The sequence below is a fragment of the Arachis ipaensis genome, chromosome B7, assembly GCF_059453495.1.
Source record: "Arachis ipaensis isolate K30076 ecotype BB chromosome B7, ASM5945349v1, whole genome shotgun sequence".
NCBI classification, from domain to species: Eukaryota; Viridiplantae; Streptophyta; class Magnoliopsida; order Fabales; family Fabaceae; genus Arachis; species Arachis ipaensis.
In genome coordinates, this window is record NC_142442.1 from 135,277,628 (window position 1) to 135,349,716 (window position 72,089).

The 72,089-nt window shown below is 32.5% G+C and overlaps 6 protein-coding genes across 6 annotated transcripts; 3 read left to right on the forward strand and 3 right to left on the reverse strand.

Moving 5' to 3' along the window:
* The first annotated feature begins 4,358 nt into the window (after nt 1–4,358).
* Nucleotides 4,359–5,213, forward strand: LOC148554260 (uncharacterized). The gene has a single exon (XM_088495058.1). The coding sequence runs from the start codon at nt 4,359–4,361 to the stop codon at nt 5,211–5,213; it is 855 nt and encodes a 284-aa protein (XP_088351184.1).
* Nucleotides 5,214–6,224: 1,011 nt separating this feature from the next.
* On the reverse strand, nt 6,225–7,070 carry LOC148554261 (uncharacterized). Its single transcript, XM_088493184.1, has one exon. The coding sequence runs from the start codon at nt 7,068–7,070 to the stop codon at nt 6,225–6,227; it is 846 nt and encodes a 281-aa protein (XP_088349310.1).
* Nucleotides 7,071–11,511: 4,441 nt separating this feature from the next.
* LOC148554262 (uncharacterized) lies at nt 11,512–18,049 on the reverse strand. Its single transcript, XM_088495059.1, has 8 exons — nt 17,786–18,049; nt 17,388–17,743; nt 16,607–16,806; nt 13,701–13,987; nt 12,692–13,617; nt 12,324–12,385; nt 12,085–12,206; nt 11,512–11,655 (listed from the first exon to the last, which is right to left on the reverse strand). The coding sequence occupies exons 1-8, from the start codon at nt 18,047–18,049 to the stop codon at nt 11,512–11,514; spliced, it is 2,361 nt and encodes a 786-aa protein (XP_088351185.1).
* A 7,246-nt stretch (nt 18,050–25,295) lies between these two features.
* On the forward strand, nt 25,296–33,457 carry LOC107606039 (IAA-amino acid hydrolase ILR1-like 6). The gene is made up of 5 exons (XM_016308006.3): nt 25,296–25,923; nt 26,992–27,117; nt 31,991–32,305; nt 32,558–32,686; nt 32,786–33,457. Exons 1-5 carry the CDS (start codon nt 25,426–25,428, stop codon nt 33,149–33,151), a joined length of 1,434 nt encoding a protein of 477 aa, XP_016163492.1. The 5' UTR covers nt 25,296–25,425; the 3' UTR covers nt 33,152–33,457.
* Nucleotides 33,458–33,583: 126 nt separating this feature from the next.
* Nucleotides 33,584–37,556, reverse strand: LOC107606040 (delta-aminolevulinic acid dehydratase, chloroplastic). The gene is made up of 12 exons (XM_088492491.1): nt 37,075–37,556; nt 36,834–36,945; nt 36,658–36,731; nt 36,319–36,387; nt 36,157–36,240; nt 36,004–36,073; nt 35,679–35,734; nt 35,069–35,190; nt 34,701–34,772; nt 34,457–34,538; nt 34,282–34,359; nt 33,584–34,009 (listed from the first exon to the last, which is right to left on the reverse strand). Exons 1-12 carry the CDS (start codon nt 37,411–37,413, stop codon nt 33,842–33,844), a joined length of 1,326 nt encoding a protein of 441 aa, XP_088348617.1. The 5' UTR covers nt 37,414–37,556; the 3' UTR covers nt 33,584–33,841.
* A 29,907-nt stretch (nt 37,557–67,463) lies between these two features.
* LOC107606042 (two-component response regulator ARR17) lies at nt 67,464–71,217 on the forward strand. The gene is made up of 5 exons (XM_016308008.3): nt 67,464–67,724; nt 68,029–68,210; nt 69,496–69,573; nt 70,072–70,139; nt 70,767–71,217. Exons 1-5 carry the CDS (start codon nt 67,601–67,603, stop codon nt 71,056–71,058), a joined length of 744 nt encoding a protein of 247 aa, XP_016163494.2. The 5' UTR covers nt 67,464–67,600; the 3' UTR covers nt 71,059–71,217.
* Nucleotides 71,218–72,089: the final 872 nt, after the last annotated feature.

Consider the following 72,089-nt stretch of genomic DNA (forward strand, 5'->3'; position numbering starts at 1 on the left):
GAGAATTATTTGTGAGAAGAGAAAGATTGTTAGTCATGGTAAGGATTTTGGAAGATGTGATTCTAGTGAATTTATTTTTGGATCGGAACCTTGCTCTGATACAATGTTAGGCACCAGAGATCAAAGGTGAAGAAGGCAAAGATTGATGATGAACGCGACAGAAGAATTCTACAACAATAATAATAAAATTAATATTGTGTATTCTCATTTAATGAAATACTAGAAGTGTATCTTATACATGAAATGGGCCACATAACCCTATATATAAAACCCAATCTTTCATGGTCCAATAATAAGATGATAACAGAATTAGTTAATTAAAATAGAATCTTAACACAATAAATTTTAATTTTTTTACTTAGTCAAATTATCTCAATAACTCTATTATTTCTATACTCAATCTCTATAATGATAAGTATCATTTGACTATACTTTAAGAATGATGATATAATTTACTTCTATTTTAAATAAAAAATCACCCCAATGAAAGATATCATCAAAAAGAATAAATTTGACGAAAACCAAAAGAAAGTTAAGTTTCTTTCTAGCTAAGAGATATCATTAAGGAAACAAAATCAAAATTAAATTATTCACATTAGGAAAAGAGAATCAATATTAAATCTTGGGTTTAGAGCTAATGGAATATACTATTCAAAACATGAATGCAACTAACTCAATTATATGTTATAGGCTAGGAGCCTAGGACCACCGATTTCTTGGTTGGTGACATACTTCCATTTTACATAGGACAAGCTAAGACAGAGAGACATGAGAGTTAATGTTCCTTAAACACTGATTAGATTAAATGGTGACCCCAGCAATTATTCTATGAACTGCCTCCACATAGGTCATTATCCAAATCAACATCTAGAAGATAACCGTCCATATATGACAAATATTTAATTAATATTTTGCATAATTATTTGCTTTTTTAGTTTTTTTATTAGAATTTATGATAATAATTTAAAAATAAATATTATATATAGATATTGTTGTGATAATTTATAAGGGTTGTATATAATATGATTTAAGGTACCATTTATCTATAAGTGTTAAACAAATTAAAAAAAATCATCAAATAATAAATACTTAATGTCTTATTATTAATAAAAATAGGTTAATAGTCAAATTAGTCTCTGAAAGATAAGATATTTTTTAAATTCATCTTTGAAAGATTTTTTTAATTAAATTAGTCTTTCAAAGACTGCGAATTAATCATATTTGTCCTCCAGTCACTCCATTAACAATTTTCTTCAAAGATTAATGTTGTAAAACGTTAATTGATAACATATATAATATCTTATATGCCTAATTGAATAATGACCAAATATAATTATGAAAATTTATTAATTTAGTTATTCTTTCCAATTACAAAAAACGTGCTTCTAATATGACCTAGTGACTAAATTGATAAATTTTTGTAAACATATTTAGTCAACGTCTAATTAAACATGTTATGTGTCATGTATGCTATTAGTTAACATTTCACATCATCAATCGTTGACAAAAATTGTGAGTGGAGTAACTGAAGGGCAGATATGATTAATTCGTAATCTTTGAAGGACTAATTTGATTGAAAAAATCTTTCGGAGACGAATTTAAAGAATGCCTTCTCTTTTAAGGATTAATTTGACTATTAACACTAATAAAAATATCAATTAACATTAATCTAATTAATACATAAATATTCTAATATATTCTCTAATAACTCCAAAAATAAGAGCTTAGGTTTTCTTTGTTGAAATTGTAATGCGTTTCTACTACTATATTAACACTTATATTGATAAAGTACATGGTAAATATTACTTCTTTATTCATAAATTATCCTCAAAGACACAAATTTTTAGGTTTATTTGGATAATTTTTTATGAAAAGATTGTTTTTTAAATAATTTTTTTATAAATTTTTTTAAAAAATAAAAATAATTTTATATTTAGATATTTTATATAAAAAAATATTTTTATCTAATAATTATGTTTGAGTATAATAATATAAAAATATCTCTTTATTATTTATTATGTTAAAAATATCTTTTAATTTTTTAAAAAATATAAGTTGTAACTTCTAAAAAATATTTTTTTTATTTCTTTTAGTACTTTTATTTTTATTATTAAAATTTTTTCAAACACACTAAAAAATAAAAAAAAAACTTTTTCTAACAATTGAATGACACCCAAACAAACACTTTATCAATAGTTGCATTACTTACGAAACTTGAACAACTTGGTGAGCAGGAAATATTATATATTGTTGCAGTAATTAATTAAATTTTAATAATTATGAAACCTTTTCAATATTAAAATATTATTGAATGTTTGTAAAAAAGATATGAAAATTATTTAATATCGTCTTTTTTATTAATAATTAAAAGAATATTTGGAGCAATTTTAAAGGACAAATTTGATAGGTAAATAATGTGTTAATATTAGTATGGGAAAATTAATGTTAGGGATAACTAAGAGGGGTTAATTAAAAAAAAGACCAAATTATATTGAAATTACTAAAATTATATCAGTTTTTTATATATAAATGTTAGTATCCCTTTCTTTCCTTCTCAATTTTATTTATTTATTTTTTATTATTCAAAATCTTTATAATATCTCCTTTTAAGTATTTCTTAAAATTCTCGTCATATTCATCAAAGATATAATTATAATAAAATTCTACAAAGACAGTTCACCAAAAGAAAAAAAATGATAAAATACTAATGATAAAAAGAAAAAGATTTAATTATTTTGTTAGTCCTTATAGTTTCACCAAATTTTTAATTAGATCTTTATATTTTTTTTAATTGGATTCATACACTGTTTTTAATTTTGTAATTACGTCATTTTTAGGGCAAAAAACCCTAATAAGCCAAGTGAAGAATCCTGTAACCTAAATACGCCAAAACAAAAATCGTTTCAGCAATAAGCCAGGCCGTATTTTTATATAATTCGAACCAGGATGGTTCGAACTCTATTTGTTAATAATTCGAACCACTGCAATTCGAACTACAGAGAGAGAAGAAGCTTGAAGTAAATCGAACCAGGCTGGTTCGATTTAGAGAAGGAGACGTTGTATCATATAATTCGAACCAGGCTGGTTCGAATTATAGGTAAATATGCTGCATTAAGTAATTCGAACCACGCTGGTTCGAATTACACAACTTCTAATTCGAACCACCTTGGTTCGATTTACTGGTATACAGAGCAGTATATATAGGGTTGTAAACGTGAGTTGCTCTCATTAGAGGGTGTAAGATGGCTAGTGAGGAGAGTTTTGGTGTTTTGGTTCACCACAGAGGATCCATTAAGAGAAAAACTCGTTCCGGGGTGAAGTTCACAGATAAGGATCCCCTCTGTATTGTCGTTAGTCCCACGACGAGCTATGATGACCTTGTTAGATCTGTGCTGATGAAACTCGGTGTGGAAGGTGCGAAGCGGGTTAAGAAGTTTTTCTATCGCATTCCAGTCACGGTCCTGCAGGATACTGTGAAGTATGATTGTTTCACGATTGGTAGTGATGAGGACCTGCAAGTTTTGTTTCTTTGTCGGAGGCAGTTCCCAGAGGTGAGGACACCAGAATTGTTGGCAAAGCTTGTTGATGTGGTATCCAGCTCAGGGGGTTCGAACCGGAATACCACCACTGTAGCCACGGCAGCCGGTTCCAGTTCCAGGCCTGCCGTTGCTTCTTCGTCCGTCCCTGTGTACGAGACAGCGGTCCAACCGGTCGCCTCCCCGTCTTTTGCTGTTGATCTCAATGACGGAGTAGGCGACGTGGTAGGATCATTTGATGTTCCGCCGAACGGTTTACAGGGCGTTCCACCAGTGGGCGTCGGAGACGGATTGTTGGATGATGCAGAGGCGGACGACGTCGAGCCGGATATGATTGAGGATGAAAGCGGCGACGATGTCGGAGCGAGTGAGCCTGCATTGGCGGTCGGTGGTTCTAGTTCTGGCACACAGCAGTATCCACCATATTTTTCCTCTTTGGACCTGGACGCCATGAGGCAGGAGGGTGTTTCAGGGCATTGCGTTGGATACGGAGCTAGAGATGCGGAAGGGACAGCTGGTCTGACAGAGTTCCAGGTTGGTCAGCAATTTCAAGATAAAGATGAGGCCCTGTTAAGTGTGAAGACCTACAGCATCCGGCGAGGGGTACAGTACAAGGTAGTGGAGTATGATCATCGCCGTTATGTGGGCAAGTGTTCTGAGTTTGGGAATGGGTGCACCTGGTTGATTCGACTGAGCCTCAGGCAGCGTAAGGGCATTTGGGAGGTTAAACGGTACAATGGACCTCACACTTGTCTTGCGACCTCCATCTCGAGTGACCACAGGAGCTTGGATTATCATGTGATTTCGGCGTTCATTATGCCAATGGTCAGGGCCGATGCATCCGTCAGCATAAAGGTGCTCCAAAATGCCACAGCAGCACACTTTGGGTTTAGGCCGACTTACAGGAGGGTCTGGATGGCGAAGCAGAAGGCTATTTCCCTCATCTACGGTGACTGGGATGAGTCTTACAACGAGCTCCCTAGGTGGGTGTTGGGAGTCCAGTTAACGATGCCGGGTACTGTTGCAGTCCTACGCACGAGCCCTGTTCGAGTTGGTGGACAAGTTGACGAGTCTGAAGCCTATTTTCACAGACTTTTCTGGACGTTTCCACCGTGCATCGAGGCATTCCGTCATTGCAAGCCGCTAGTTAGCATCGACGGCACACATCTGTATGGCAAGTACGGGGGAACGTTGCTCATCGCGATTGCACAGGATGGGAACTCGAACATTCTACCTGTTGCATTTGCACTAGTAGAGGGTGAGAATGCAGAGTCTTGGTCATTCTTTCTCTCCCACCTTCGACAGCATGTGACACCGCAACCGGGATTGCTGGTTATCTCCGACAGGCATAACGGCATCAAGGCTGCCCTTGAGGCACCCGACGGAGGGTGGTTACCTCCATCTGCATACCGTGCATTCTGCATTCGACATGTAGCTGCTAATTTTGCCCTAACCTTCAAGGGCAAGGACGCACGGAGGCTTCTAGTGAATGCCGCTTATGCGAAGACCGAGGTTGAGTTTGATTATTGGTTTGATATTCTGCGGTCTGAAGACCCAGCGATGTGTGAGTGGGCGAACCAGATTGACTACTCCTTGTGGACTCAGCATCGTGATGATGGGCGGCGATTTGGTCACATGACGACTAATATCTCCGAGTGTGTGAACTCAATACTCTAGGGTGTCAGAAATCTCCCTGTATCCTCCCTGGTTAAGGCAACATATGGTAGGCTTGCGGAACTCTTTGTTCGTAAGGGGAGAGAGGCTGCGGCTCAGATGGGAACCGGACAACAATTCAGTCAGTACTTGGTGAAGTCCATTGAGGCCAACTTGAAGACGGCCAGGTGCTTCACGGTGACCTTGTATGACCGTGATAACTCGGAGTTCACCGTAGCAGAGACCACTCCTACTGGTTCTTTCTCGTTGGGTACCAACAGAGTATCGCTTGCATCCCGGACCTGCGACTGCGGGTACTTCCAGGCGCTTCATTTCTCGTGCCATCACGCACTTGCATGATGCGCCTACGCACGGGTTACCTGGTCCTCTTATGTTCACAGCGTGTATCAGATCAGTTCAGTGTTCAGTGTGTACCGGATGGAATTCACACCACCGATACCGGAGGGCTTCTGGCCACCTTACGACGGGCCCACGGTGATTCCGGACCCTGCCAGGAGGCGTGCGAGAGAGGGTCGTCCAAGATCCACTAGGATACGGACGAATATGGACGAGGCAGATCCGAACCGGCCAAGGAGGTGTGGCCTCTGTCGCCAGCCCGGACACACCCGTCGGAGTTGCCCACAGCTTGGAGGATCGTCTCAAACGGGGGGACAATAGTAGCGATGTTGTTAGTGTTAGTGCTTTTTGGTTTTTATTTTTCCTGTTATATGTTATGTTTGAGGACTTATGTAATTTGTTGATCTTTCTACCTTCTAGTAATGAAAAAGGTGTTTTCGAAATTGAGTATACCTAGAATCCCCATAAAGGCAAAAGTTGATAACTAATTGTCAACATTAAAGTGTTTAATGATTCAATGATAATAAATATTCACTGATCGACTAGGTAAAAACCAGATTTCGAAGATACAATAAGATGAACAAACAACAAGGAAAAACAGCACTAAAGTCACAACAGTAGTCCACATGGTTATAATACATGAATGAAAACTAACGTCCAAAATACATGAAAAGTAAATCATCTAAACAAGTGGGAGCCTGTCCCACAACGACGGGGTACCCGTGGCCTCTGACCTCTGCGGATAAACGGCTCCTCATCCTCTATCTCATCTGCATCCTCATGCGGGGCAGGCGGTGCGGGTGGCGTAAAATGGACAGGTGCGGCAGACGGCCCGGCGACAGACTGTGATGCAGCGGTGTAAGCGGAGTGTGGGGTACCTCCCAAACCAAACTGGTCAGCAACAGGTGTCGTAGCAGGCTCGTTCAGATCAACATCTAAGGGTGCCTGCGTGCTAGGTGTCTGAGCACGCCTCCTGCCCGGCTCGTCCTCCTGCATGATAGCCGTAATCTCCTCTAGAAACCGAGGACTGCCGAAGTCCGCATCAAGCGTATCTGCCCCAAGGAAGTCCTGCCACTGTGATCCGGGAATAACCCATGAAGTACCGTCCTGCTGAGGCTGGTCGTCGGTGGGTACTCCAACAAAGTAATGTCCAAAAGGACCCGACCCAAGTCCAGCGTCACTAGGCTCAGCCCCGTCACCCATCCCTGAGCCATACCACTCACCTCCGTGCACCCCATCATGGGTACTACCACCAACAACTGCAGCCGCCCCTGCACCATCCCCGCCCTCGGGCCCATGCTGATCATCGTCATCGTCCTCAGGATCAGGTGGAGCGGCATGAACCGCAGCACGCCCTCTACCTCTGCCAGGATGGCGTCGTCGTCGAACCCCAGCGGGGCCGGCCTCGTCATCATCCTCCATAGCACGCTCAAGCCACCCCCAGTCATGCTGGCTACGCCGTGTGCCCACGCGAGCTCTCCTATCAACCCGCCGCCTGTCCGGCACGTCGTCTGGCCGATCCATCTCAGGAACTCGCCCAGCTCCCCGCTGTGAGGCCTCAATGGGAATAGCAACGGCTCTCGGATCACCCAACTGCGGATCCAGAGACAAAAACCTCTTCCCGTGCTGACTCCACCAATCCAAGAACTCATGCGACGGACCAGGGTCAGCAACAACATCGAACCTCAGCACGCTCTCCGTACAGGAGTCCCAATATTGATGCCACTTCTGCAAATGGGACGGGAACCATCGATCGCCGCCTCTGCCGTCCTTCGACATCAGAAAGTCGATGTTCAGGGCGGCCTGTGGACGGGGCTGCACCCCTCCAAACTGCGGAAGAACCTTATCTATCTGATGCCACTCTATGACGGCAAAGTAGATAAGCGATGTAACAGACCGCCACAGCACCATATGCCGAGGCTCCAAAACCTCAGGATGCACGACCTGAAGTACGTCGAGGCTGCTGTACGGCATCCAGATAAACTGCAACCAGAACTATACAATGTCAGGGCAACTCGTGATCCCAACTCGTAAATCGTGGTTAAATAAAAAAACTTATTAAGTAACATACTGACCTCTCTATCCTGCAACCGGTCTATCCAGAGCCTCCACATCTGAACTCTAGGACCCTTCTCGCTACTGGAAGGGATGTAACCTGACCACCTGCATCATGCACATGTGTTACAGCTACTTATATGTGTGCTTAGGGTATCCAATACATTATGAATGAACATGTGGTTATGTGTAGTGAATTGAAATAGACAAAGCTTAGTACAGTACCTCGAGGCCAATGGCCAGCTGAACGTCTCAAATCCTGCAGGCCTAAAGCGAGGAAATCGCCAAAAAATCCATGACTGAAGTAGCTGAAGTGGGCCCGCTAGCTTGATAACATTTCTGTTCGCCACTCGGCACATGCACCGATACAACCATGCCAGTGCTGCAGAACCCCAGCTGTAGGTCCCCATCTCCTCCAGCCTAGCTACAAACGGAAGCCATCTGATGTGAACGCGGTTGCCGGACTTGTCCGCAAAAAGCTGCGTGCCCAACAACATCATGATGTATGCACGGGCATATCGACGCACAGTATCCTCATCAGCTCCCTCCGGGCACTCACCAAAAGTCTCCTGAAACCAGCTGCAGTTGACCGCGTACTTCTGAACCTGGCTAGGAGGAGGTACCACTCCAAGCAACTCCTCGAACCACACCCAGGTTGGACGGCCACCCTCGATGTATATATGGAACTCTGATAGGCAGCCGCTGACGTAACGCCCGTCCACTGGCAAACCCAGCTGGTATGCCACGTTCGGGAGTGTGATCGTGCACTCTCCGAACGGCATATGAAACGTGTGCGTCTCCGGACGCCATCGCTCGACAAACGCACTGACAAGGGCCTCGTCCAACCGGAACCATCTATCGTTCAGCCTTGCAAGATGGTAAAGACCAGCCATCTGCAGGTACGGAACGTATCTGTCATCGAGGACCATGCCCTGCTGCCGCCGCATGCTCCTGATGCATCGCTGAGGCTGTGGAAGAAATGAACCGCATTATTAGGACCAACTTAATTACCAGTGACAAAGATAATCAACACGATAATTGATAAAGCAAAAAATCGTACCAAATATAAGCGCTTAAAATTCCATGAACGAGTACCACTTGCATAAACAACTAACATAAGAAACCAGCATAAACCACTGACATGTAAGATCTAACATTAAACAACCACAACTAAACCGCTAACATAAACCACTAAGATAAACCACTAACATAAACCGTTAACGTAAACCACATACATAAACCACTAACATAAACCACTAACAGAAACCACTAACATAAACCACTAACAGAAACCACTAACATAAACCACTAACATAAACCAACAACTAAACCACCATCTAACCCGCATGCAAAACCACTAACCTAAACCACTAACATAAACCACTAACATAAACCACTAACATAAACCATTAACAGAAACCACTAACATAAACCACCATCTAACCCGCATGCAAAACCACTAACTCACATGTACCGGTAGAACAAAGTTATATCCGTACTAACCTCCTCGTTGATGACCCCAGCGATATGGGCGACTCCGTCCAAGCGATATAACCGTGCCGGATCATCCCTCATCAGCAGAGTATTCCGTTCAGGTCTTTGTCGGAGAGAATCTGGGTCGTTTTCTCTGAGATTTCGTGGGGTAGGGGAAGATGAGAATGGTTCGAATGAGGCTGATTCGAACTCCTTATATAGCTCAATCACTAGTAATTCGAACCAGGGTGGTTCGAATTACTAACAACGCAGTTTAAGTGTAATTCGAACCAAGGTGGTTCGAATTACATGAAGACCCTAAGTTACCCATAATTCGAACTAGGGTGGTTCGAATTACATGAAATCCTAGTTCGAACTAGCCTGGTTCGATTTACCAACAGCTCTTTCTTCTTAATTCGAACTGGCCTGGTTCGATTTATTCCTAAATGGAGTTCGAACTAGCCTGGTTCGAATTACATTAAAATACCGTTTGGCTTATTGCTGAATCAATTTTTCTTTTGGCTCATATACGTAAATTTGAAGTGATGTTGGCTTATTATGATTTTTTGCCCTCATTTTTATGTTAAAAATGTTAAAATTAACATAATATTTTTATCAAAATACATACGATCAAAGATTTAATTAAGTTTAATTTTTAATTATAAATATCATCAATTTGTGAAGAAATATTCAGTTAACTCTAATATTTTTTACACTAGAAAGGACTTAATTACAAAATTAAAGCAGTATAAAAACCTAATTAAAAAAAAATATAAAAACCTAATTAAAATTTTGATAAAATTACAAAAATCAACAGCGTAAATTAAAAAAAAAAATATAACGACAATATTTTCTTCTCTTATCGATTCAAAGAAGGTTGGTTTTCAACATTAGTTGATTGATGTTTTCAAATTATTTATAAGTTATTTTGTCAATAATATTTTTTAGATTTTTTTATCAGCAGTTAGATTTTGGATATCAAATTAGTAATTAATTTAATAATATATTTTTTAAAATAATCATATTAAATATATATTAACTATCAATTACTAAATTAATTATTGATATAAAATATATATTAAAATATAAAATATATATTAAAAATAAATTAAATAATATATATTTATATACAAATATATAATAAATAATTTAATGATTAATTTTTTATATATATCATTTTTGTTTTTTAAATTGTCTTGAATATTTATTATAATAATTTAGAGTCTATTTAAAAAATTTTAAAAGTTACTTTTTTTTATTTTTATTTATGAAAAATAATAATATTAATATTTAGTGTAATTTTTAAAATCAAATAGTAACTTTTTAAAAAGTTATTTAAGTACTTATAAAAATAAATTTATATTTTTTTTAAATAAATACTTTTAAAATTAAAAAAACTAAAAATAAAATAATGTATTTATAAACTATTTTTAATATAAATATTTATTATTTAAGTTATTTTTTTTAAATTTAAAAAATTGTTTACTCAAATTGGATCAGAGTGATTATTAAAGGTACATGTATTTTTCTTTTTTCCCTCATAATTGTACTTACAATGAAGAGAGAGATTCTAGGACCAAATAATAAGAATATTAAAATTCGTCCCCTTCTAATATATAATTTTCATACATATTCTTAATTAATCATTGTTAATGGTTCTTCTCATTAATTATCTCTATTATTGTTCCGTGGAATTCATGCTTTGAAACACTAATTCCCTATTTGATTGGTTGATTCTTGATGCGGTGTGCTTTCTTTTCGTATAAAAAAGACAAAGTCATTTAGCATAGTCAGTATGCATTATCCATGATTCTTTGCCATTACCTCTCTAGCCCCACTTGTACTTGCGTAACGCCATAATTAATTGATCAAATTGACGGTGGTGGATTGATTTTTCCATATGATTTGATTAAATTTCACATATAATGACAAATTCATTATTAATATTTTATTAGTATACTTAAATTGTACGCACTTCATAGATATATAGTTTCAAAAGCTTTGTACCATATGTGCTTATATGTTTGATTTTTTTGGGTGACTAAGACCAAAAAGAAAAGGAAATAAAAAAAACAAAGAAAATAAAAAGAAGAGGAAGATTTCTTAAAAATTAGCAGTTAAGTCTTTTATAAGTAAGATGCGAAGTTCATTCCAAGGTTCCAATAATTCAGTTTGAAAGATATTATTTACTGTTGTAAACTTTGTCATAACATCTGCAACATAGTTTGCTAATTTCTGAATTACTTTGACATTAGCTTTTCAATTCTAACTCAAAATATCATGAATTTTTTTAGAAACCAAATCATGATCAACATTTTGAATGTTAGTAAAACGGTTTTGGACTAAGAGAAAAATTTTTAAACAGTCTGTCTCACAAGAAACCTACATGTACCCTACCTCCCAAGTCAAAAGTAATCCCCTCTAAATAGCAAAAAGCTCACAATGAAGAATCGTTCTTAGTGGCAGAACCCCAATCTTGCCAGGCACCATCCGAGTTTCGGATAATACAGCCAAAGTCAGCACAATCGCCATGGATACTAGCATCACTGTTAATCTTAAACATCCCCCCATGAGGAGGAGACTAAGATCAGCTCGGACAAGATAAATGGACACCGTTAAGTTTAGTGAACAAAGACTTTAATTCCTTATCAAATGCTGAGATTAATGATAGCACTTTATTGAAGGGCCAAGAATTCAAAGGATTGAAAACATCATTATTCCTGTCTCTCCAAATCCACCAAAGACCAGAGAAAAAAAGAGTAGCATTGGCATTTTTCCATTCAGATATCCATTGTTTAAAGGATGAACAGTGAACATCATTAAGCTGTAAAGTTTGCCAAATTGCACTAGCTTTTGGACAATCACGCAAACAATGAAGAATAATTTCTGGAGCTAGAGAGCAACGTGGGCATAAATCAGAAGAAGAAAGCACACGATGTTGTCTAAAAATAGCAATTGGAAGAGCATTATGGAGGCAAAGCCAAACAAAAAATTAAAATTTCTCAAGTACTTGGGTTCTCCAAAGCCAGAGCCACTCTTCAGTCTCCTCCCATCCATATTTGTGCTTGCAAAGCCATAAGTAACCACTACTAGGAGAGTAAATTTTTGAATTTGATGCATCCCATCTCCAACCTGTTATGTCCCCAGATTCCACATCAAGATTGTAAAAATTTATATTTAGAGACAAAACATTAGGTACAGTAGTGTAAATTCCATTGAAATTCCAACAACCATCTCCTCAAAGGTCACCAATAGCAAGGTCAGTGTCTGCGATGTGGACATATGGTAACTCATTTGCAACAGCACTTTCTCTTCTCCAAGAATCAAATAAAAAAGAACCATTTAGAGAACTAATACACCAAGAAAAATCCTCTTTCAGAACTTGATAAGCCTTCACCCTACTTGTCCAAACATAGGAAGCGTTCTTATAGGAGGACAAGCCTCTGCTCTTATATTTCGTAGCAAGCATTTGAACCTAAAGTTTTTCTGGACACTGAAAAAATTGCCATACAAATTTGCCTACCAGTGCTATATTGGCGCAAGCAGGATCTCTAATCCCAAGTCCACCAAACTTCTTTGGGATGACTACTGTCCTCCAATTGACAAGACTCATATACCTTCCTTCAACTTGGCCCTTCCAAAAAAATCGGTGCATTAACAGAGATATCTTATTAGTGACATTGATAGGAAAGAACGAAAATTGCATTTGGTAAACTAGTAAAGAGGCCACTACTGAATTAATCAAACAGAGCCGCTCGCCCCTATTCAAAAAACGCCCTTTCCAATTAGCAAGCCGACTCTTTATTTTGTCCACGACACTATTAAAGGAAGCTCTGGACACCCTAGAGTGATTAAGATTGACGCCGAGATACTTTCCAAGATCCTGGGTGAATCTTATGGCTGAAACTCCGGTAAACATCTCTTTCCTTTGATTAGAAACATTCTTGAAACAAAGAGCTTTGGATTTATCGAAATTAATTCTCATCCCGAAAGCTTTGCAAAATAAGTTGAGGGAATTCATGACAACTTGGACTTGGGATTTTCTGACTTTGCAGAAAAGTAGCAAATTATCAGCAAACATAAGATGGGAGACCCTAAGTCTCCCCTTAGAAACAGCCACAGGATCCCATATACCCATATCAACCTGATTAGCAATATAGCAAGCTAAATGTTCCATATAGATAACAAACAAATAAGGGGACATAGGATCTTCTTGCCGGAGACCCCTCTTAGGGGCAAACTTATCTAACCTGCTACCATTCCAAAGAATTGAGAGAGAAGAAGCTTGGACACAGGACATGATTAGTTTGATAGTAGTAGTGGGGAAACCAAAACCTCTAAGGGAATGCTCAAGGAACTTCCAGTCAACCCTATCATAAGCCTTCTCTAAATTGATTTTAAAGGCCAACGTTCTTTTGTGCAATTTTGTTTTCTTCATGAAATGGAGGATCTCCTGAGCAATGATGATGTTCTCTGGTGCGCCCCTGCCTTGGATGAAATCACATTGAAGAGGTCCAATGATATCTGTCAAAAAAGGTCGGAGCTGGTTTACCAAAACCTTAGTGATAATCTTATACACCACATTACACAGCTAATCGGCCTGAAATCTTTCATGTAATTAGGCACCTCCACTTTGGGAATAAGCACTATGAGAGTTTCCATAAATGAAGGGTCAATGTAACCGCCTGTAAAGGCATTCTGAACAAGCCTCCAAATATCCAAACTAAGAATCTCCCAATACTCTTTAAAGAAAAAAGCTTGAAAACTATCTGGGTCTGGAGCCTTGAAGGAATTCATACCAAAAACAGCTTCTTTTACCTCAGTTAGCATTACTGGTGCAGTGAGATTCTGGCAAGCTTCATCACTTAAAGAGGGTAAGCGACTATCTCCAAGACAATCCAAATCTACTTCCTCTATTGAACAAAAAAGTTGTTTGTAGAAAGATATGGCTTCATTTTGGAGAGCATCTTGATTCGTAGACTAAGTACCATCGTTTAAAAATAACCCATTGATCTTATTATGTTTCCTACGATTTAGAGATTGGAGGTGAAAAAATTTTGTATTCATGTCTCCAAAACGCACCCACTATTCTCGGGACTTTTGAAACCAAAAGATTTTTTCTTGAAAAAGAATGCAATTATACTCATCTGTAAGCTCATTTTCTTTGTTTCTAAGAGAAAGAGAATCAACTGACTCAAGACTCTTTTGGATAGATTCAATTTGCTTCTATAGCTTTCTTTTTTTAACAAAAATATTACCAAAAATCTTAGAATTAAAATCCAAAGAACCTTCTTGCACCTTGTGAAGATTTTCAGCTACACACCAAGACCCATGCCTCCAATTTTGCAGCACAACCTGTCTATATGCTAGGTGAGTAGCCCAAGTAGCTTGGAACCTAAAGGGACGAACACCTTTGAGTTGAGGAGAACCTTCACATCTCACTAAGATTGGAAAGTGGTCTGAATGAAGTCTACTGAGAATTTCTGCATAAGCTTCTCGAAATAGTGAAAGCCAAGAACTATTGATAAGAGTCCTGTCCAACTTGTTTGCTATGTCTCTATAATTTTGGATTCTTCTATACCAAGTGAAGCTCCTACCAATCATACGAAGGTCAAGTAAGCCACAATCTTCTAGGACAGAGGCAAAGATCTCGGCCCTTTGAACAGAAAAAGAGCCACCTCTGACCTCATCTTCTCTTAAAATTTCATTAAAATCTCCAAGCACAAGCCACGCACCATCAAAAGAAGAACCTAAAGATAAAAGATGATCCCACAACAAGACTCTACTATTAAAATGGGGATTAGCATACACCACATTGCATCTCCAATTTATATTGCCTCGGCAAAATTCAAAAGTAAGACTGAAAGTTGTAGAAGGATTAGAAAAGGGGGTTGAATCTATGACCTTCTTTTACTTTAATGAAATAAGCCTTTAATTACTGACTTTCACTTAGAATATGTTTGAACTGTGCAGCGGAAACTTTATGAGACAATTTTGTTTTGTCTCATAAATATCAGAAAACAGAATTTAGAGAAAGAGAAGAAGAATGACACCAGCATGTATCCTGGTTCAGTTGCCTTGTGCAATGCAACCTACATCTAGTCTCCACCACAACAGTGGTAAAATTTCCACTATAGTTAAAGTATTACATACACCAATTTCACAGGATTGACACAATCCTTTCCCTCTCAAGTTATATCCTAACTTGACTTGGTTATGCTAATACCTAACTATCCACTCTAAGTGCTAACCCAACTTAGAAATGGGTACCTCACAGCTACAAGACACAAGACATTTGAAACAACCAAGAGAAGTCTGAAATCACTCTAGGCTTTTCTCTCAAGTGTATCACTCAGCCTTTTGTCACTCGTTGGCTTTTTCTTGAGCTCTCTCTCTTTCAACCTTTTACCACTCAAGAAATTACAGAAAGATATACATTAAAAATGAAATTACAATCTGTAAAACATGAAAGAGATTAATGCTTCAACAGCCTCTGTTGCTATAAGTTGAACCAGATTCAGTTGACTTTGATTAAGTTCTTCATCTTGGCGGAATGCTTCTTTTACTAGAAAACACTATCCAAAGGTGATGAACTCTTCATAGAGAAACTCTTCAGAACAAACTCCAAATCTGGTTCTCTCTCCTTGTCTTCAGAAAGATGAAGATTTTTCTTTTGTATCTCCTTCCATGTTGCTTAGTTACTTTCTTCCAAGTCAACTCCTCGACCTGTCTGCTACCCTAAGCTTGTCATTTCACTTTCTTCAATTAACCCCCAAATTAGGGATTTCAAAGCTGGTTCTTTTTGCTTGACCGAAGATATTTGAGTAGCGAAGAGAAAGTCGTTCAGTGGTAAATGCAAATCCGAACCATTAATAATGTGCTTTGGCTCCAAGAAACTTTGTGAACCATTAATTTACAGTAGCAGAGATCAAAGACTTCTTTCTTCATTTAACCAAAAATGGTATCGCAGAAAGTTGGAAAAGGAGTGAAGAAATTAACATGCATGCAAATGGAAATAAATCACCTTTAACTTTTGACTTAGCTTAGATGGATTTGATTTGGGTAATTAGACCTTTGCTTTCTTTGATTAATCTTTCTCTTTCTTCTTTGATGAAATGAGCAGGAAGAAGAGCGAAGCTTTCTCTCTCTTTTTCTCTGAGGTTCTGACCGAAGCAAACTTGTGAGGTGCATTGCAAGGCTTCAGCTTGAAAGGAGTCATCTTGGGCTTGTGTTGGATTTGTTTCATTTGGCCCAGCTGAATTTTTTGCTTTGATTTCTTTGGGCTTTCTTTGTTTAGATAACCCACCAGCAATGGTTTTTGTTTTCTTGCATTTGGGCTGCTGTTTCTTTTAATTTTGGCCTGCATCACTTTATCAAACATAATTAAAAACTAATTGGATGATTAACCCAATAAAATAATATTTGTCATCATCAATTGAAATTAGTTAATTTCTCAACTCAACAAAGACATTGATAAAAATTACTAATAAGCTTACAAGGAATATTTGGAATAGAAGAGAGAACCCAAATACCTCCTTTATGACCTGTAGCCTCCACTATATCAATAGAATAAAAATCCAGCCTCTCCCAAAACACTTTAAGATTCTGAAAAGGTGAATGTGTTTCCACAATAATGAAAAAGGTAGGACGGTATTTTCTCACCAGCTCCTTGCAATGAACCCGTGCCAATTTGTTAGATGCACCTCTAATATTCCAAACTATTATATTAAGACTATCCATAAACAATAATATCAAAGAAAAATAGAGAAAAGGGGTTCTAATTCTCAGTCTTTGCCCCAATTTGGCCATCTCTTTGTTCCACTTTGGCTTGCTTCTAGCCATTCTTAGACCCCGCATGAACTCGGTCATTGTCCACCGGGGATGCTTGGAGGGACGTCGGTCTTAATCTTTTTCTACCAGTTCCGAAGCGAGAAGTATACACTCGAGGGGTTGCGCCCTTCTTCAGGTTCTGTTCCGTGCTTGTTAGTGCAGAGGATTCTTCAATTTTGTCCTTCTTGGCAATATCTTCTTTGAGTGCATGCAGTTGTTTATTTTGGCCCAAATTCACTAAGCCCTTCAAGGTAACTCCTTTCTTAGCTTTGTGGGCCTTGCTAGAAGATGGCCCATATGAATCTCCACCCCTTTTTTAAACCCAATTTACCTTTTTCTTTTTTAATCACCTTGGCCCACCCCTCCTCTTAATCACTTGTTGCCAAAGTAACATGATTTGCATGAGAAATTGTCTCCAAAGAATCCGAACCTTCCCTATTCTTTTGCTCCTCACCATTATTATTTCCAAATTAAAAGACTTGCCATGTTTTATCACCCGTTACATTCCTCATCTTCGGCAATTTGTCGATTTCCGGCGACTCCTTTCCATGGTTCTCATTTAAAGCAGTTACTTCCACACCCTCATCAATGGACGAATAAGCACTCTCGCACTCCCTTGCTACATGACCATAGCATGAACACGTCCCACAAATAAGATGGAGACTCTCGTATTCTACCTCATATTCATAGTCATCAATAATGATTTTCTTTATCACCGCCATACCAAGGTCAATCTGGACGCATGCACGCGCAAACTTGCCTCTCTCTGCCGATTTTGTAGCTAAGTCAACTTTAATTGGCTTCCCTACTACCGCTGCTATGCGCATCATTGCCTCCTCCTGGTAGAACCATATAGGAAATCTAGAGATGTGGATCTAGACCATGGTAGATCCAAAAGAGGCCTCACATGGTCTGAAATCATAGGACCAAGGTTTTATAGCCACATAAAACTCCGCAATCAGCCAAGGACCACCTAAGAGCACTCTCTCCCTATCTTCGAAGAGATCAAACTTAACCATGAAATATTCAAACCCAATATCTATCAATTCAAAACCACCTTTTAGGCACCATACGGCCTTCAGCTCGTGGAGAAGCGCTGTGTAATTGAAATGCTTTCCTAACACCTTAATAACTACTGCATCCATATATGGTTCAGTCAAAGAAGACCTAGCTTTTTTCGAAAAAGTTACAAGTGGTGGTGTGGCGTCTCCCTACTTTCCAATCACCACAGTCATGCTATCTCCAGAAAGAGATTCTGCCCATGTGAAAGCCTTAGCTGTCTTAGCGCCCACCACTTTATCTCTAAAAGACACCTTTAAGGGTCTAACCGTCTCTCCCAAGTTAATCCCCTCCTTGTCCCCAGATACAAACCCCCCTGCACTCTCCCTCTTATCTCTGCTGCCAGCGTTGCCGGCTTTCTCACTGTGTTTCTCCCTCGAACTCTCTCCCCCGCTCATTGTGATTTTTTTCTCAACTTCTACCAGATTACCTGCAAAACTGCAATTTTTATTATATCTGTCTCATTTGTCTTCTATGATGTTTGTTCTGAATTTTGATATTTTAGATGCACTCTGCTTATATGTTTGGGCTTTGGGCCCGATTTGGGTCCGGTCCAATCGGTTCGGCCTGATGGCCCAATTTTAGGTTAAATTCTTTAAAATTAGTGTCAAAATTCATATTTTAATTAGTTCTACTTCATTAAACTATAAAATTTAATTTTTAATTTTTTTAAATAATAATAAATTTCTTTGCTAATTATTTATTAATTTAGCGGGTTTTACATCCTACCCCCTAACAGAAATTTTTGCCCTCGAAAATATCGTCCACCGCAAGAGTTCGCGAGAATAATTCCTTTCTTAGCTCAGCGTATAGTTCCTCGACACTCAACCAATTCTTACAATGGCTTGTCAACCGCAAGATCTATTCCTCATCCGAACAACCTTAATGTCTTCACACTCCTCTCACTCCCGCTGCCGCACTCTGATTTCATTTATTTTTAAGAGATTGACTATTCATCTCAAGTCAAGCAAAATTAGGTATGATTAATATCCTATGCAGTGCAATTAGGTTTAGTTTTAGGTTCGACACTTTCAGTCTTAATTCATCATTTTTGTCTTATGTACGAATAATGCAATGTCTCTATGTCCTATAACGTAATTAAAATTTAGTTACCAGTTTCTCCGTACCTCTAGAGATATTTGACCTTGTTGCTAAGGTCGTCCTGTCTTCTTTTTCTCTTTCTCCGGGCAATTCCAAGACTTGTTCCCCTGTCTCCCATATGTGAAACATAATCTTGAACCTAGTAGACATGGCCTATCGGGATGAAAATGCCCACACCTTTGGCACCTCGAGTCCTTTGAGTATTTCCTGATCTGCCTCCCTTCATTTTTTCGATGGCTGCCACTCTCTTCAGAGCTATTCCAACTCTGGGAGGGTTGAGGTCCGTAGCCACTCCTCTTGAACTCTTAGCCCTTTGGTGCAAGACTCTGATTGTGATCTCTTCGGTGGAACTCCCGGTTATCATTCTCTGCCATAGCGGCCTTTCTAACACATTCTTCAGCAACTCGGCTCTTGTTCACAAGTTCAGAAAAAACCTTAATCTCCATCGACCCAACGAAGCTCAGAATGTCACTTCGAAGTCCTCCATCGTACTTTATACATTTTCATTCTGCAAAGTCCTCCGGAGCACCTTGGTAGATTCCGAAAAACCGGCACAGTTCTTCAAATTTATTTGTGTACTCCGCAATAGATATTTGACCCTGTTTAACTGCAACAGCTCAAACTCCTTAGCATTCCTAACTAAATTAGGGAAGTATTTTCTATAGAACTCTGTTCGAAACACCCCCAAGATATTACAGCGCCGTCTGGTTGTAGAATACGCCATGTTCCTTGCCACCAGTATTGAGCTTCACCCTGTAACTGGCAGGTCGCAAACTCCACCCATTGTTCCCCGGGAACCTGCTGAGCTTGCAAAGCCCACTCCATTGCTTGGAGCCAATTATCAGCTTCAGTAGGATTTGTGGTCCCTCTAAAGGTCATAGGATGTACCTTCAGGAAAGTGGCAAGTGTCATCGGCCCCTCTTCACCGTTGTTCCCATTTTCGTTATTCATTTGATTCCTCAACGCTTCAGTTGTCGCCTCCATAGCTGCAGCCATATTTCCAAGGCATCCATAAAGTTCACAGGGTTATTTTCTGCCGTTTCAGAATTTGCACTACCAATACTACCTCTGCCTTGCCCGCGACTGCATCCACGAGTCGACATCAAGTTTCTGTTCACACCATACATGTGATATCAAATTGATCAGTCTCAATATCGCAAGTCTAGTGCTTTAAAGTCCCAAATACATGCTCGTGAACATTTATACCACATATATCAATTAGATAATCTACTTTATCATGTACAGACTCCTAGAGTATGCCCAGAAGCATAATCAGTCCATCCCTCAAGCTCTACAGGAACGAACTGCTCTGATACCATAATGTAACACCCTATCACATAGAGCTTTACGCTTAAGCCGTAAAATAGAGGTGGTGTGGTATTACGACCTCTAAAATAATATATATACACACACACACACACACATACATAGATAATATAATTAAAGGAATATAATATTCGAGGAGCCTTGAAGGATGGTTAAAGCAAAATCGTAAAATTAAAAGCACAGCGCTCAAGAATAACATTTACTTGCGTACGAAGAAAGCATAGGTACATATATACATATATAGACAATGAAAGTAGAGAATCAAGAATACAAAATATTCAAGCTCTAAGCTCAGCTTGTGAAACTAAGGCTAGCCGAAAATATTTACATACATACATACATATAAATCCCAAATTTTTAAAATACACAAAATATCCTATTTTTCCAAAAGCCTCTATGAGGTTCAAGAAACTAAACAACATAAGGAGAAGTCTACACAATATATATATATAACCCAAACACAACATCCTAACTCCGCTGCAACCGAAACTCCAGACGCCTAGCGATGTGCCTCTCGACCTGCATATGAAAAATACAAATATCTGTATGGAATGAGAACCGGGAGTTCTCAACATGGTAAAGGTGCTACATACATAAGATATAAGGTCCCGAAAAAGCCAGAGGGGATCCTAGAACTCCGACACTCATATTTAAATCTTAACGTTTATAAATTAAAAACCATAAATAGGGTAGGTTATCTAAGGTTCTTATTTCTAATTCTTTTCTAACTTAAGCCCTAATTTTCGCCTTCCTCTGATCCTTCAAAACTCTAGTGCACAGACAAGTAATACAGACAAAATAATCACAAGTAGGATACAGATACGACAGGTAGCAAATATAGCAGGTAAGCATAGTGATTCACAAAGGCAAACCCAAATAATGCACAAGCAAGCAAAACACACAAATGCATATGATGCATGTCTGCCCTATGACTAATAAGCTCATTTGTCGGTTATACAGCCAACCCGACATGTCTGGTAGCTAACCTTGGACAGAATACCATAACATGGAATATGTATTACTCGTCTCCCCATACCGGCATTTCACCCAACCCAGAATAGGTATTACTCATCTACTCAGGTAGGTTCCTCAAACCATAACCCGGGTAGGGATTACTCGTCTAACCATAGGCCATGACTCGGATAGGAATTCTTCTTCTATCTTCGGATAGGAATTACTCGTTTACCCATAAAATTGCGTTTCGAATAGGGATTACTCGTCTATCCTCAAAATCTCATCATACATAGGGATTACTCATCTATTCTCAATGTTATATCTCGGATAGGGGTTACTCATCTATCCCTAAAGCCATTACTCAATATCTCATTAATTCATCATGTATTCAGTATTTTAACACTTCTCAAACTCATACTCACCACCTCACAATCTTTCTTCACTGTTAAGTTACCACCCTCTCAAGGTTTAACTCTCTCACTATGACTAAAATTAAATTTTAAGGTCTTAGAAAGTAACAATAGAAATTTAGAGGTTCAAACTCAAATTTAAATCACAAAATACAAAGTTGATGAAAAACATGATTTTTAAAGTAAAATAGGGTGATTATAGAATAGATGAATGATTATAGAATAGATGACATTCAATTTTTTTTTATTCTCGTCTGTAAAACAGATAAGAGAGACATTCTATACAATTATATTTTTTTCTATCTTGAATAATATTGATAGAGGCTTATTTATTTTCCCTTGAAACAACAAATATTATTGCGATTTAAGTACAACAATTATTTTGGTGTTTTCTTATTAATATTCATGTAGACACTATGATTCATTCATTTTCAAAAAAATGAGTTAATAAATTTATGTTAATAAAATTTATTTGTAAATAAAAAAAATGAAATACCACTACAATTTACTAATATAATAACAGGACATATATTAAGAAAGAGAGATAATTGAATAATTTTTTATTTAGGTGAAAATCCCTTAAAACAATTAGTTTGAAAACCCTTTATTTTAATAAAAAAGAATATTAGAGAATCGATAAAATTTATTATTTTTTAGTCAATAATTAACTAATAATATTTAAAAATATGAATTAAAAATATATTATTAAATAAACAAACTAAAAAAGTTGAACTGATAATTAAGAATATTGGTTAAAAATAATAACTTCAGTTGGTTCTTGAGTTTTTTTTTAAATAAATAAAAAACCTTTATTTTAAGTTTTAACCTACTTAGTACAATATTAAAATCCCGCAGTACACTATGACGAGTGATATCAATCGTATCGAGTCCGTTTCACAAGACTCAAACATTTTAGGCACATGTTATATTTTTAAGTATTTTGTCAACTTTCATAGCCGTATAACTTAGAAGTCTATACCCTAGGGCCTAGGCTAACAGTACTAGGTCTCTATTCACTTATCCGTAATCTTTTCTAGTCAAGACTCAAAACTTTGACAAACCATTTAAACCCAGCCATACGATAAACTCACAACAATAATAAGTGATTTTTCTGGCAAATAATACACATTTAAAATGGTACTATTTTGGGGGTGATTGTATCCTTTTTATTGGACAATATACAAGGCAATAAAGTTATAGTTAGTTTGTGTAGGAGTACGCAGAACTATAAGAATTAAGATACAAGCAATATTTCAATTCATTTCACTGAATATCTAAGAATTTTTCATAAAATAACTTTAGAAATTACCATACCAACATATGGATATAATCAATGTTGTACTGCCGTAAAATAAGGCTTAGCTAAACATCTGTATTCTTTGATTAATTATACTTATAGACATTTTTAGGAGGATTGATGAATTAATTATTTCATTCACATTTTTTTAATTGTATGCCAATAAAAGTATTAAATAAAAATATTAATATATAATTAAATTTTAAATAATTAAATGTTAAAATTTTAAATGTAGGTAACATGTGGTAGTGTAATGAATAGAAAGGGCTATTTTTTATTTTTCTAATAATTTATTTACTTGAGATATTATAGCTGCCAAAATTTTAAAAAATATCCTAAATTTTCTCTTCTTAATACTAAACGTTTATGTTTTTTTTTTTTTTCACAAAAAAAAAGGTGTAACTAGTGGAAGCAAAATTGCTTGTTAATTTGCTAGAGAATAATGACAAAGTATACATAACAAAAATAAAAGAAAAAAAAATAAAGAAGGATAATCATAAAATAAAGAATTATGTAGGCTAACAAAGAAGAAAGAGGGAGAGTGAGAGTGCATGGATGATAGATGTGTGTGACATGTAATGGAGTTAGAACCAAGTAATAAGAAAAGACAACCACCACTTGAGTCCGAAGTGATTCTTTATCTTTGAAGCCATGCCACTAATGTCAGAATCTATATAATGGAAAAAGAAAAAAATCTCAGTTGGTAAAAAATAATTTAATTTTCACGAATTAATTGTCAAATTTATTAAAAATTCAAAAAAATAACTAAATTAGGTTAAATAATTATTTATTATAATAAGTATGTTTATTAATTTTTTTATAATTTAATAGTATTAAATATAAAAATAAAATGAAAGAATATCCAAACAAATAAATTTTTTAGCTTAAATCAAATTATTTTTGGTTCAATAACAAACTTGGTAATAACAAATATAGTCATATGTAATTCTATATACTTAAAATAAATTTGTCTTTATGTGAATATTAAATAGATAAATAAATAAAAGGAGTGTGATAATGGAGAGTATAACTCTACGTATATAATATCAGTTTTCATTGGAACATTAACTATATTTTCAAAATTTTATTTGGTCTAAATAGTTATTATTTTAAAAAACTAGACATAATTTTTTTATTAGTAATCCTATTAATAAAAAAAATGTAAAAAATATCTTTATATGTTCATTAAATTTATCTAAAATAAAAACTAAAAATATATTTATTTCATTCTTTCATCAGGTGCGTTCAATTTTATCCATAATAGGAAATTTTTTTAAGAAGGACAAATTGTCTGTATTTAGAGTCACATAGAATTAAATTCATAATTAAGAAGTGGGGGCAGAAGTAGTAGTACAATTTTGTCACTACATTTATTCATTTATATTTTCTGTTGTGAACTTTGTTGGCACCTTAAAATTTTGATGACTATGAATTATATTTTATTAAAATAATTATACTTCTTTTATTATTTATTGTGAAGTTTAATTTGAAGTGCCTACTTCAATAATATAGAAATTTCTATCTATTATTTTTTCATGTGCAACTTAGTACACGTACCAATTTTTTGTTTGACTATTTTTCAACATTACCAAATGTGTATTGCTATAAACTTATAAAATTATAAAGACAGTAGAGTACATCAGTAGTACTCTATTCTTCTCAAATTTAAGTTTTATTTTGAATGTATTAAAAAATATTTATTTGAAGTATTTTAACTAAGTATATTAATTTTTAAATGAACATAAGAGATAATTAATATAAAAAGAAAATAAAACAAATAGGTATAGATCTTGTATAATTGAATAATTCAGAGTCATACCTCTGTTGGAAGGTAAGCACAACAAATACACTCCAATCTATTATGTATTACTACTAAATAAGAATCAACCCACGCCTTGTTAAATTTTTTTTCAGTTAATCAAAACTAAACTTTAATTTGTAATACAAGTATTAATTAATATATTAAAATGATTATGTACCTAAAAAAAGGTTAATTAACAATTTGTCGTACAAAGAGTGGCATTGTAGCAATACTGAACACTCGGTCACTCCCCTTTGCAAAAGAGCGGAGAAAGTGGCAGGTCCTTTCTCTGTCTTTCTTCAATGTTCTGTATCACGTGCTTCAATTATCTGTCACCTATATCACTGTAACGAAAATATTAAACAACTCAATAATGATTTAAGAAAAAAAATTCTTATTTTTCTCTCTCTTCTTTATTTATGTTCAGTTTATTTTATAACCACGTGTTAAAATTCTTTTTTATATTTTTTTTTCTTCCTTAATCTTTTCTATATCCTTTTTTCCACCCTCTTACTTATTTCTCACACTCTGTTATTCCCTCCTTCTACTCTGTTTGCAATTCAAACAGAAAACATGAAAATTCTCACTTCTTCAACTTTATTCGTATTAATTTTTCTTTCACCAATAGTTTTATCGGCTAAACAAATTCCTTCTACAGTGTACAATAGTCTCCTGTTCTCAGGCCACAAAGAGAGTGTTCCGCCATCATCTGAAGCCGCCATCAATAAGAGCAACAACGCCACACATCGCACAACAGAATCTGCAGAGGACATCGATGATGGAGAAAACTGTGAATCTTCATGGAATAGGGCATGTTCAGAAGCGGTGCTGAAGGTTGCACGTCAGCCGGAGACAGTGGATTGGCTCCTAAAGGTACGAAGAAGGATCCATCAAAATCCTGAGCTGGCTTTTGAAGAAATCGAAACAAGTTGCTTAATAAGAAAAGAATTGGATCTGATGAGAATTAGTTATCGATATCCACTGGCTAAAACAGGTGTTCGTGCGTGGATCGGCACTAATGGTCCACCTTTTGTTGCCATCAGAGCTGACATGGATGCACTTCCCATACAGGTATCCACAACTTCTATTAGCTTGGACGTTTGGACCATGCTATACCCATGTCTCTTCTCTTAGGTTGTGAGATTATAACTTACCTTTCCCTTAGCGTTATATCAACAACTTTGAGAATGTATAAAAATTTTAAAACAATTTTTAGATATTTCTCTTCAATTATTTAAATTTTTTTATAATATTTGATGGTGGAATTGAAAATAAAAATTATCAAAGCATTAATAATTATACATTTATTATAGTTCTTAACTTTTTTTTTTTCTAAATTTGGCCCCTTTTTGGTATTATTTACCTTATGTCTTTCTGTTATTCATCTTATATTTTTCTTATAATAATTTTATTTCATTACTTTATTAAAATAATAAAAAATTATAAAAACCTTTTTAACTAAAGATGCTTATTTTTTATAAGATAATGTTTCAAAATTAATGAATATATATGTTTAATATATCGAAATTATCTTCATTATTTTTTTTATTCTGACATGGTACATATGATTGTATCTTTAATTTGTCTTTTTCGCTTGACATAAATGATAAAATCTCAAATATTTTTTAGTATTTTGTCAGATTTTTTGGCCTGTGTGACGTAGATTATGAAACCTTAAAATCTTTTTAGTTTTGTCAGATCTTTTTAAATTTGATGCTATAATTTTTATAATGTACTATGTTGTGTACTATTTTACTCTATCTCTAAGTGTCTTAACAAACAAATTATATTTATAATTTTCTCAATTATATTAAATAAAAAAATATGATTGTATTCGAAATATATTGTGTAAAAAGTAATTATGTCTTATATTACTTGTATTTTTAGACTTTGCATGTTTTTTACTATTCTACTTTGTAAGGTGAATTTGATATAAATAAAAAGGAAAAAAAACTATATATAAATTCAATTTATAAATAATTAAAAAATTAATTTAAAAAATAACAAACAAGAAGAGAAAATACAGTTAGATTTGCACTTCTACTAGTAATTAATTATTGCTTTAATGTTAACGAAAACATTTACCTGAAATTATCAGTATTATTATTAACTGTTCTATAATCTCTTTAACATATACAGGAAGCTGTGGAATGGGAGTACAAATCTAAAGTTGCCGGCAAAATGCATGCTTGTGGACATGATGCACATGTGGCCATGCTTATGGGTGCTGCCAAGATATTGAAAACTCGAGAACATTTGTTGAAGGTTTTTTTCTCGCTCTACTCTTTATCTTATAAAAATGGTCATATGTCCGTCTATTAATTCTTTCTACAGTATTATATGTACATGCACTCAACTTACCTTCTAAGAATGTAATAACTATTAAAAGAGAACATACGTTAAAAAAAAATAAATTTGTAAATTTTTTTTATAAAATTGGTAAATTATATAAGAAACTAAAAAACACAGTAATAAAATTGATATAATATTATAGAAGAAAAATATTTTAATTTTTTATTCTCTCTCAAATCACTCTTTATAATTTATTGGACTCACATGACACATTATTTAATTTAACAATAATTAATTTTTTAAATCACACTTTAGAATAATTCTCATCTTAAAACAAATATATAATACATACCCTACTTTAAAAATATATAATACATTATATATTATACCACCGAAAAAAACATATCTTTATTGTTAATAAATATAAATAATTTAATTTTTATTTTATATACAGAATACATTTATTTAGTATTGTGTATAATAAAAATTCTCCTAACAATAGACCAGATGCTTGTAACTACAATAGAAATGACCTCTTATTTATATTTAAGAAATATCAATAATAATTATGAATTTATCGTTTTGTTCAATTATAAAAAATTAAAAATAAAATCAATTCTATATTTTTATTACAATTTGTCATCATTCAGTACATGTACTCGGTCTCAAAATTTATAGCCAAATGTTAGCAACTTTTTGTTCTTCCATTTATGAGAAACTTGAAGGAATCTTCGCACGCTATATTTGTCCAACTAGCTTTTTGTCATTTTAAAGCTGGATCTCTTTTTACTGTAATATTTATTTTATATTTTTGTTGTCTTTTTCTATTTTAGTGTCATAAAATTTAAATCTAAGTAATTTTTTATTTATGTGTTATTAAATTTTTTACATATCAGATTATTTTTAATAAAATTTTAAATCCAAAACATGATTTATATTAGCAAAAAATGTTTTATTATCATGCCAATTTTAAAGTCTTTAAAATTTTTCAAACAATAACAAGACATTTTATTTGGTTGCTAGTAAATGCAAATTACTTATTTAGTGGTGAATTAAATCTATTTTTTCTTTTCATCAAGAGACAAAGTAATTATGAAAGTTCAATTTGAAGTCCAAGACAAACACTACATGACATACTATAAACTATGAAGGCTTTTCTACTAATTAAACATCTAGAGGGGTGGTTGGTGGTCCCTTTCTCTCTTATTAGTTAGTACATTTTATTTTTCTTTCTCATTTTATGTTAAAGACATTAAACATGAACTTGGTATTAGATCAACTAAAGAAGATTTTTAGAAAATAAAATATTTCTTAAATTTTTTTTTAGGGAGTTTTTGTTTTAATTAATTAATTTGAGATATCAATGTTGTCACAATTTTTGATGGTTGATCATCTTTTTTTGCAATAATTTATTTTTCAAATTATCACTATACTAAGAAATTCATATTACAATGATAATATTTTATTTTTCCAAAGATTGCATTTCATGTGAACAGTACTTTAAATCTTTGGTTGAAGAAATTGTGTGACCATAAAATCTTATAATTATTTTTATACCTTAGATTTTTATTATCCTAGGGTGTTACTGTGTTAGAGTAGCTTTTAAATTGTCTCTTGTGTAATTCCAAGGTTACAAATTGTAGCCTATTTTAAAACCATCTATAACGTGTGATACTGTTCATCACACAATTTTTTATTTTTATTTTTATTCTTAAATCTAAAATGTTTTCTCTCATATCTTACAAGAATTGACAACCAAGAGTTAGTCTTCTGTCATATTATACATTTGGCCTTCTCTTTATATGTAGAAAGAGAAATGATAACCTTGTTGCGTTGATCTTATATTCACCTTAAATAACTAGATATTTGGATTCCCAACATACCGTGCAAGCCAATCAATTATTCATAAAAAAATACACTATACAATCTGAGTAGTTTGTACTAAAGATATTAATGTAAGGTATTTATGTATAGATCTAATATGTATATTTGCGGTGTTTATTCAAGTTCGATTTGAAATTACGATATAGATTCGATTTGTAAGGCTATTAGATCCGTTCGAATTTGATCCGCATATTCGCATATTTGCAAAAATAAAGAAATAAATAAGTAAATATCTTTTTTATATTTTATTTCAACTAATAATTATCATATATGTTGTATTATTTTAATTTATTATTTAAAAAAAGTATGTTTAATATTATTTTAAGAGTAAACATATTTAAAAAATAGAAAAAATGAATTTTATTGATATTTTTTTAATAAAAATAAGCTTTTAAAAATATTTTTATGCTTTGCGGATATATCCGATATCCGATCCGTTTGTGGATCGAATCGGATCCAAACTTAAAAACTGTGGTTATTGGATCCAATATGATCCGATAATTTTAGTGCGAATCAGATTGAAATTTTGGTCATATCCGATCCGATCTAATCTGCGTTCATTAATAATTAATGAATAATTTTAAAAAAGTGATGATGTTATTCTCAAATTTGATATTATCTTAATTTTAAATTATTTAATAATATTATTATTTTTCATAATGATAAAAAAGTTTTTGTTAAAAGTAATTTAATAATAATATATAATAAAAAAATAAAATTTTTTATTTAACTTACTTAACTCGCAAAAAAAAACTATTTCTATCGGCGGATTGAAATTATATTTGTGACCCCGTTCTTAAATTATAAAAGCAGAGTACCTTTCACCAATTGAATTACTATCGTTTAGTAAAAATATTCAATTATTTCTTTACTTAGAAATTTATTGAAAAGTTATCTATTTATAATTATATTTAATTTAATAATTTATGATGTATGAACACTGATATAGATATAATATGATACAGGATATGCGAATTTTTAATTTTTATAAGACACAAAAATACTGTATACATATAAAATATAAAATATTTTTTAGATAAATTGTAATAATATTTTGATATTTTACTAATATTAAAATATAAATTAACTTTTTAATTATTTTTAATATCTTTTTTTATGATATAAAGTATTTAAAATATTTTATTTATTTAATACTTAATAATATATATTATTTTTAAATTCATTTCAAGAGTATATGTTAAGAATAAGATTGGACACGTCAACATATGATGGTATTTAAGTGTGTCTAAACGTGTCCGAATTATTTATTTTAATTTTTTATTAAGACACATTTAGACAAAAATATGCGTGTCGAACAAATATTAAGGAGTGTCATGTCTAAAATGTTCAACACCCAGACACAACAAATAAAAAAATATCCGTATTTTATAATTAATAACTTTTTTTTTCAAAAATTAAGAAAACCTATCCTAAGATGGTATCTACCACATTAAATAAAGTTTGTTTGGTTTTATTGGTTTGAGAACACGTGATTGAATATGATGAACTACCCCGCAGTTTTTCTCTCGATTAAAGGGAAAGTTGACTCTTGATTGCACCAGAAATGTAACCTTGACGAGCATAAAACTTTTCTGTGCATTCTGACATTATAGGGAATACATACATATTTAGGAGCATGCCTTGTGTTTGTTCCAATGGAATCTAGGATTGTACTTGAACAAATATGTTTTTTTTTTTTTCTTTTTTACATCAAATTTTAAACTTCTTTAAATTTACTTAAAATTGCATAGATTTAATGAGAAAAATCGAATTTGTAACCATCAAATGTGGATATTTACATTTTTCAACTTGATATATTATTTTCAGTTAAATAAAATGACATTATTAATTTAAAATTGACTATTCAAAAGTTTTTTAATAGCTATTTGTTTGAATAAATACAGTGAGACATTACTATAGGGTGTTCAGTGTTGTCAATAGAATGGTATCTGGTCCACTACTACTTGCTCATTAGAATTAGCATGTGATTGGACAACGTGGGTTGGTGTTTTCTTTTTTGGTGATTGATATGATACTTAAAAATATTTAAAATTTATTATAAAAAATTTACTTTCTTTCTTTTCATGCTACCACTAAAATTAATGCCAAGTAGTACTAACACAACAGTAGAGTATGGTAATGTGTAGTGAATAACTGAATGGTAAAAGGTGTGTCAGGTTTCACAAGTCTTCCATAGACTAGAGTGTAGATTATTCTCCACACCTGAAGCTATTGTAAACTTTGTTGGTTTCAGGAGATTTACACATTTTGGAGGGTTAATATTTAAAACGGTAATTAAATTGGTTCTTCCACTAATTATATGATGTGTCTTAAAATAATTATGCGATATTTACTTAAACGAATTAGTAAATTAACTACTAGATCAATTTGAACTGATTATGCTGATGTTATTATCTAAGGGATAAAAGAGACAAATCTATTCTATTATTATACTTTTTATGAATTAATTTAAAATATTTGATCTTTTGAAAATAGAATTTACACATGCTTCAGATCTATGAGTGTGGATTTATTTTTTTAATATTTTTTTAAAAAAAAATTTATAAAAAATAAAAAGTGAAAATGAAAAATAAAATTTTATTTTTTTATTCTTGTAATAAAATTTTAAAAACAAAAAATGAAAAACAAAAATGAAAACTATAACCACATGTAACTAAATAAATAGACACTAAATTTTTAGTTTTAAATGCATTAAATAAATTTGGTTTTTTTTTTCTTGAATCCCTATTCTCGATCAGTGCAGAAGAACTTTATATACAATAATATTCACTCAATTCCATTTTTTTGTTTGTACAGTTGCTAGTAATTTGAATATTTATTGAGGGATTTGAAACCATTAACGGAGAACATACATATGGTTTCTCATTTGGAAATTAGTGTGTAGCTTGTCTGTTTGTCCCATTTTCACAATTGACCCTACCAGGCCTTGCTCTTATGGCAGGGAACAGTAATTCTGATATTCCAACCAGCGGAGGAAGCTGGAAATGGTGCAAAGAGAATGATACAAGATGGTGCATTGGAGGATGTTGAGGCTATATTTGCAGTTCATGTATCCCATCAGCATCCAACCGCTATTATTGGGTCCAGGCCCGGCCCATTGCTGGCTGGCTGTGGGTTTTTTAGAGCCGTGATCACAGGGAAAAAGGCCCTCGCCGGCGATCCACACCACTCGATCGATCCGGTTTTGGCCGGTTCAGCCGCTGTGATCAGCTTGCAGGGTATTGTCTCCCGCGAATCCAATCCCTTGGATTCACAGGTACGGCCTCATATATTTAGTAGATCAACCTCTTCTAAAGTTAGAAAATTAGTAAAATAAGAAAATGAAAATCTAACCATCCTTGAATCAAAATAGTGAGACTCACATACAATAAAAATTATAAATTAAATAATGATAACTATTTAACTACTTACTTTATTACTTTATTACTTTACAATTGTCTTCACTTTAGAGGATTTTTTCTTTCCATATTTGGTATATACTAAGAACTTAGCCCCATTTGCAATTTAGGTTGTTTCTGTGACTTCATTCAATGGCGGCAACAATCTTGATATGATACCAGACACAGTGGTTCTTGGTGGAACTTTCAGAGCTTTCTCTAACACCAGCTTTTATCAACTACTTGAAAGAATTGAGCAGGTTAATAGCAACTTACATTGTGTTATATACTAAATTGAATAAATACACATATATAGCTAAGCTGGAATGAAATCCTATTATTATTGTTGTCTCAAACAGGTGATTGTGGAACAAGCTGGTGTGTATAGATGCTCTGCAGAGGTTGACTTCTTTGAAAAGGAGTACACCATATATCCTCCAACAGTCAATGATGACAAAATGTATGAGCATGTGAAGAAGGTTTCCATTGATTTGCTGGGTCAAACGAATTTCAAGGTAGTTCCACCCATGATGGGTGCTGAAGATTTCTCATTCTACTCCCAGGTGGTCCCTGCAGCATTCTTCTACATAGGGATAAGGAATGAGACATTGGGGTCTACTCACACAGGACACTCCCCACATTTCATGATTGATGAAGATGTTCTACCAATAGGTGCAGCAGCACATGCCACCATTGCAGAGAGGTTCCTCATTGAGTATGGGTGAAGTTAATAATAAAAAAGTCATGCTGGGAAAAATGGGAATGAATGAATATTCTTCTCACTTCTCAGTTCTCACACTCTCCACTCAACTTGGTACAAAATTTGGTAGACACAAGTTTTATCCGTCCCCCCCTCATATTCCCTATATTTATTTGTTGCTTTGAGTTAAGGAATGTAGAGGCAAGGCTCATAAATGATAACAAAAATAGAGTGCGCCAGAATTTTATACAAGTTTGGGTTGCGTTTTTGGAGGCAGATAGATATGTATGTGCACGAGTATAAATAAAATAATAATAATAATTTAGCTTCAGGAAATCTGTGAATTCTTGTTTTTATAAAATTGGCGTTACGTTGAACCCTTTTATCGATTTTATTGCATCAAAAGCAAGTCACTATCTACATTATTGAAACAACACGAGAAAATCATGAGCTTCCATTTTAACAAGTTCAACACGGTAAAATGCATTCAAGAAGAGCAGGTAGGAGAATGGAAGACTCGTTAGGAACATTAGCTTCTCGACATATAGTTCGTTTCAGTACCACAACACACTACATTTTTCACTTCAGCGCATCCTTTATCATACAACAACGGGTTGGCAATGGAGATGAAAAGCATTTAGACAAAAACCGGCATACAGTTACGCTTTCCGTCCGCCTTCTAGAATGAACTATCCCCTACATATTTTGAACAATTTTACCTCTTCTCTCCACATAAACTTCTGGCAGCTTGAAGAGCAAAATAGGTCAAGATGATGTCAGCACCAGCCCGCCGGAGGCACAATAATGACTCCATCATAACCTTTTCTTCATCAATCATTTTCAGAGCACCACCAGCTTTTATCATTGAGTACTCACCAGAAACCTGCAACACATAAAGATTGTTAGATAAATAAGTACTCAATTATTCCACGAAAAATTGGACGACTTAGAATTTGATAAGATATAGTAGCATTACTGCATTGCAGTAACTGTTAAAACAAAACAAGAGTAGAGCGCTAAACAAGTATCAAAGCATGGTGTTATTTTTGTCGAGGAATACTAGAGGGCAATCAAAATTTATTATTTTTAGTATTTCTGATGACCCTCTAGTATTTCTCATTTTTGTCAAGTGCTAGTGTAAGCCAAAGAAGAAACCTGGTATGCTGCAATTGGCAAAGGAGAATTATCCCTCAGAAGCCTTATGATATCCAAATAAGGAAGACCAGGCTTCACCTGGAAACCAATATTTTCAAGTTAGAAAATGGTATACGAAAAACGTGCAGTGTTTCATTCTTGTAATGATCATGCACACACAAATAAGGGAACCAACCAAGAGAATATCAGCTCCTTCAGATTCATCTTCCCGCATCTCAGTCAGAGCCTCTCTGTAATTTGCTGGATTCATCTGATAACTTTTGTCCACAAGGCCATATTTATAAGCAAAGTATCAATTAATCATGTTAAATTGATTACATATATGGCTGTAAGTTGAGGAGGAGGATTGAGAGGGGAGGAGGATTGGGGGTAAGTAAAAAATAAATAACAAAAAGTTGAAAGTTGAAGTTAACACAGACGTTTTCTTGTCTCCAAACCGAGGGTTGGAGTCCAGCGCTTCTCTAAATGGGCCATAAAATGAGCTTGCATACCTGTTGGTACATGCACATTTTAGGACAGTGAGTTGAACAGACAATATAGATCTACCAATTGGTACTATATCTAAACCCTTCATAAACACATTTGAATAAGAATTATAACAGATCAATGACACAATGGATACTCACCCTAAGTACATACTAATTTTGAATTATCTCTGTTTTTCTTCCCTAAAATTTTGAGATGTACTTGTACATATTTGAAATTAACTAAACCTTCAGAAATTTCAAATGCAACATGGCACAGAAAGAAGATATGACAAGGGGAAAAGAATAAGTAGTCAAAATACTTTGCTGTGTAGGACATTATAGAAACATGATGAAAGCCTTCAGCATCAAGAGCTGCTCGCATTGCTCCCACCCGACCATCCATCATATCACTAGGACTGACAACATCTGCTCCAGCTCGGGCCTTTTTGCACAGTCAATAAAGACAAAGAGATTGGAAAAAATATGTTAGTGGGTTTATAGAAGTACGAAAGGAACCCTTGGAAGTTAAGAAAAAAGCATATGAAATCCGAAAGTACCAATTCTCAACCATTAACCTCCACGCAATATTAACTTTTTTACCAGTGATACACCTATTAAATTAAATGGATAGGAGAGTAGATGGAAAGAAGACTACTAGTACTATGAGAGAGGATTAGTAGTGATGATATTATTGCAAAATACACCAAAATTGTTCTCCCTCTAACATTGAGACTATCATAATCATTTCGGTAATCCATGTGTGTATTTAAAGCTAGATAGTTATTTGAGAACGATGGGAATAATACTGGTTTGCTACTACTATATTTGGCATCAGCTCTTTCCTCTTTCATTTTAAAACATTGAGAAACTATCATCCTCATTACATGATCAAAATTTGAAAGTGAACCAATTAGAATGCAGTCATATTACCTGGGATACAGCTTGTTTGCATAATTGATGAACAGTCTCATCATTCATAATAACTCCTACAAGATATCAAAGATAGTAATTATGATTAGTACTTTAAGTGTTCATGTTTCAGAGGGTTTGTTTTATGAATTATCAAGTCAATCATGTTTACTAATAGCATTTAAGTATTTAACACATATATCCTTCATGGCATCTGGTTCCTAAGATGGCAGAAGAAACATATTAGGTTTTAATATTGAGACAATCCTTTTTTGATTAAAAAAAAAAAAAAAGAGAATCTAATTAAACAACTATAGGTTTTATTTTTCTCAAGAAAAACTCTTACCATCCTCTCTAACTATACCATCATGCCCATCTGATGAATAAGGATCTAGTGCAACATCTGTATAGATAACCTGAAAAAAGTTTGATAAGGATATTATTGGCTTAACTCTCTACAAGCACCAGAAAATATTAACCTCAAATTATGTTCACTTACAAGGTCTGGAAACTTATCCTTGAGCAAACGTATTGACCGAGGCACTAAACCATTATCATTGTATGCTTCATTCCCTGTGGGAGACTATAAGGAAAAAATCTGTCATACAGGGCTGAAATCACACTACAGAAAATCTACAGTATGTAAGTAACAGAATAGAACCTTCAAGGCATCTGGAATTTTAGGAAAAAGCACCACACTATTAACACCAACATCCCGTGCCTTTGCAACCTGAAGAGATGGCAAGCACAATGTCATCATCAACCATGCAGTTTGCAAATATAAATTAGAAGAGCATTATATGGCAAAGTAAGCAATGTAACAGGGCAGATTCAGGACTGGAAGTAGAATACTGAAACAAAACTGGCAAGTTCCTCCCAGCCTAGATATTTAAAGAAACAATTAAATCTGTCTAAACGTCTTGAACATAATTAAACAGCTTCAAACTTCTGATAAGTAACTCAAATAAATGAGGAGATAACAACAAGGGCAAATAACAACCTCTTGCACAAGTCCATGCCTCCATCCAAGCCTATAGCATCCCGGCATAGCCCCAATTGGAGTGTCCTCCTCACCTGCAAGTTCAATTGTACCAATCAAAACAGCTCCAGCATAGCATATTACACTACCTCCACTACACATGAACAATGCATAAAACAAGTAAAAACAAGACCAACCTTCATGAATGAAAAGTGGATACACGAAATTCGCAGGCGATATTGTCGTCTCCTGAAATGCTTCCCTCAGCGCCGGCGTCCTCCGGTTGCGGCGAGGACGCCTGTTAAGTGGCTGATACAAAATCAAATCAAATCAAATCAATTGCTTAACTCAACAAGTTTTTCTAAATCATCAGCAAGAATGCGCAAGGCTAAAGTCAACACATTTGGTTCCTATTCGAAAATTGAATCGGAGACTCACAAGTGAAGGGACGACGGGAGTTCCAACCGGAGAAGCCGGTTTAGGGGGAACCGGAGGTGCCTCCGGGACGTTACCGGCAACAACGGCGGCTTCGCATTCGGCGTCGGAGAGGCCAAGCTTGTGGAGTGGACCCGCTTGGTTACCGTTGTGGGAATCACTTGCTCTAACGGCGAAGAGGTGGAGAGGGCGAAGAAGGTTGGTTGAAGTGGTGCGGTTAGAAGAGAGCTTCAAATTGGAAGGTTGGGTGGGCCTGAGACCAATGTATCCGTGGGAATCGAAAGAAGAAGAAGGGTTGATGATGGTGAATTGGGCGTTAGCGATGGCTGAAGCCATTAGCATCAAGAAATGTCAGCTGAAAATCTCAGCTTTCTGGGTAACTTATTATCGAATAGAGAATAGAGGGAGCCAATCAAAACATTGCTCAGCTCCAACACACACCCCAACGGGATCCACCTAACCGCCTACACTCTATTTCTTTATTCATTTAATTTTTTTTAAAATCATTAATATTAACTTGAATGGAAAATGAATATAAAAAATTAATCATTATTTTTTATGTTTTTCAATATACTATTGTAGAACCCTACAAGTATATAACTCGACCTGTCCAGGTTCGAGCTCACTTTCGTTCAAGATGGATGAGTTATATTTAAGGTGAATTCTATGGTATAAAAAAAAGAAAAAAATTATACATGTAAATTTGTGTTGTCACAAAAAATAGTTGGTATGTGTCCTTAAAAAAAGAAGACAAAGTCTGTTGCATAGTTGTAAAAATTGGATCGGATGGGCGACTGAAAAATCAGTAAATCGGATCCTATATCGGTTCGGTCCGAGGTTAGGACCATTTAAGGTAGAGAATCAGAATGAACCGATTGAACCGTAACGAATCAGTTAAAATCGGCTAAATCCGGTGAAAATCGGACCGAACCAAACCGTTTGGTCCCAATTGAAGGCGAAGCTACAGTTTTGAAAAATTTTTCAAAATAGCTGTCATTGGTTCGAACTGCTCACTCCAGAGTTGCAAGAAAGACAATCTTACCACCAAGCTAAATTGCTTCTTACTAATATATATCCAAATTATAATATATATAGCAATTTTCTATTTATTTATATTCAATTAATTTTAATTTTAAAGTCATGAATTTTTAAATTAATTATATTTTATTTAACTATAAATTTTATTAATATATATATATATATATAAGATAAGAAAAATTATTAATCATAATTTATTTTTTCTTTTCATGATTATATGATATCTATTAATATTATTTTTTCAATAAATACTTGTAGTATATAATAATAGGTAAAGACTCACATGCAGTTGTCTTCATATGAAGTTGATAGTTGAAAATCGCTAGATGATATTTAGTTAAACTTATCAAATTATCTAACTGTTTTTAAATACCAACTTCACATGAAAATTAACTATATGTAAGTTTTTACTTATAATAATATAATAATACAATAAATATAAATTAATTAATAAAGTATTAAAATTTGAAAATGATAATTATTTTTATAAAAATAAAATAAAAATACTTATAATAAAAAAAATAATTAAATTTTACATAATTATTTAATTATATCGGATTAACCAATTTGATAAGTAACCCACCGGTTGAACTAGTAATCCAGTGACATAGTAATTTTATCGGTTCGATCATCGGTTCGATTCTGACAACTATGATATGTTGTTTTATAGGTGAGATGCAACTTTAAAAGTGGGGTACAAAAACTTTTTCTCTCTTTCATATGAGAGTTTTAATGCTTAGCTTAAATAATTATATTTATCATGATTAATTATAATGTGTTAGAATTTTTTTTGTTTTTGCACAAAAGAAAGTATTTTGGGTTGAAGTCACGTTTTTTTGTTATTGCTCCATAAATCTTAAAGCACATTTTTTCATTTTATCACACAATTTTAATTTATTGAAACAAATATCCATTAGTACATATTTATACGAGTTAATTTTAATTTTATTCTTAACTAAAAAATATATAATAACAAAATAATATCTTAAAATTTGAAAATTATTTTTTAATTTATCGGTTAAATTTTAGTATAATATTTTCATTCTTATATATCTACAAGTATTTTATAAAAGAATAATTTTATTTTTTAATAATAAAGATAAATTTTATGTTTTTAAATAATAATAGTAATATAATCATTTTTTTTTCTCTATAATTTGTTTCAAAGGGAAATTGATTCTTTAACTTTATTTTATAATAAAGTTAAATGAATGGTAGCTAATCAAAATTAGTTTTCAGCTTTTTTTTTTTCTCCCAAATTTGTAAAATCCAATATAATAAAAATTACTCTTTTTTAATAGAATAATTAATAAAATCAACCCATTCTAAATAATTTTTATAAAAATTAAAAATATATAGGAGTTAATTATCATAGAGAAATCACTAGTAAGAATAGTAACTGTACTTGGGAAATAAATTTTTCATTTTTTTAAATAAATATGATAAAGTGTAATATTCTATTATGCAATTTTAAATAAAATAGAAAAAATATAAAAGAGTATATTATGTAATAAAAAATACACTTAACAATTAATAATATCAATAAAAAAATAGAGAAGATTTACTTTTATTTTCCACTGCAATAATAATGAATATTACATATTAAATGGGTGAATAGTATGCATAGTATTATAAGCTCATGAACTCATAAACTCATTTAAGTCTTTTGTATTTCTCTTTGTAAAATAATCCAAATACGAGAAAAAATCAGTACACAACACTATTATGTTAAAATAATTAATCATCTTAAATATAATTAATCAGTCTGACTATTAAAATTCTCACGTGTAACAGAGAGAAGGTCCTATAAAATTGCATCTCACCTTTAAAATGATAGATCTTATCTTTTTATTGGAGGGACACTTGGCAATCATTTATTAAGACAACACAAATTTATAGGTATAGAAAATTTTTGAGTAATCACCTAAATCAATTAATCCTCAAGGTTTTATTTTGGCAGATAAATCAGTTCTAGTTCATTTTTCGGACAAAGTAATTATCCAAATTAGTCCCCAAAAATTTTAAAAACAGACATTTTAGTCCCCAAGAAAAATAAATTAGGGACTGATTTGTCCGCCAAAGTAAAATCTTGGAAATTGATCTGTGTATTAATTTTTCTTGAGGACTAAAATATCCGCTTTTAAAATTCTTGGAGACTGATTTAGATAATTACTCAAAATGTTTTCTATTTACACCATAATATTTACCATACTTTAATTATAGAAAAAAATACGAAAGAAGAATATAATATATACAAAATAATTTGCGTTCTTTTTAAGACTTCTATCTTTATATAGACATATAGTGTATCTTTTTAAATGTTGTATAATTAATTATCATTTTGATCTGATATTCTCTTGACTAAGCATAATGTTAAGTTTTATTATAATAGTATCTTTTGTGCCAGCTTTTGTAATGGCAATGATTATTTATCTAAATTTATTAATTTAACTGATTTATAAAGTAGTTAATAACGAAGTATAATGAATAGATCACTATCAAAAATGAATTTACAAAAATTATTTGTGAATAAAAATAATTTTGAAGAGTAAAAACAAGAATATATTTAAAAAAAATAAATAAAATATAACAAAATTAATTAATTAGAAAATATTTTAACAAAATCATCCAAATTTATTAATATACATTGTTTTATAGGGGTTTTTTTTGGTGACATGTTTTGTAGTTTATTGTTATATTTTCCTATTATGGAAGAAACTCAAAGCCCAACAAAACCGAGGTCAATAAATGGGCTCAAATGACGAGATCCAACTATGCAATCTTGCAAACAGGCATTTTTGAAGGATAAACCCCAGGACCAAAAACAAAGAACACATTAAAAAAAAAAAAGAGCAATCTGGTAGGAGAGAGATTCAAGAGATAAAAAATTTTCTTTAACCAATTCCATATAAGTGAAATTTTGAACATGCATGCTTGGTGGAAGTGAAATCCAACAATATCAATTCACATAATTTTATGTATAATTAAGTTTGAGCCACTAATTGTATGAAAAAAGTGGTTAAAACTTGAGGAATTCGAGCAAACAACGTTATACTGTTAACAAAAAGTTCTTAGGCTCGAATATGATGGTTCTGTGAGTGGCTTATTTCTTTTGACCCTGATCTTTTTTTACCGACGTACGACATGTGTATAGTCTTCGATCGTTCCCAGGGCGGCACTTAGTCAAGGATTTGATTGGAAAGTGGGGTCATGTCAATGCACATGAACTCGTGAATTTTCACGCTTGAAATCTTTGATGCTTATGATAATTATGGAGAATTAAACTAACGACATATGTCATATATTGCTATGATGATATGGCTCATAAGCTATGGTAAAGGCAATCACGGATTTAAACAAGATATATACTATCTAATTGATTGGAGATAAAGGAGAAATTAAACTTCTTTAAAATCTTTTTCCTACTGTTCAGTCTCTCTCACATGGTAATTATAAAGTTCATATAAATTATGGTCCCACTAAATAGTAGTAAATCTATACAATATATTTATAATTAAATAAATGATTAAATTAATTTTTAAAAGATTATTCATTTGTTAAATTAGTTTTTAAAATATTTTTTTAATTAAATTTATTTTTTAAAGATTTTAAATTAGTTATTTTAGTTTTTTTATCACTTCCGTTACTACTAACGTTAAAATTTGTTGATGTAAAATTAGATCAAACAAAGCTTAAATTGAGATATTTTAATACCTTAATTTTTTTTAATTAAATTTTGATTTGACCTAATTTTATAAAATTATCATGTTAATAGTCAATTAAAATTCTTATGTGTATATTGTAGTATCACTTAACATGTTACATTAATAAATTTTGATACCACTAATAAAAAATAACAGAAAAACTAATGTAATTAATTAAAAATTTTTAAAAAATAAATTTAATTAAAAAATGATCAAAAATTAATTTTAAAAACAAATAATATTTTAAGAACGAATTTAACTATTTACCTCTTCATAATTCATATAGCAGTCTTAAGAAGGAATAAATGAGTTATGTACCAAGATTTTAAGAGTATGTGCTTCTTAAATTCGATATGTGTAGGTACCGCACCATTATTATTTTTTTGGTTTGGTTACATTACATATATATCAGTCAGCTTTATCTTGAGCAAGTTCATTTATAGAAAAACTTTCAACGAAACTGATTCACGAAGTAGAACAGCTCCATTAAGCACGTCTTTTGTATGGAGGAGCTTTGAATGAAATAATTATCTTTCACTGTGTTACAACTTCATTTTTGTCTCCACCAAAAGTGTTCGGTTCAATAATGAATCGGTTGCACTCTCCACGAAAAGAGAAAGAGAAAAAAAAACGGGGGGAGGGGGTGGATTTACAGATTTGTCTCCAATTTTCCTTTTTAACTTGCAATTTAATTATCAAAAACCAAATTCTTGATCTAATGTATCAAACTTTCTCTCATTAATGTATTATCAATAGAGGTCCAACAACTTTTGTGTTTTGTAACTATTAATTGGCCATCAATAATCTTTTTAATAGTGTGAGATTACATTCAATGGTAGAAGATCACTCACTTTTTTCTTGATAGTTAAGTGCTGGCCACAAAACACAAAAATTGCTGGCTTCCTAAACTTTTTCTTATCGAATATAATTGTCTTTGTAACAGAATAAATATATTTTTTTGGAAAAGAAGACAATTAACTATACAATTTTTCTCCAAGGTAATATAATTGTATTTCAATATGAGAAAAAAAAATAGAATTGTCTAAAGAGAAAAAGCGGTTTTAATTTTAACAAAATAGTAGTGAATTATGGTGGTTGCAATGCAAATCCTAACTTGTCCTTGCAATATATATATGTGGTTAGCTTTATTAATTTTAGTTTAAATACATTATACATATACATACATACATAATATCCAAAAAGAAAAGGCAATTATACAACCTGAATAACAAGAAAGTTCAAAGCAATATAAACACCATATTATATTACCATATATCAAGCATATGGATTGTTGGCTTATAGGGTTATGAAGATAGATCATATCAATGTAACTCCAAATCCCAATGGAAAAAATCTATTATTAAATATAAAACCATTGTCCCTTGACTAGCAAAAAGAAACAAAATACGAATAATAATATCATATATATATTTCAAACTTTTTTTAGGTATACAAAAATTTAGATTAATATTTTAAGGTACAAAATTGCATTTTTTTTCTGTAAAAAAGAAATATATTACAGGAACAAAATGAGAAGAAATGGAAATCTCCCTAATCACCGCCGCTGTTAACTTCTCATCAAGAAGGGAAATCCGTATGCGTAGCCCCATTTGTAAAAATTTAGATTAATTTGACATCAATAAATTTATTAAAGTCAATAGAACATTTTCCAAACTCAAAATACTTACATAAATATTTACAAATTCTTTAAAAAGTGGATTTAAAATCATGTCTTTATAAGATATGTTGAAAACTTTTACTACATGCGTCACTATTCCTCTTTAGCAAATTCATGATTTTAACTACTCTATAGTTTACTTTTGATGTTTTTTCTTTTTATTATATATCGGTGTCACGTTTTTGTATCGTGTGACAGCAGTTTGTATAAAGCCGAAGCCTTTTGCAGTGACAACAGTGTTTCTTTGCTATTAAGCCTATTATACATACCAAGTTGAGTTCTATATATATACTTACGTGTAGGTTAAATTCAATTATTAAAATTAGTTATTTATATAAAATATATATTAAAAATAAATTAAATAATATATATTTATACATAAATATATAATAATTAATTTTAATATATATATAATATTTTTTTTGTATATATATATATGTGGCGTGCTTTAATTTGTCAAAGATCCAGACACAAGGATCTTGAATGATCATGCTTAACTTGACAAAAGCACATCAATTTGTCCCATGAAAAGGATAGGGTTTGTTCATGCCCTATTCCAAATAAAGTGGGATTGAGGCATGCGCAATATTCATATTATTTTTAATTTTTACCCTTACTATAATATTTTAATTTGATGAATTTTTATTTGATTTCTTTCTTAAAATGAATGAAGCAGTTTTATTTGCACTTATCAATCACCATTAAAAGCATTACTTTCGCATCTAAATTTCAAATCAGGTAAAGTGATCCATCATATCCATATCCATGTACAATCGAAAATATGCCACCACCATCCGTACATGTTTTCAACGTCAAAAATCAAAATAATCCACTGGTTCTCTCTGTTTCCTAAACCCGAAAGTTGTTGAAGCATTACAAAGATCTTTGGCTCAATTCAATATGTTATGGTGTGGCTATGCTCTTTGTTGTATATATAATTTGTCCAACCATAGTTGAACTGAGTTAAGTCTCACTTTGATTTTTGAAATTGGCGATTTAGTCTTTGACTTCTTAATTGCTATAATTTGGTTTTACAGATTTAAAAAAGTATACCAAAATAGTCCCTCGTGTATTTTTGATCACCGAAACTCAATACTGTTAGTGACGTAGCTCAAACCTTACCACGCTGGATATATTAAAATGATGTCGTACATATTTTGTTGCTAAAGAAGGCATTAAACGATGTCGTTTGAGGGTTATGATAAGAAACTTGGTTATGACAAGATTGTTAAAACTCTCAAATGATGTCGTTCAATGTATTCTTTAGTGTCAAAACATGTACAACGTCGTTTTAATATGTCCAATGTGGTAAGGTTTGAGTCATGTCACTAATGGCGTTGAGTTCTGGAAACAAAAAAATTACACGAGAGATTATATTGGTGCACTATTTTTAATTTGAGGAACCAAATTGTAACAATTGAGAAGTTAAGGACTAAATCAGTGCAACTCTTGATCTTAGAGACTAAAGTGGGGATTAACTCGTAGTTGAACCTACTCTATTTTTGATAGATGAGAAATATTTTGGCAATTAAAAACACGTAATGTAAATTTTTGTAAAAAGCATTTTGATACTCAAATTAATATAGGTGAATATGCAGTTATTTATCTTTCATATACCTGAAAACATACTTTCAGTGGGATTTGAAAAATTCTTCTTATAAGTGATTTGCAGAATGAACTATTGATATTCCATATGGCCGCGATTACAAGGTGAGAAAGGAATTATCATGATGAGAAGAGTAAAACCACGTTTAGGTCCGCTCTATTTCACAAAAAAAAAAAAAAAAACTCTCTTTTACGAATAGAAATCAGATAATTCAATTCATAACTATCACATCTCTGTAAAATAATTAATCCCCTCTGTCAACTTAAATTCACCATGATCAGTTAACGGCAAAATCCTAAGTTAATGGCAAAATCCTAAGTGGTGCGATAGATGATAACTATCGCTCAACTATTGGATTGGGACAAATAGCTCCCACACTAAAATGTTCAATTAAGACAAGATGGAAATTAAAATGTAGTTATTTTCATGTAAAGTTGATAATTGAGAATCGTTAGATGAAAATTTAGTCAAATATATCAAATCATCTAATGATTCTCAACTATCAAATTCACATAAAAACCCTGCATATGAGTTTTCACTTTGATACAAATAGCCCCACAAAAATGACGTCTTCTTCCATGTGATGACCACAATTTCCTCTTTTCTTCCTCATTCTCCTATTCATTTGACTTCGAAACTTAGAGAGAAGCACTACATAATTTCATCTTTGGCTCCAATTTGATATTCTCCGTTTTCTCATGGTTAAATTTTGTCTAGAACCCTTTCCTCGAAGATGCTGCCATGAATGCGGTAGCAAAAATTGGTGGTGCAATATTTTTTGACGACATAACAATACTGGGTTGGAGAGGGTGACAACAATTTTTTATAATAGAACTTGAAGCTAGAAAAGATGAACAGTTCTTCTGGCTTACGATTGTGGAAGCCACGATGGCAGTTGCAGGTGAGGCATTTGATGGATTTAGGATTGTTGAATTCTTCTAGCTACTCCCTCGTTTGCCATACTTGAAATGGAGAAATCCAAAGGTGAAGAAATTGTTTCTATTTTTCTGTTTCTACCAATAAAAAAGATGAGAAGGAAGAACAAGAAGAGATAACATCATTTTAGTGAGAGGCAAGGCTTATTTGTCCCACTGAACGTTTAAAATGAATGATTTGTCCCAATCCAATAGTTGAACGACACGTTATATCTAATGCATGATTTTACTATTAAGATATCACAGCAAAGTTGACAATGGAACATAGTAGTTTGATAAAATGATAGTTAGGGGTTGGATTGTTATTTGTTATCGTGAAGAAATTGGTCACGATTTTGCGAAATGGGCCGCATAGAAGTCCAGGTGAAATTTTATTTAGGGGTGGCAATATTACCTAAAACGCCAGGTACATGCTCTGTCTCCTACCCAGTCGGGACAGTTAATTACTCGAAGCGGTGTAGGGCAGATTTTTGACAAGGCGTGAGTCTTAGGCGGGGCGGGTATATATATATAATACATCTAATATATGTAAAAATAATAATAAAATTAGTAATAATATTATTTTATATTGTATTATTCTTAAGTTTTTAGTTAAATTTATGTTATGTATATAATTAAAGTTATATAAAATTTAAAATTTAATTTTATTTGTTGAATTTAAGAATTAATAAGAGCGGTTAAGAGGGTAAATACTTATAGAGACAGGTTCGAATAAATTTTTATTATCCATAAGTAAGGACAAAACGAATTCTATTTGGACTATTATAAGATATGGCAATGTCAAGTAGAATAAAAATTCGTGTCTATTCACTCTTTTACCACCCCTAATTTTACTCTAATGAGAATAATAAGTACATAAATAACCGATTTAAGACGTTAATAGAACTGTTTTATCCAAGTTATCTTTGATAACAATTGAGTTATAATAACCGATTCAAAATACAACACTTTTTTCCCCTTGCTATTTGCTCTAAAGTACTACTCGCACGTTACTTATATATATGTTAACACTTTGGAATACTGTTTATCCAAGATACTTAGTTTATTCCTACTCCAATACTTAGCTTAATCATTTTGAAGGTTAATCCAATTGTCCTAATCACTCTTCATTATTGTTAGCAGAATGAGTGTTTTAATTTTGAATTATTTGATGATTTTCTGTTGGGAGTCGCTATAGTGAATCATTCAATCCGTTGCTTTGATATGACAAATCAAACTTAATTCGTGGGTGTGTATTCCTTTAAGAGGGAAAAAATGGCACTTAATTTTGTAATTCGAAGATAAATAATTTTTTAATTAATTAAAAATAGAAAATGTCACTTATTTTTTTAAATAACAGATATCTAAGTTTTTTTAGGGAATTTATTTATTTTTATTAATTTTAAATGGAAAAACTTAAATATTTTATATTTAAAAAAAATATTTTTATATTTTTTAATTAATCAATAATTTATTTATTTTTGAATTAAGAGACTTATCTGCTTTTTTTTCTTTTAATTTCTAGTTCCCAAATTAAAAGAATATTTAGTTGGTCCATCTCCCTTGGAAATTTTCCTACACAAAAAAAAAAAAGACCAAATGAAGATCGATAGCCAAATTGAGGTGGACCCAGAAACAAGATTTAACAAAATCTATCACTTATGATGATTATTCTCATTTTCCTTTGTTAGTTATGGTCCCATAAGTTGTAGCTTAGTTCAAAATGAATACAAATAAATTGATGACTTGGGTCATTAATTAATTGATGATGGCACTATGATAGTATGATACGTACAACTGTTTTCTAACTCGGCATATTACTGATCCTATATTAACTAAACTAGTTACCACAACCACTATGCAAGAAGATGAAACCAGGAATTTTGGATTAGTATGGCATGCATTCTAAAACTAAAAAAAAAGTTTAATTTTAGGGTTTTAATAAACTTGCAATTAAATTTTAATATTATTTTTTAAATTAATCTTACATTATTTTTAATTTTATAATTAAATTTTTATTATTATAAAAAATATTGAAATTATAAAAAATTAAGTGAACTTAACTTACCCAAAAAATTAGTTTAAAAAGTAAAAATTATCTCATATTTATAAGAACTATCAAGCTTTTATTTTTAATTAATGTGAGACTTAATACACTCATCTTTTGCTCAAGACAGACAAAGACTTGAAACGTGAAATTTGAAGACAACTTTTAATATATCGTTAAGTATGGTGTGAGAGTGACTCAATAACAACTTTTAATTTTTGATATGATACTATATAAAAATTTAAGTGGACCTAACTTACTCTAAAAGCTAGCATAAGAAGTAAGAGTTGTTTCACACTTATAAGGACTATGAGACATTTAATGTTAAATGATGTTGGACTTAATAAGAGTTAATAAAATATTTTTCTACAAATTAAAAGTATTTACAATTAATAACCTAATTAAATATTTGATTACATATTTTTTTGAAGAAATATTTCATTATTTTTAATGTTTTTAACACAAAAATGACATAATTATAAAATAAAAAATATATGAAATCCAATTAAAAAGAAAAAAAAAAATAGGAATATAATTGTAAATTTGATAAAACTACATAAAGCAACAGAATAATTAAACTAAACTAAAATATAACCGGAGAGTGAAAATATAAAACCAAGACCATTACTCCTCAAAATAATACTAAACAATGTTGCTCAGAATGTGTTCTGAGAATTATCTAAAAGATTTAATATTAATGGGCCTGGATGGAGCGATCGAAGTGTTTTTGAGAATCTTCTTGTTTACTCATGATGTTAAAATTTTGTACAAGAAATACAATTAAAGCACACTAAAGCAACTTTTGAAACTAAATTGAGGATTGCTATGACAGACATAATTTAATTGCAAAAATTGCTACAAGAGATGCATTTACCATCTGGTCCAGTACTCACAATATTTTGTGACAACCAAAGCACAGTACTGATGACCAAAAATCTAGCTTTTTACAGTCAGTCTAAGCACTTCGAAATAGATCTACATTTTGTGAAGAGTAGTGCAAAAATGAGCTCATGTAGTTCACATATCCTCGCAAGATCAGCTTGCCGATATACTGACAAAGCCACTTTCTCAAGCAACATTTCACAGTCTCAGGCCAAAACTTTGAGTAGGTAAAAACACACCAAGACTTCACATAAGTTCAAAGGAGGATGTTGGAGAAGTTGTACCAGGGAAGCATCACCCTTCAGGTTAAGGGAAGATGTTAGGAGTAACTAATAGATAATTATCTGTTAGAGGTTAAGACTAATTTTGTTATTTGAGTTGTAAATTAAATCAGTTAGGAATGTAGTGAGCTGGTATAGTTAGTTACAGCTCTCACTATGTATAAATAGTAAGTTGCAATTCAGTTTAGGGTTCAATAATGATGTATCACTCTCATTTTCTACAATTCTCACTCTAGAATTTTCTCTACAATTCTGGAACTCTTTCTATGGTTCTCACCAAACACTGATATCTTCTCTTATTCCATTCTGTTTCATCTTGATCTCTGATACCTTTCAATATTCTTCTCAACCAAGTGACCGTTTATATATATTTTTATTATGACTTAAACATGTATCAATTCTTTAGACAATGTTTGATTTCTATCTAAAAAAATAAAGACAACGATAGAAAGATATAAAAGTACATAGACATAAAGATATACAATTCTTTAATATGTTTAGTGAAGATACATATGATATAATAATCTAATTTAAAAATCAATTTTACTCGCAAAATAAAATTATTTTACCAGTACCATCACCACCATTATTGATTTTTACCACTATAATCACTACTGATTTATCAACCTCAATTCAAATATTATCAGTTAAAGTATTAAATAATTCAAATTAAAGGGAAAAAGCTAAAACAATTAAAAAAAGAAAGGTGAAAGGGGATATGAGGGTTAAGGCCGCAAAGGTAAAGATAGAGGTGATAAAGACAGAGTCGGTGTGGATATATAAAAAAAATCATAATGAAGGAGAGACAAAGACAAAGAAGGTGACACAACGGAGATAAATCGATGAAGATGAAAAAAGGTGCAAGCAAGGCAAATAATGATAGAGATGACGATGGTAATGGCGAAATGCGACATGAAGGAAGAGGATAAAAAGAGGACAATGGCAATGCGAAATAGGAGAGGAAGACCAAGGTAAAAGGTGATGCGAAGGAGGAAACACTACAAGGGAACCGATAATTTGTAGCGGTTTTTTGATGGATTTGTGACGGTTTTAAACTGCCGCAAAACAAAATACCGACGGTTCTAGAAACATTGCGGTTTAGGGGGTGTAGATTTTATTTTGTGGCAGTTTAAAACCAAGGATTAGCGTCAGTTGATTTAGCAGCAATTTAAAAAAAAATTAAAACCATCGCTATACTAGTTTTTAAAAAATAATACGACAGTTATAAACTAAGTCGCAATTCTGATAGGTGCTTTTTTTTTTAAAAAAAAAAAGCTGTGGTTTTTAGCCCGCCCACAATCTTCTACATGATATTTTAAAAAAACATAATTGATGGACTACAATATATTGTACAATTTTTTTTAGTATAACTTATTTTCTTTACGTCATAATTGATTAAATTTAAGATACGTGTATAAAAGAGGACTAAGTAGATAAAACAATAATTTTGTATAATTGAAAGAAAACTAATTGATAACACCAATAGAAGAAAATGATTTGGTTGTAATAAACAAGAAATAGAGAACATAATAGGACAAACACATCTTGCTTAAAATGAACATACTCTTGATCACAATGATGATTTTACAATAGGTGGTAGATTTGATATAAGGCATTCCTTGTATTGGGAGGCACCAAACTCGAACAAGACACCTGAGAAATAATGAAATGTCGGCAAAGGACTACTTTCACAAATATTTAGCCCAACTGATTTACTGAAGCAATCTATAACCTGCAAGCCAAAAAACATAAAACTTTGCTAGTAAAACAATTTGGGTTAAGGAACATGCAATACTAGCAAGTGAATTTCTGGCCCAAAAGGAGAAGGCTCAGGCCCTTACTATACTTCAAAGCTGAAGAAGAGAAAAATCCTCCCCCTTCTATTACCAATAACATCAGTTTTTCTCATCAGCGCATCAGGGCAATTTCTATATATAGATCCCTACTCTCCGAGAACCAAAATCACAATTCACAACCTTCCACACAAAAGTGATTAAATGTCAGCATGATAAAGACTTTCGATGCAATAAAAAATTTTAATCTACTTATATTCTATAGCAAGTTATAATAATATTTTCCATTACAAATATTAATTTCAATTATTAAAAGACAGAATATGCCTTGTTGAATAAATTCAATATTAGCATGACAACAAAGATGCATAACAATGAAGACATAGCTTTGGAACAACTTAAGACAAAGATGAACATAATACTAAAACCACTTTAAGACTTCCTCATGTTTCTTAATACTCCAATAATATGTTGAAACTATTGAGCATAAGCTCAAATTAAATAGCTACAGCCACAAAGGAGTTAAGTTTTTTGTCTTTGCCAAAATCATCAAAGCCCTTCAAAATCATTATATAAAACAAATTCAAGGCAAAATCTTAACTCAATCAATAATTTTAACCACTATAACTTCCACTAAATTATAAACCCAATAACATACACGGGAGAGGGGGAGAAAAATAAAATAAAATAAAATAAAAATACTTGTTTTTAGAATCTCTAACAATTTCTATTGATTCTCACAAAAGAGAAAAAAAATTAACAAATATTAATTGAAAACCATATGGAGAAATGGAAAATAAAGAAAATCTCTGTTTTAAGGGAATTTTAGCATCCTAGAATGCAACTTTTCTCTCTATACAATCAGTAACAATAAACCTCTAGCTCAAATATTCTTCTAATAATCAAAGAATTACTTTTTCTTATAACTCCACTGATGATTATCAAATATTATTGAAACTGAATCAATCAAAGACCCAATAAAGATAAACAAACCGTCAAACAATCATTAATTATTTGCATTTATTTACTCAAATTAAAAAACTCAATACAAAGCACATAATAAATCAAAATAGTAGTACCTTTAAATCATTTAACTCTAAACAACCATAATTAACCTGTTGGTTAGGAACACCCATTCCCATGGCTGCCTGCTTCATGGCAGCATGCTAATTCTGCTGATGCATAAGTGCCACATGCGCACCACCCATCTTGCTCAGAGCCATTTGGCGTTCATATTTCATACGCTACAAGTCCAATAGGAGAAAAGCCAGGCACATGTGCAGTACTAGGTAAGGGAAGAGTAGAGGCTGTTCCAGGAGGAGTGGGTTTGCTACCCCATGAACACTTTTAGAATTCGAACTCTACTTTTCATTATTTTTATTAGCCCCTTTAGTGGCCCAGTTACAGCGTATTTGTCTATTTCCAAGCCACTTACCTAAAGTGTCAGAAAAATATTAAAAGTTTCATAAACAATAGAAGGTGCTAATGTGTGGAATGAGCAAAAATAAAAAATAGTAGCTTACAAATCTAAGGACTCCTGGGCTAATTTTACATAGATCTGTACAAAGATGAACCCAGTGATCAAAACTCCATGATGTTTATCCCTTAATAAGGCAGTAGCAGAATTGATAAAATTTTCTACCAAGTCTGGAACTTTTTTGTTGATCCTTATAAAACATGATGCTGCCCCATAATAATGAGCGTATTTGTTTGGATTAATTCAGCACACAACAAATATCATACGAAGACAATATGTCATTTTTATAGTTTAATTTTAGTTGGATTGAAAAATTAGACTTCCAATTTCATATGCTAGAATACTATCCCATAACAGAACTAAATAACTACAGGATGGCTAGAAATCGAGTTGGAAAAAAAGAACAAAATAAAAATGCAAAAGAACCGTGCTTTATTCTTCTTCCACCCATAACAGATTGGACAACATGTTAAAGATAGTATCAGAAAGCAACATAAATAGAAACATAACAAGATCGTACCTCCCATTCAGAAATAGTAACTATCATTTATCAATAATGAAAAATTCATAGGACTTGAAGAACACAAACAACAGAATCTCAATTTATCAGCTATTTGAAAATATTAAAAGAAATCGATCAGCAAATTGCATTCCTCGCTCCTCCCCTCACCGGCTCAGCCATATTCATCTGCTTAGTAATTTAACAACTACATGTGCCTTTTCTTAAGTCAATGTCAAAAGATACAACATTAATCACAACGTATATATCTCAAGTAACATTGCTAAATGTTAGACTACTTACAAAATGAATTTGACCAATAGAAATTTGACTAGCAATTACAAATTTTATTTCATAACCAATCCACTTGCTGAATGAATTAGCTAACTAATCTAACTCCAAATCTACTCTTCGATATAATAAAATAGTGAAATTTGATTAATCTCTCACATTCAGTGCAAACCACCTAGAAGACAGATTTAGGAGCACAAAAACTGATTAGGGCTAGTATGGAACACAATCGATATTTTTGGACCAAGAATAGGAATTGAAACAGAAGAGTGATTGAATCAGGATAAATTCGAACAAAAGGCAGAAGATAAAAGGATGAAATTAGAGCAAAATTAATAGAACAACAAGCAAACAAATTAAATTGGGACAAAGGGATGAAATTAGAACAACAGGGCAAGGGGAAGAACGAACTAGTGAGAGGGGAGAGGGTGATCGAGTAGCACACAACAGGACAAGGGGGAAGGACAACGACGACAACGACGACGACACCAGGATGGATGGGCAGCTACGTGACTTCACGACAACATGGATGTGCACGGAGGAGGGAAGAACAATGGTTTTGTGCCCTTCCAGTTTCCTTTCGCATGCAGAGTTACACGGCGGAGGAGCAGATCAGTGATGTGGAAGGACGTAGCAGCTGTAACTAATGTAGGAGAGCTACATGGCAGTAAGGATTCGAGAGGGTGATTCGCGCCTTTGCTCCCTTTGGGTTCGCACGAAAACGAGAAGACTAGCTCTCGAATGTTGAAGGCGAGGTTTTTTGATGCAGCTTAACAAAATGCTATTGGTGACGGTTAGTATTCAATCGTTGCTATCTTGATCTATTTGTAACGGAGCTCAAAAACATTAGTGGAACCGCTGGTATCCTGCCAATTTGCAGCAGTTCAAGAAATGGCCGGCAATTTTTTGCCGCAATTTTCCGTGTGTGTTGTAGTGAAAAGAGAGACAGACAAAGATGTGAGAAGAGGAAGAAAAAGAGAAGAGAGCACAATGACAGTAATAAAAAAAAGTTAAAAAATTAGAATTAAAGATAACATTAACATTTTAAAAATAAGGTTTAATTACTCTGTGGGTCCCTATAATTTTACCGAATTTTCAATTAAGTCCTTACACTTTTTTCTTTTCAATTGAGTCCCTATACATTATTTTTTTTTCAATTAAGTCACTGCCGTGAGAATAACGTTTAAGATAACAGAATATTCTGTTTAAAAAATGAATATTCTCCTATTTGGTTAGGTATCCTAATTGGGCATATCTCTATTTTTCAAAATACCCAAAAAACCATTGGCATTTTGGCACAAAGGAAAAAATCCTACCCAGCCCCTAATTTTCTCTCTGAAAATCGTGTAAAGTGTGTTTCTCCTTCGTCGGTCCGTCGTCTTCGTCCATAGCTGTCGATTCGTCTACTTCATCCAAAGCTTCCATAGGTCTCTAAAGATCTGCACTGATTGATCCTTCGAAGCCCTGTCCGCCACTCGTCGCGCCTCGCCTCGCCTTGCTGCTTGTACACTCGATCTGCGTTGTTTCATATGAATTAGTTTTGCTGATTAGGGTTATGAGATTGGAATAGATTGAGTTTCTACATTTTCTATCAATTTGTTTCAGGATCTAAAGTATTGTTAATTTTGTAGGAGCTACAAAAGCACAGAAGCCCTAAAATAATTCTGGCATTGGTTGGTAATAAAGCTGACCTTCATGAGAAGTGAGAGGTGGCTGTTCAGGTATTGCAATACTCTTCAATATATTTCTATTTTTCATTAAAGACTCGAGTCTCTTGTTTTCTCATAGAGTATACTTCATTGTTTCTGTGAAGGATGTCATTGACTATGCAGAGAAGAACAAAATGTTCTTTATAGAGACATCTGCAAAGATAGCAGACAACACAAATCAACTCTTTGAGGTACTTTGATATTTTTTCCCTTTCAATTTATTAATTTTCAAATTAATCATGACTTTTTTTCATAAGGATAGGAATGGATGAACAATAGTGTAAATGTTCTAATTATTAGGATGTCCATGATTGCATGTAACATTCAGTAAGTTGTTGATTGTTTAGAATATGTATTATTGTTGTTTTATTTAAAGAGATTTAACTATTTAAGTACAGACGGGTTTAACATGGTTATGATCTATGAAAGGCACCCTATTATCGTTTGGTCTATTTAGTTGACTCTATTAAGTGGGATAAGATTTTTTTGTTGTTGTAGTAGTAGCAGTAATAACCATTTGGATGTAACTGGATTTTAGAATTTCCTACAATTTGAGAATTTGCATGTAAAATATGTATAGTTACAATTTTATTTGGATGTAAATCCTAATTGAATATAAGGTGCAAAAAATAAAAGGATAATGCTTCAACACTGTTCATGTGAGAATAAGCTTAGTCTGTTTAGCAGTAAATTGTACACAGCAGGCCACCATGCTCTTGCAGCCTAAAGGTAGCTGTGCCAAAATTATATATGTGTGTAATTTTTACTGTCAATTTTTGTAAATAATTTTAGTTATTACTCTATCAATGGTTCTTGTTGCCATATGCTATATGAAAGTTCTTTAATTATGTTGATATGATCATAGATGATTGCATAGATTTGTTTTTATATGCAATAAATTGCTCTTGCATACATTTCTTTTTTTTTTAATTATTATGGTTACAATAATGGACCTCACAAAGGTGATCCGGCTTCGACTTCCTTTGTTTCGAAAGCAGGCTATCATGCTTTGATTAAAACTTTTGGTAGAAAGGACTATCTTGTTAGGACACCTAATTAACTCATGTCTACTCTTTCAGAATTTTTCTCGGCTCGGAAACCGGCCGTTATCAATGTTATTGTTGATCCCTATGCTGGTTCAGAGAGTGGGAGGCTACAACACAAGAACTGATTTGTAGATTATCTGTATTACACTTAAACTATGTTTTCTATAGTTTTCGTTTTTAAATTTCAAATTTCAATAACACAAATTACATAGTCTTGTGGTTTTTTATGGTGTACCATGATATGATAAAGACACAAACTATATTCCATGAATCCACATAAATGTAAAATGTTACATGATCATATAATGAATACTTAAATGATGGAACTGAATTTGATATATACTTATTAGTTATTACTACTATTTCTGTTTCATTTTATTCATTCTTTTTTTTTTTAATGTATGTTCTTAAGATAAAGTATTTTGAAAGAAAAAAAAAGGTATTTTTGGTACAATTTGTATATAAATAACTAAATAAGCAAAAGAATGATAGTGACAAAATAAAAGGGATTATAGGAATATTTTTTATGTCGTAGAATCATTGAATATGGATTATAGGAATATCTTTTATTAAATATTTATAGTTTCATCGAATTTTCAATTAGGTTCCTATACTTTTTTTCTTTTCAATTGGGTCCCTAAGAATATACAAGTAATTTCACAATTCACTAATATTTTTTTGACGTTTAATGTTAACAGGAATTTAATTGAAAAAAAATTAATGTATAGAGACCTAATTAAAAAAAAAAGTACAGAGACCTAATTGAAAATTTGGTGAAACTATAAAGATCTGCAGAATAATTAAACCTAAAAATAATTAAAGATTGAAGTATAAAAATTTATGCCTAATAAATTATATCTTAATATTTTAATACCTTTTAAAAAATATGAAATACAAATATTTTGTGTCTATTTATTTATATCATCGTCACGTTCAATAACTAAACGGTGGATAAAGGCATAAAACAAATTAAAGTAACAAACAATGCCTTGTTGATACTTGTTCCATCGCCATCCATTATTAACAGTGTAAAATACCACAGGAAAATATACTTGTGCTAGCTTGATGGGAAAAACAACTACAATAAAGTGGAGAAACTGCGGCACACTTTCCTACTACTACAAAACACAGCGCAAGTTGACGCCCTTATCACAAACACACACACCCCCAAATTCCAAAGATTTATTTGGCTTCTTATTTTTGGCCCTTTATTCAGCCAATGAACGAACTCCATGCCAAGTTTGAGTTCTTGATCCATGATAACTACGTACTTCCTTCGTTTTATTGAGCACCACGCTATTTTTACTACTTTGACTAGAGCATATAATAATTATACTACGTAATATTATCGATATAAAATATTTGTTTAAATTTAAAATATATATTAAAAATAAATTAAATAATATATATTTATTTATAAATATATAATCATTAATTTTTATTATATACATAATTTTTTGCATAGCTAATTAAATACTATCCAAATTTTAGTTGTAATTGGGATCCGGGATAAGAGTTTTAGGGTTTTATTTTTAATTTGTTCAAGTGTTCAACACTTCAACTAGAGCTTGATATAGCTAGCTAGGGTCAATGTCTCAATGATGAATAGAACTCCTCTTGGATCATAAAGTTGACCCGATAAAACAATATTATATATATAATTTGGCAAGCGAATCAATTTTTTTAAGGCAACAATTAGCGAATAAGATAGAGATTGAGTAAATGTTAAAATTTATATTATTATTGAAGACATAAAGAAAATGGTCCTTAGTTTTGTTTCTCTTTTTCTCAACGCTTAGATCAATGCAATCGTTATAAAAAAATATTTGATAACAAAAATTAAAAATAATCAAAATTTATCTTATTTAATATTTATTAATTATTATAATAATTAATAAATATTAAATAAAATAAATTTTATCCTTTTTTATCTCCTTAATATTAAAAAAAATTGAGATGAAATCACAACTAAATGTTTTGTACATTGCGTCTAGAATCTAGATATGTTTGTTTTTCGTTTTTGTTTAGGCATCTAGTCGAGTGTTTTTCTGCGTCCTTCATTATTTATTTACTATTTATTTTGACTTTTCGTTGCCATTTTATTTCATTCTATACTTTTATGTGGCGTGCGTTGCCAAAGAATAGAGTACAGTGGTCCTTTAATTTTAGATAGATATATATTCCCGTAAAAATATTTTTTCACAAAAATAGTATTATAAATCGTTAAATATATTATTAATTATGTGAATATTTTTTTTAATTTTATCAATGCAACTGATTAGGAAAATATATATATATATATATATATTTGAGACGAAATCACAATTTAGTTAGATTTAAGTGTTGAATTTTTTTCTACCAAAAATAGGAAATTCGAACCCGTAACCTCTTAATTAAGTATGGGAAGACTATGCTATTTGAGCTATAACTCATTGGCAATTTAAGGGTTGAATTAGCCGGACTATTATGTTACAATTTTATATTATAGAATTAAGAGTTTGTGTTAACAAATATGTTAAAAGTTTTTTTTAAAATATTAAAAATAAATTTGAATTAGAAATATAAATCAAATATAAAATTTATGAATTGAATATATTAAAAATTAAAATATTTTTGTTTTATTTTTTTAATGAACTTTTAATACACTCTTTAGTTAAACTCTAAAAATAAAAATGAAAACATGAAAGGTGAAAAAAAAAAAGACTAAAAGCAGTAAAATGATTGTGAATGATAGTGATGTGATCTGACGGTTCATATGTCACCACGTCAGAACCCTGTTCCCAATGTCAGACGATGATTAAGTCTACAGATAAAAGAAAATAACACGTGGCAGACAACAATTGGGTCCCCCACTCAAGTGAAAAAAAAAAGGAATAAAGAAAAAGAAGAAGAAAAAAATTGGACTTTGAACAAAATTACTGAGCCCTTTAATGGAAAAACCTTCTTCTTTGGACACCCTCGATGAGAACAGATTCCAAATATGAAGAGATCTACTTATATATCACAAGAGAGGAATGGGTTTTGTGGACCCTACAAAAGGATTATATTTGCTTGGACCCACCTAAGATTTCGTATATTTGCATTGTGGGACCCCAACTTTTGGTCCCAACTCACTGCTTTTATTTCATTTCTTGTCCCCTTTACTATTTATTATCATCTCAACGTTAATGGTATTATTTTTTGAACTCATGGAATGTGTATTGTGTGAACATTCTTGTATAAATGGTGGTCCCCCAATTAATTTTCATTTCTCTATGCTTGGTAGATCTTCAATTCTTCTCAAAATTCTTATAATCTTCTTGTTGGATTTGGTGATTTGACTTGTTTACCCAAAGTGAACTATTATTGTAAGAGTGCAGAGAGATTTACGGATAATTTAAAAAATAAAAAATAAAAAATCAATAATTTTAATTTGTATTTGTCAATATTTTTAGTTAGTAATTTAAAATTTTTAGTCTAAAATCTATCATCATTTTTTTTGCTAATACTTTTAAATATTATTAATTAATTGTTGACTAAAATTATTAACTTGTGCTCATGTAGCATTATTTTTTTAATGTGAAAATTTTATATAGTATAATCATGTATGGTTTTATGCCAATAATTAAAAAAAAAAAAACTAAGTTCTAAATATAATATGTGAGAAATTGTTGCGAGAAAAATTAAAAATTGCTTTTTATTTAAAATATAATCTTCATACATTGTCACTGTAAAAAAAAGTTTGTATATATAACTAATTATGCCTTGTAATATCAGGAAAAAGAAAATAATTCAAATTTATTGTTATAAAAAATCTAAATAATAAATTTAATTAAATAATCGTATAAAATTTTAGTCAAGATATGAAAAATAAACTATTTATACTTAAAGAAGAGATTTTTTTTCCTTTAAAAATTAAATTTTAATAGTTTTATTATAATTTTAAATATAAAAATTTTAAATGTTTAAATTAACTCATTTACTCATCAAAGTACGTCTTCAATCACCATATATAGTTAACAAAAGATATAAAAATTTCGCATGATAAAATTCACTCTTACCTGTTGGGTTTTTCTCTCCTTTGTGAGGCCCAAGCCCAACATTTTGAGGGTGTCTCTTGCACCCATTGTGCCACAACCCTAGTTCAGATTTTTGGGGTCATTGAGAGTGAGTGAGAGTAGCCACCAAGTGAGAGAGAAGGGGAAAAACAAAATTCCCGTTTTTGCCCAAAGCAGTAAATTTCAAATATCAGTTTCTCAGTTGTTCACCGTTGGATCGGCTTGAAATTTAAACTGCATGTTCTTATCATCTTGTTCTTCATTCTGATCGGTGGAGATTTTAATTGGAGGTCTACAGAGGGAGAAATTGGCTTCGACAGCAGCTCTGTTTTTTGGGTATATTTCATCTTCTTGCTTTTCATTTGTGAGCTTTGGTGCTTTGATGTTTTGGCTGGTTATATGCACATTTTTGTGCTTTGTTTGAGACTCTCTTGTACCTCATTTGATTATAGTGGAGCTATTTCATTGGTCTGGACGACTCGTGGTTTTTACCTCTCACCTTGAGGGGGTTTTCCACGTTAAAATCTCGGTGTGTTCTTATTATTGCTTTACTTGCTATATTTGCTTGTTATAGTTGCTGCCATATTATGTTGTGAGTGCTTCCATATTGTTTTTGTGTTGGACATTTGTGTCGTTTCCGCTGCTAGGCTCTTTCATACTGGCATCAGAGCTTGTTGGTATTTTTCTGGGCTTGTGAGTTTGTGAACAATGGAAGCTAATACTAATACTAGTAGGATGATCACTCTTAATGGTCCTAATTATGATTTGTGGAAGTCAAAAATGGAAGATTTGCTTTATGTCAAGAATTTTCATCAACCAGTTTTTGGTACAGAGAAGCCTAATGATAAATCTGATGATGATTGGACTTTGTTGCATAGACAAGTCTGTGGATATATTAGGCAGTGGGTTGACGATAATGTGTTGAACCATATTATTGGAGAGACACATGCTCGGACTCTTTGGATTAAACTTGAACAGTTGTATGCTCGAAAAACTGGGAATAACAAGATGTTTTTGATCAAGCAGTTGTTGGCTTTGAAGTATACAGATGGGACATCAATGACAGATCACTTGAATAATTTCCAAGGAATTATGAATCAGTTATCTTCCATGGGTATCAAGTTTGATGAAGAGGTTCAAGGATTGTTACTTCTTGGCTCCTTACCAGACTCGTGGGAAATTCTCAGAATGTCATTGTCCAATTCTGCTCCTGATGGTGTAATCTCTATGGATCTTGCCAAGAGCAGTGTTTTGAATGAAGAGATGAGAAGAAAGTCACAAGGTACATCGACTACACATTCAGATGTTCTTGTTTCTGAGTCTAGGGGGAGAAGCAAAAGTCGAGGTCCTAAAGGTAGAGATCAAAGTAGAAGCAAGTCTCGAGGAAAGTATAAGAATATTGAGTGTCATCATTGTGGTCAAAAGGGACATGTGAAGAAATTTTGTTGGCAGCTAAAGAAGGAGAAAGCCAAGGCAAGTAAAGATAAGAGCACAAATAAAGATGATGGTAGCAAGGAAGACAAGGTTAATGTAACTCATGATGATTTTCTTGTTGTTGAGGAGTTTGAATCTGTTAACCTTGTTGATAATAGCACTAGTTGGGTGATTGATAGCGGTGCTTCTATTCATGTTACATCTAGGAGGGATTTGTTTACGTCCTATACTCCTGGTGATTTTGGTGATGTAAAAATGGCTCATCAAGGTGTTGCAAAATATGCCGGTGTTGGACAGGTTTGCTTGGAAACCTCCAACGGTACCAAGTTGACTTTGAAGCGTGTGAAGCATGTTCCAGATATTCGGTTGAACTTACTTTCTGTTGGTAAGTTGTGTGATGAAGACTTGGATAGCTCATTCTCTCGTGATAGTTGGAAGCTCACCAAGGGTTCCATGGTTGTTGCTAGAGGTACTCGACACTCTACTCTTTATTTAACTCAAGCAAAGATTGTGAAAGATGTTGTTAATACTGCTGAGTTTGTTGATGAAACTGATTTATGGCATAAGAGATTATGTCATATGAGTGAGAAGGGCATGAATATGTTATCCAAGAGGAATCTTTTATCTGGTTGTAAGGTTGCTTTGCAAAAGTGCAACCATTGCTTTGCTGGGAAACAGAACAGGGTTTCTTTCAAGAGCCACCCACCTTCAAGGAAGTCAGAAATACTTGACTTGGTGCATTCTGATGTATGTGGGCCGATGAAGACAAGAACACTTGGAGGGTCTATCTATTTTGTAACCTTTATTGATGATCATTCTAGGAAATTATGGGTTTACACTTTGAAGACCAAAGATCAAGTTTTGAATGTGTTCAAGCAATTTCAATCTTCTGTTGAAAGAGAAACTGGGAAGAAGTTGAAATGCATTCGTACTGACAATGGTGGTGAGTACTCAGGTCCATTTGATGCTTATTGTAAAGAGCATGGTATAAGACATCAGAAGACTCCTCCGAAGACTCCTCAGTTGAATGGCTTGGCTGAAAGGATGAACAGAACATTGGTTGAAAGAGTTAGGTGCTTATTGTCACAGTCTGGATTGGCAAAATCCTTTTGGGGTGAAGCTTTGAGCACTGTTGTTCATGTCTTGAACCGAACACCATGTGTTCCCTTGCAATTTGAAGTGCCAGAGAAGGTATGGTCAGGTAAAGATGTTTTTTATGATCATTTAAGAGTCTTTGGATGTAAAGCTTTTGTTCATATTCCTAAAGATGAGAGATCTAAGCTTGATGTAAAGACTAGGCAATGTATTTTTATTGGCTATGGCATGGATGAGTTTGGTTACAGGTTTTATGATCCTGTTAACAAGAAGGTGATTCGGAGTAGAGATGTTGTCTTTGTTGAAGACCAAACATTGAAGGATGTTGATAATGCGGAAAAGCCAATGGTTCAGCCTAGTGATGATTTTTCTGACTTGGATATTACTCCCTCTATGCCTATGGTAGAAGATGGTAGAGTTGAAGCTCAAAATAATGAGCATGATACAAGTGCAGGTGAAGATGGAACAGTTGATCCAATACTTGATGAAGTTGGTGATGATGATCAAGATGAAGAACCAGCTTTAGAAATTCCTGCAAATGCACTTAGAAGGTCTACAAGAGAGAGAAAGCCTTCGTCAAGGTATTCTCCACATGAGTTTGTTTTGTTGACTGATGGGGGAGAACCTGAATGCTTTGGAGAGGCTGTTGAAGATGAAAGCAAAGCTCAATGGCTTGAAGCTATGCAAGAAGAAATGAAGTCCTTGCTTGAGAATGATACCTATGAGTTGGTGAAGCTACCGAAGGGTATGCGAGTTTTGAAGAACAAATGGGTATTCAGAATCAAGAATGAAGAACACAATTCTAAGCCTCGGTATAAGGCTAGATTGGTTGTTAGAGGCTTTAGCCAGAGAAAAGGTGTTGATTATGAGGAGATTTTTTCTCCTGTTGTGAGGATGTCATCCATTCGTGCTGTGCTTGGATTAGCAGCGTCTCTTGATTTGGAGATTGAGCAAATGGATGTGAAGACAGCTTTTCTTCATGGTGATTTAGACAAGGAGATCTACATGGAGCAACCGGAGGGCTTTGTTGTTAAAGGAAAGGAAGATTTTGTGTGCAAGCTTAAGAAGAGTCTTTATGGGTTGAAGCAAGCTCCAAGACAGTGGTACAAGAAGTTTGAATCTGTTATGGGGAAGCATGGTTACCGTAAGACAACTTTAGATCATTGTGTATTTGTGCAAAAATTTTCTGATGATGATTTTATCATTCTTTTGCTTTATGTGGATGATATTTTGATTGTGGGCAAGAATGCTTTGAGGATTAATGAGTTGAAGAAACAGTTGAGTAAGTTCTTTGCTATGAAGGACTTGGGTCCTGCCAAACAAATTTTGGGCATGACTATTACTCGTTATAGAGATTCCAAGAAGCTTTATTTGTCACAGGAGAAGTACATAAAGAAGGTGCTTCAAAGGTTTGGCATGAATGATGCCAAATGTGTTGCTAGTTCTTTTGCTCCTCATTTTAAGTTGAGTACCAAGCAGTGTCCAACCACTGATGAGGAGAAACAAGCAATGGATGAAATTCCTTATGCCTCAGCTGTTGGAAGCTTGATGTATGCTATGGTGTGTACTAGACCAGACATTGCTCATGCAGTTGGTACTGTGAGTCGTTTTCTCTCTAATCCAGGTAAAGAACATTGGAATGCTGTTAAATGGATTATGAGATATCTCAAAGGTACAACTAACTTGAGTTTGAGTTTTGGTGGTGAGAAACCTTTGCTAGTTGGCTTTACTGATGCAGACATGGCAGGAGATATTGATTCTCGAAAGTCTACTTCAGGTTATTTGGTCAAGTTTGCAGGGGGAGCTATTTCATGGCAGTCAAGGCTACAAAAGTGTGTTGCACTTTCTACCACAGAGGCAGAGTTTATTGCAGCAACTGAAGCATGTAAAGAGTTGTTGTGGATGAAGAAGTTTCTTGCAGCACTTGGTTTCAAGCAAGATCGTTATGTGTTGTTGTGTGATAGCCAAAGTGCTATTCATCTTGCTAAGAATTCTACTTTTCATCCAAGATCTAAACACATTGATGTTAGGTATCACTGGATACGGGATGTGTTAGATTCAAAGTTGTTGGAACTTGAGAAAGTTCACACTGATGACAATGGTGCTGATATGATGACAAAAGCATTGTCAAGAGAAAAGTTTGAAACATGTTGTTTGATCGCCGGAATGGCGAGAGCCTCCACCTAGTCGAGAAGGGGGAGATTTGTTGGGTTTTTCTCTCCTTTGTGAGGCCCAAGCCCAACATTTTGAGGGTGTCTCTTGCACCCATTGTGCCACAACCCTAGTTCAGATTTTTGGGGTCATTGAGAGTGAGTGAGAGTAGCCACCAAGTGAGAGAGAAGGGGAAAAACAAAATTCCCGTTTTTGCCCAAAGCAGTAAATTTCAAATATCAGTTTCTCAGTTGTTCACCGTTGGATCGGCTTGAAATTTAAACTGCATGTTTTTATCATCTTGTTTTTCATTCTGGTCGGTGGAGATGTTGATTGGAGATTTTCAGTGAGAGAAATTGGCTTCGCAAGAGAGAAATTAGGTTTCCCGTTTTTACACAGAGCAGCAATTTTGGAACGGCAGTTTCTCATTCTTTCACCGTTGGATCGACGTGAAATTTGAACTGTAGATTCTTCACATATTGTTCTTCATTCTGGACGGTGGAGATTTTAATTGGAGGTCTACAGAGGGAGAAATTGGCTTCGACAGCAGCTCTATTTTTTGGGTATATTTCATCTTCTTGCTTTTCATTTGTGAGCTTTGGTGCTTTGATGTTTTGGCTGGTTATATGCACATTTTTGTGCTTTGTTTGAGACTCTCTTGTACCTCATTTGATTATAGTGGAGCTATTTCATTGGTCTGGACGACTCGTGGTTTTTACCTCTCACCTTGAGGGGGTTTTCCACGTTAAAATCTCGGTGTGTTCTTATTATTGCTTTACTTGCTATATTTGCTTGTTATAGTTGCTGCCATATTATGTTGTGAGTGCTTCCATATTGTTTTTGTGTTGGACATTTGTGTCGTTTCCGCTGCTAGGCTCTTTCATTACCTACTAACGGAAGTTGGCATAGATGGATGAGGGTCTGTGTCTCTTAACCATCTCTCCCGAGAGATTAGTCATTGGGCTTCCGACCTAATGGATACCCTGGTGCAAACCAAAAAAAATCACTCTTACCTAAAATTTGTACTCTTAATTTCTTACTCGTACTATTGTAGTTGAAATTGAAAATTGATTGCAAGGAAATTTTTGGATGAGTCATGAAGGACGATGTCAACATTGCGTCCAATTTCAGGTAAGCACACATCTCTTTTTGTGATATTCGGTGAGATTTCATAAAGATTTTGTTATTGTTGTTTGCGTAATTTTGGGTGCAAAGTAGCTACCCATATTAATTAGATTAGGTTATCATTCTAACAAGGAAAAAAAAATTAACAAAAGAAAAACTATGAAATGTCACAATTAGAAAAAAAAAATTACTGCAAGTTGATTGGCATGAGCATATGAAAAACTTAAATGCTAAAAATATATAATTTAATTTTGATGCATTATCAGTGTAAAGTAGTTTTATACGTACATCCAATTACGTAACGTCACATCAGTAAAAATAACCATCTTCTACGTTAACCGCGTGAATAGTTATCCAAAAAACCGGATATGATTCCACTTTCCACCACTATGTAAAACATTTTACACTGTTAATACATCAAAATTAAATTCCAAAACATAATATAAAATAAAACCAAAATGATATATACTTATACTTGCAAGTGGTTTAGAATTACTTAAAATATATAACAACAAAAAACATAGTGAAAACTTTTCATTACATGTATTGATTTAATTTATATTCCATCCATGCATCTAAAATTATATTGCCCTATATTTCATAAAGAAAAAGTGATGAAAAAGAAAATGGTCCTAATATAATGAACAAGGTGTCACATCCTACATTTCTTTAGAGAAATTCTAGCTAATTAAGCTAAGGTAGGCTGAGGTAATTTTGAGTAAAGTCTTTTTAATTATCTCACCAAATGCTTGCATTTAGATTTAATGCACTGTTAATTTTCACATACATTGGCAAATTACTAGTAAAGGGAATTAAAATATTAAATAGTAAAAGGAATGCATGCCTAGTGGTCAAGGAAGGGTATTGATTAATAAAATAGGTTATGAAAGTGAAGAAAATAAACCCCACTAAATCACTGCCAAGTTGAAAAGATTAATAGCAGTTTAATTAGTTAGAAAAAAGTTAAGGAGGTTGCTTTAATTTTTCAAAGTCATGTGCTTGTGCACAATTAGTAAAACTTGATCATATCCACACCCAAAATCAACAATCTTTGCATCATCATCATAATCATAATCATCATGACCGAATGGGAACAAAGATCTTGGGATCTTATTTTTACTTTAAAGAAAATAAATCCTCAGCACTTAATTCCTGTTAAAAGATTGGAAACTAAACTACCATATATATCTCTTTATTTAATTTTTTCTTGCCTAAAAAAATATTATATTTAAACCTTTTCTTCGTTGATACTTTGTTAGAAAAGATTACTTTGGACCCGTTTTATTATTGCTAAAATTTGGTGCAATTTTTAGTTTTTTTTTTCTCATATTATATTATATTATTTTTTAATTGTGATTTAATTTGGTTGGAATGAATGAGATCCAAATCAAGAGAGAGAAAGAATCTAAGGAGAAGATCTTAGCATTGAATCGCACATAAAAACAACACTCTCACTATTCCAACACAGTACGATTCTTCGCTCTCATTTCATTCTCTCTCATGCATCAATATTATTATTATTTTTGTTATTATTATATAATAAAAGGAAAAAGAGGCTCACGGGATAATTACATTCCACCTCTCATTTCATTTTTCCCATTCTCATTCTCATTCATCACGTTTCTCTCTCTTTCTCTGAATTACTCATATATAGATACATAGATAGATATTGCAAGAGACAACATACAACATTATACATAGATAGATCAACAAGAAGAAGAGATGGAGCTTGTTGATACTACAAAGATTCAACAACAACAACAACATTTTCATGTCTTGGCAGTTGATGATAGTGTCATTGATAGAAAACTCTTGGAGAGGCTCCTTAGAGATTCTTCATGCAAAGGTACTCTTTATTTATGGGAAATGTTTGGTAACCAAAGAAAATTAGTCAAAAACAATCATAACTTGCCTTATTTAACATTTATGAATTATTGCGACAATTAATGAATGCTAAATAAGACAAGTTTTGGCTATATTTTTTATCTCCCTAGCATTACCCTTTATTTATTTTATGTTCTTAATTAACTCCTTGGCTTTTAATTTGGATGTTGATGATATGGTGCCATTTCAATTTTGAGGAAAACTTTTTTATGATTTATTCAATTTGTGTTGTCATCAATTAATGTACGGTATATATATATATGCAGTTACATGTGTGGACTCTGGTGACAAAGCTTTGAAATATCTTGGGCTTGTTGACGATGATGATGAACATCAAAATAATAATAACAATAATAATAATAATAGTTCTTCTTCATCAACCTCTTCAGAATCTTCTTCATTTTCTAATTCTTCTCCTTCTCCTTCTCCTCAACCATTACAACAAGAGGTTTATTCTTCTTCCTTAATTATTACCTTCTCATTATAGCTCATACATGTTAGAATTTAATTTTATGATATACTTATTATAGTGGTCTCTAATTTGTTGAAGTTTAAATTTCATTTCATGCCCGCTTTTTTATGTGTTTAATTAGTTTCCGTACATATGATTTATCGTTCATAGATATGATATGATACCCAATTTATTGTCGTTTCCAAAACAATTAATTTAACAAGCTAGTTAGGAAACACCTGCAATTGTATCTATTTATTATTTAACTTCCTCGTGAAAGTTTGTTTCGAAGTTCTGATTTCTGACAATGTGTCAAGAAGGGACTTGAAACTTGTTACGATATTGAGTCACGAGGAGTAGGATACATAATTTGAGATAGAGTTCTTGTGGAACCGCATAAAAATAATAAAGATTAAAAAAAATAGTTCATTAAGGAAATCTTATCATAATTATTTACCTACCATTAGGAATTAGGATATTGGGTGAAAACGGAATGAAAGTATTTTCAGGGTAAAAATTGAGTATAATTTGTATACACCGACAATATAAAATATTTTACACAGTTGTATAATTATAATTATTTTTTAGATGACTATTCACGTGTTTAATATAAAATATAATTATTTTTATTTTATATGATTGGATATACATGTAAAACAATTTTATACTAGTAGTACATTAAAATTAAATTTGTAAAAATTTATGTATGCCTTTTTGCATTAAAGTCATTCATAAAATTTTTCTCCTCAACCAATTAAACCTACTTTATTTCTATGCAATTTCTTAGTTTTTTTTTTCATTGTCACGTCAACTTCAATTCTATTCATTTAATTAGGCCAGGATGCATAATATGCATAAAAAATGCTTTATGATTAGAATTCATATTCACATATACTCATCAATTCATTCTCCCCTTATATATATTTGTATACCTTAATTATTAGTTATATATTCATATATAAGAGATTAAAGTTATATATATTAGCTATGGTGCATTTATATAATTGCGGTGTTCTAGCTTGAATAATCTTCATCATGAACCTTCAATAATCTTAATCAGCACCCATATTTGAACATTGATTTGATCTCAGATCAGAAAGTACCAACACAATAATTTAAAGTGAGAACCTTTTCATTGGACATTGTAAAAATACATGTACTCCTCTTAGTTGTTTTTTTATCTCTTTAATTATCCTAATTAAACAGTATATAATGACCTTAATTGTGTACTTAATTAACTTAATTATGCTGAAGCTTGAACATACGTTTTGTTGGAATGCAGGGAATGAAAGTGAATTTGATCATGACGGATTATTGCATGCCTGGGATGAGTGGCTATGATTTACTTAAACGAGTCAAGGTCAAACACACAATCCTTATTATATCCGACATCTTCCCGAAATTCTCTCTGTCTTTTTTTTTTAAATAAAATAAAATAAAATAATATATTTTCTTGCTTGATGAATTACACTGACACTGAGAAGTGGTTTTTTTATTTTTTATTTTTTTAAAAAAAAAGCTAAACATTCCCCTACTCATGAATCAACAGTTAAGGATGTATCATATTCTTTTCTCGTCATAAATTTGCAGAGTACATAAATAATTTTGTTTTTTGTTTTTTTTTTTTTACATCATCATAAGTCATAACTTTATTTTTCTATTTTTAACAAGTAATAGTGTAAGACTGCAATTCTCAGTTAAAAAGAGAAAAAAAAAAAAGAAAAAGGAAAAGTAAAAAGTTCCAGATTTCAAGATCTAAGTTGGCTTTTGCTTTTTTTTTTTTTTCTTTGTTGTTTATTTATTTTATTCCTTTCTTTCTCGATCTGTTGACATTACATTGCATTGCTTACTGCTGCAGGGATCTTCTTGGAAAGATGTTCCAGTTGTGATTATGTCATCAGAAAATGTACCTTCCAGAATCACCATGTAAGTTTTTCTTTTCTTTTCTTTTCTTTTCTTTTCTTTTATGTTATATATATAAATCGGGGAAAATTTAGGTACAGTCCACTTCACGTGAAGTTTATAGTTGAGAGCCGTTAGATGAAAATTTAGTCAAATCAGTCAAATCATCTAACGACTCTCACCTATCAACTTTACGTGAAGTCGACTGCACTTGAGTTTTTACCATATAATTTTTTTTAAATTTCCTTTTCTTTCCCTTCTTTTATTTTCTTTTTTTTTTTGGTGACTTTCTTTTATTTTCTTTTAACTAAAATAAAGTTACGTCAAAGAGAAATAAATTGTAAGAAAACATACAAATGGCAATAGTTTTGAGTTTTAGTTTTTGAAGCAAGTTTTTGAATTTTTAGTGTGGTTTGTTATAAAAAAAATTAAATAATTAATATTTAATTTAAAAAATTTTAAATATTTAAATTTTTTTATAAAAAATAAGTTCAACAAAAATTTGGCACCAAGTGATAGATACCAAAAAATTGGCCTTCTAACATTGGCCAATTTTTAATTTCTTTTTTCTTAGCTTGTGAGAGTAGTATTTAAAACTAATTATAATAGCTATTTAATTGAAAATTTTATATTGTTGATATTATTATGTAGGTGCTTGGAAGGAGGGGCAGAAGAGTTTCTATTGAAACCTCTTCAGTCAGAAGATTTAAAGAAGCTTCAACCCTATTTTCTGAAACCACTTGATAATAATTCAAGTGAAGAAGGAGAATCTGCTAATAGTTCTATAGATTCAGACAATGAAAATAATCTCATCAGCAATAATAATAATAATAATAATAATAATAATAATAATAATAATAGTATTAGCAAAAGGAAGGCTATGTCTCCTGATGAGCCTCCAGAAAGATCAAGACCCAAAATGAAAGGGTTGGAAGTGGTGTAAACAAAATGAAAAGAAAAAACAAAATAGAGTGGTTTGATTATTTATGCATGCTCTATAGTTTATGCTTATGACTATGATCTTAATTAATTAATTATCTTTTTTTTTTCCTTAACTCGTGAGCTTAATTAATGAAATCCCAGGCCAGTATTGCAATTACAACCATTCAAATGCATGTATAATTATTTACCTTTTAAGTTATTATGAGATGTTGGATGATGACATTGTGAATTGATTAATTAGATCAATTGTATCTAAATATGTTAGCTATATTAAATATTTAAAGTGTTAGTATTATAAAACGAAAATGATAGTATTAATGAGAAATGATTTTGACAAATAAAAGGAAACACTTTGAAAAATTTAATTTGGCAAGCTTAAATTCAACTATATTTTATCTTCCACCTCTTTAAATTCAATCCCACAACAACGTTATTAACAGTATTTCTGTGTCTTTATAAATGTGTCTAATAAAAATATCTTTTTTATGATTGTATTTAATAGAAGTGTCTTTATAGATATATTTTTTGGATGTGTCTTTTTATATATGTGTTTAAAATATAATAATTAATTATTGTTGGCAATAAATTAACAAATAATATGTTGGTACCTATACTTTTCCTTTACTTTTCCTTTCAAATTATTTACGTGAAGTCATATAAAGATATTTTGATATAAACGTAATAATTGAGAATCGATATCAATATTTTAGTTATTATCATTGCATACAAATTTTAAACATTTTTATGTGGGTAACTATCATATTAATAGTATAACTCTGGAGCAGGTGCAGGAAAAAACCAAAAATAATTTTATTATGTATGTGAATGATAAATAAACTGTCATCACGGGTTAATAGTGTTTGTCTTTGAAAACACGCAAAAATGATGCACGCGACAAACCAAGAACTGACTAATTTGCCGCAAGAAGTAAAATCAAAGTTTCAATTTTGAGAGACAAATCCCTTCTTATATGGTGTCGGATCTCAATTCTAAGTAGGAGGAGTAAGGTGCTATGTATGTTATGTTTTGTTG

Bases quoted from the DNA above. Each gene is read 5' to 3' on its own strand.
- LOC148554261 (XM_088493184.1), bottom strand. From the start codon at position 7,070: ATGGATCGGCCAGACGACGTGCCGGACAGGCGGCGGGTTGATAGGAGA.
- LOC148554260 (XM_088495058.1), top strand. From the start codon at position 4,359: ATGGTCAGGGCCGATGCATCCGTCAGCATAAAGGTGCTCCAAAATGCC.
- LOC107606040 (XM_088492491.1), bottom strand. From the start codon at position 37,413: ATGCTAATGGCTTCAGCCATCGCTAACGCCCAATTCACCATCATCAAC. The intron at 36,388-36,657 runs GTTGTTATTTGC...CCATCTCTTCAG, and splicing joins GGCATGGACTTGTGCAAGAG to GTTGCAAAGGCACGGGATGT. The intron at 35,735-36,003 runs GTAAGAGTTTTT...GATATCTTGTAG, and splicing joins TGGTATAGTTAGAGAGGATG to GAGTTATTATGAATGATGAG.
- LOC107606042 (XM_016308008.3), top strand. From the start codon at position 67,601: ATGGAGCTTGTTGATACTACAAAGATTCAACAACAACAACAACATTTT. The intron at 69,574-70,071 runs GTCAAACACACA...TTACTGCTGCAG, and splicing joins ATTTACTTAAACGAGTCAAG to GGATCTTCTTGGAAAGATGT. The intron at 70,140-70,766 runs GTAAGTTTTTCT...ATTATTATGTAG, and splicing joins GTACCTTCCAGAATCACCAT to GTGCTTGGAAGGAGGGGCAG.
- LOC107606039 (XM_016308006.3), top strand. From the start codon at position 25,426: ATGAAAATTCTCACTTCTTCAACTTTATTCGTATTAATTTTTCTTTCA. The intron at 27,118-31,990 runs GTTTTTTTCTCG...CTCTTATGGCAG, and splicing joins CTCGAGAACATTTGTTGAAG to GGAACAGTAATTCTGATATT. The intron at 32,306-32,557 runs GTACGGCCTCAT...TTTGCAATTTAG, and splicing joins CCAATCCCTTGGATTCACAG to GTTGTTTCTGTGACTTCATT.
- LOC148554262 (XM_088495059.1), bottom strand. From the start codon at position 18,049: ATGGATGCAGTAGTTATTAAGGTGTTAGGAAAGCATTTCAATTACACA. The intron at 16,807-17,387 runs GCAAGTCTTTTA...GTTTATGGATAG, and splicing joins GTAACGGGTGATAAAACATG to TCTTAATATAATAGTTTGGA. The intron at 12,386-12,691 runs GTATATGAGTCT...TTCTTGGAGAAG, and splicing joins AAGGGCCAAGTTGAAGGAAG to AGAAAGTGCTGTTGCAAATG.